Here is a 72,089-nt window from a genome sequence, read left to right on the forward strand (position 1 = left end):
CAATTCATGCAGATATGATGACCTCAATAAAAGTATGAACTGATGAAATTAAATTAAATTAAAATGGTTTTCACTGTACGCACAACCAACACAACACTTAGGGTAGCCTTTGGATTCATGTATTTTACACTCTACTTTGTGGTTGCAAGTCCTGCTGCTTGCACAGAAGTGTGTTTGTGTTGAACTTGTTTTGAACTCGGATACTGATCGCCATTTCCATCTTAAACATCAGATACAACTAACAAGCTGCTGGTCATTTTTCTATTAAGCAATCGTTCATGAAATATGAAACAATTTTGTGTAACAAATGTTTAGCAATTTAATTCACAAGTTTGTAAAATGAATCACTTCTACATTTTCTCAACCGACCTTTCAGTTTCAGTTTCAGGACTACAATTTCTGATTTGATCCTTGTAAAACAAATCTAATAGCATTGTTTGCTCTGGGTCTGTCTTGACCTTGATTTTGCATTAACTACAGGAAGAATTCAGCAAAGCAAAAGCCACATGTTATTCTATACTTTATGATTTTGTCTTTCCCACCTGTAATCAGAGGGATGCAATAATAAAAACTCTACATCAGAGACTAAAGTATCATCAGAGGCCTTGTAAAGTCAAAAGTGTGTGTGATAAGGTGTCCTTTTCCTTTAAGCTGTACGATCCCTTGATGACGTAAATGTGTAATCTCGTATGACAGCAAAAAGACCAGAGTTCAATTAGATAGAAATATTTGTTTAGGTTTGGCTTTATGCTGTTTGAAAGACCCACTAGTGGCATAAGAATAAAAGGAACGTTTGGGGTGATGCACTTATTTTCTTCCTCGCAAGAATGAGAGTTAAAGGAAAAGATTAATACCATTCTCATCTGTATGGTAAATGTGAAGTTGCAGCCAACTAATTTAGCTTAGCACAAAGACTGTAACAAAACAGAACCAGCAAAGACTCCAGGAAAATACTGGTCTTGACCAAGAAATAATCCAGACCATCTAACCTGCAAAACAGTCATTATTACACTTCAGTTTTTGAACGGATCAAACTAAAAAACTATAATGTGTTAATTAGCTTTAGGTGGTAGCTGGTGTCTGTTAACTTTGGACAGTCAGCTGTTTCCCCGGTTTACATTCTTTGTGCTAAGCTAAGTTAGCCGGCTGCTGGAGAAACCTTTATAAAGTGGTGACATGTAGGCTATTTGTATTGACCTTCTGATCTAACTTTCTGCAAAAAAAAAAACAATATATGTAAATTAGGTACACAATTCTATTATACAAATGCATTGATTAAATTGCCCTGATGCTTCAACACAGTTCAAAACTAATTCTAAGAGGTATAGTCAAAGAATAATAAACTACTGTTTTAAATCAAGGAAACAAAGCAGTTGAATTTAACATTGAGAGTCATATCAAACATAGTAGAAATACATATTTTCACTTTATTTACATTTAGACATAACTGTGATTATACACAGATGATGTTAGGGATCAAATAAACTAAAACCGTTAGATTAAGATTAATGATTTCTATCCATCTCCATAGAGAGATAAATGGGGAGACAGTTAAGCGAGGGCATAGAGAAACATGAGCAACTTCTGATTTTAGAGCTGGTTTATGGCTGTTTGATGATTCCCAACTGGTATGACCTTGCAGAGCATATTTCTCCAACTGAACCGTGCAGCTGAACCATTAGTCCCTGGAGATATTTTATTATCCTTCACCTAGCACCAACAAGACTTGTATACTCTCACACTGCACCATAAAGACTAGCGTATGAAGCAAAGAGTACATTGTAGCTTCCTTGATCTATGGTATGCTGCCATTATTTCAAACAGCCAACACAAAAATAATAACTCTCATTATTGAAATAAGCGGAAAGAAAAATCTATATTGGAGTAGTTAAGTTGGTACTTGAAACTGCTTTTATCAACATGATAAACTGATCCACTTCTGTCTCCTCTACAGCTCGTGTCTCTGCATTGGCAGGATAACTGAACATGGACTCATGTGCATGCATGCGCACAAACATGCAGCATTTTCATTTACAGGAAATGCCATATGAAACACAAAAGGTAAAACTTGCTTAGGATTCTCAGCTCTAGTATTGTCCAAACTCTTCAACCATGTTCTTCTTTAAATGCAATGAATGTTGCATTGTCTGCAAGGACACAGGGGTTAACAGCACCCCAGGCTCCAGCAGACAAACCACAAGCACCACGAGTTCTTATTTCAAGGTGAAGGGTACAAGCACGGTAAAGTCATATTATAAATAAGAAGTCAGTTTGACTTTTGATTTTTACGCTAGGGAGTAGATGGTATTCATGGGAGAGTGCAGCTCCAGACTTCCACCAAAGTCCAACTCCCTGACATCTCTCCTGGTTCCTGTGTACTGGCCGATGAACGAGCCGTCCTCGTTGAACGGTATCTCGCCTCCTTCACCATAGTCCACTAGACTGTCGTCACTGTCTGATCGCTTTATCATTGCCTCCATAGACGGCTGGCTTCTTTGAAGCCCTCTTTCCTCGTCTCTACAAAATATGGCAACACAAAAAAATGGTGCATTATGTCACAACTAAAAGAAAGAAAGGGTGGATGATAAAACTCTACCTGATGTATCATTTCAATGTAAATGTACGTACCGTCGGGGGTAAGGCAGAGTGGAGACACGGGTTATCCTAAAATATGAAGAGAGTTTAAATGAGACCATCAGAAGTATGACAGGATAGATAATTCTAGCCCAATTCATTGATCATCCACTCATAAAATGCTTGTGACAGTCCCAGTATTTTGTCATGGATATTTTGTCATGGATATACTATTTATATGTAGCTCCAAATGCTTACACACTGTATACACAAATCAATAAATAACAATCCATGCAGGGTTGTACAGTTTGAATGTCAATATTTAGTATTTTCATACCTTTCAAGAGACCTTGAGTGGTTCAATGGGAAAAGAATAGGATTTGGGGGGAATAAAGGTTTAGATAGAAAGGTAAATAGAAGAAACAGAAAATAATATAAGCATGAGTTATCATAAATAAGGCGATAAATACTGTAACCAGATTTGATTTGTACCTGTGCAGTATTGTGCTAAGATTTTATCAAAGTAAAGGCACCCTGTGGAGTTTTCGACCACTAGTAAAGCAATGTTTTTTATGAGAGGGTCCCCATTTTGTTTTTATTGTAAACAAACGGGCATGTGACGTCACGTGATAAACCTCCCTTCCACCGGTGTCCTGCTATTCCACTAATCGACAGTTGGCGGTGGTAAAGCGCACACATGGCAATGCACCAAAAAAGCCAAAAAAATCAGTTAAGAAGACTGTCATCCAGCAAACATGGATAAAGTAAGGAAATAGACTTAATATGTTTGTCAGGCCTCAAGAATACACTAAGCACGTACTGGATGCTAGCTGTTTAAAAGATAACTCAACAGGGCAGCTTTAATTCACCAAACAATGAAGTAATAATTTACACAGACCAATTATTTTTTCCCCAAATGCAAGCATTGGAACAGAAAGTAAATGCACAGCTACAGAGCAAATGGTTGTAAATACACAGCTGTTATAATTATCAATAATGATAGTACTGTACAGTGTTATGGGAAATGATCTATTCAGTATTATTACCATGTCATTAATGTTTATTTTCCACCAGCTGTCCGCTGTAATGCTCACCTGTAGTCAAATGTTCCATCCTGATCTTTGTCATCCACTGGCTCCAATGAAATGTCTTTTTTTTCCCGAACTGAAATTGGAACAAGCTACGCTGTAATAAGAGATACAGTGTGGTGCTATTGGACATCACAGAGTATGAGGAATCACCACTGTACCTGGGTATTTCCCCCCTCGGCTCCTTTTGATGAAACAGACTATGAGTAGGATGAGCACGATCAGAGCCACAGCACACATAATCCCGATGAACCAGCCCTGAGTGGAGATGTCCACTTGGTCCTGAGCATACGCTGAAAGACAAATAAGCGGGTGTACACACATGTAAGTACCCACATCAACAAACTCACCATGCACTCAGCCCTTCAAAGTCTTTATTTAGTTGACCACCATATGTGTTGATGCATGGGGGAAGTAGTAAATTACTTTCAGTGGTGTAGTGGGGTGACTCCTCCATATGCCATTCCCCTATCCCGATCCGAGTTCTCGCCGCCACGTAGAATCTGTATCGAGTGTAGCGGTCGTATCGCCGGAGTGAGAAACTTGTTATATTTGGAGTTAACTCTTCTACCCGCAGCTCCTCACCCCTGGTGGCATTCACTGTGGGGAGAGTGGAAGCTCCTTTGTGTTAGCAGGCCACTTGATGCCGGTAGAGTGCACACAGTTGAGCTGGTAAGTAGCTTACCTGCCCAGAGAATTTCTATAAAAGTGTTCATTAACCTTTTGAGAACATACTTCAGTGGTATTTTGGTCTTTGAGTGCATATTTAAGTGTGCTATTATGTGCTACCGAGATGTGGTTTTAAGTGTCATGTGGATATTTTTGTCAGATTTAGTGAAATTCCTTTCAGTTATTAAAGAGTAGCCTAGTCTCCTAGGGGGACTGCAGAATAACATATTATGACGTATTTTAGATGTTGGGTTGGGGTACCTGTTTGGTACTTGAGGGAATATCCAGTAATGATACCGTTGGGTTCTGCTGGCAGGTCCCAGTCAACATAAATACTGTCCAGATGTCGCTGTTGGATCCTGAAGGATGTTGGAGCAGATGGTACTACAGACAAAAACACAGCAGGAAATAACACATAACCTTTGGAAACAATCATTAGGCTAATTTGTGATTTGCTTGTGCTTGGTAGACCTCCAACCTCCTTCAGGCGTTGAGAAGTGTATATTATTACTGGGCGGCCCTTCATATCGATTGTTCGCCACCACTAGATACAGCTTGTAGTTGCTATAGGGGATGAGCCCAGTGAGAACCCCAGAGGGCTCTGGATCATTGTCTGGGAAGGATTTGGACTTCATCCCTCTGTTGACCCTCAGCCACCTGAGCTGGCTGCTGTCCCTCCAGTAGTAGGCCTGAGAGATGAGAAGCAACACACCCAGCACTGTGTTATTATTTTTGGAAACTATTTTTCAAGAAAAGGTGCCTGCATAAATGAACATAGCAAAGAAGAAAGACGAAGCGTTTTATAAAATATTTGATGGGCCCTTCAACATTAGGCGAGGCAGACAGATAACCAGTCCAACTGAGAACATCTCCCTAACCTTCAAGAAAAACAAATCATTAAAAAACATGCCTAATGCAGTATGGTCTAACTAAGATCAATGCTTGTAGTAGGCGATTGGTTCCTGACATTGTTGGGAAAAAATTCCATAATAATTTTTTAGCATATTATAATTTAAATGATCCGAGAGAAAACTAGACTCCTGCATCTCCTCTTGGCTGTGTTTTCAGGCTTTGAAAATCTAGCCTGTGACGGGAGAATTTGTCCAATCACAGGTCATTTCAGAGAGAGACAGCGACCTTATTGGCTGTTTTGCAAATGCAATATATTAAATATTATACATATTAAATATTACATTAATATTAGAATATCAAGGCAATATTGGAAGTAATAACTTTCAAATAAATAGTCAAATGCTACACAACTCATGGCCAATATTTTAACATACTACTAATGAAGACAAATAGTAGGGAGCGTATATTAAATTCACAAGCGACAGACCTTGTATTCTTTCAGTGATCCCATCATAGAGCCACGTGTTACAGAGTCCCAGTGCAAAGTCACCTGGGTGCTCTCGATATCGGACACTCTCAGGTTCAGGGGTGCAGTTAAGGGACCTGAGGAAAACAGAGATGCCCTTTCCTTTGCTTATCATTGAACACAAAGAGAAGTAATAAGAAGGACAACTTGGTCCCAAGTAACAGTACACTAAAAACAAGAAGAGGTATGTTCAGAACAGGAAGGGGTTGTATTTATCTGTTGATTAAGATTTAGTTTACAGCAGAACTGTTGTTGTGACATTCCACATTCCATTCTGTGATAACTCTGAAGAAAGTCGTTATCTTATCCTAAATTGCAACACATTTTGTGTGCTTGGGACAATCCTTCCTGCCCATTCTGACTCATTTGTAACTTACTATTTGTCATCTGAATTAATGTAATGATTGTTAGAAAATATGTATATTGTTGTGGATAAACATGTCACCCTTTAAGAAAATATTTACCTTATTATGGTATATAATAATAGGAAAACGAGACATAAAAATCAAACAATTGGGTTAGATTTTTTTTTTTTGTCTTTAAACTTTGGAGACGCAGACCATGTTTTCCAGATAAAAAAAGATGGGTGCCATTGAACTGCAGAAAAAGACACAATGAGATGATGTAACTAAAAGATTGCCTGTCATATCGGAAATTAACAAAAACATTGTGCCAAATGCTAAATGCATTAAATGCATTTCCTTCCTTCATTACTCTACATACCCTCTGTATTATGATATAGAGGATTTAGGTACTTACGGTCTTCCCCAGAGTAACCAATGATAACAGGAGACTCTGGACCCAGCCCAAAGTCGTTGACAGCCTGGACTTTGATGTCATATGGAGTGAAGGTATCTGCATCGTAGATGTAGTATCTCGCCCATTTAGTGGTTGCATTCTTCCACTCCTCTCTGGATTCTCTTCTTCTCCACCACACCAGATACTTCAGGTGGGGCCCATTCCACTCTCTGTAGGTCAGAGGCTGAAAGCGACCAGAGTTTGAAGGAAAATATGATGTTGTACATGCCGGTCAAAATAAATATGAAAGTATTACAGTTTTAAATGGGTTCATTACCTCCCAGCTGATTTCCATGTTATTCCTCCATGTACCCACACCCTTTACGTTCTTTGGGATGACATCTGGAGCTGTGATAGAAAATAAATTCAGTGTAAGATCATAGGCTTTAACGAAATACTTCAGCATTTCAGGAAATCTGCTTATTCGCTTTATTTGCCCAACAGTTGGATTTAATTAAATATAAAAGACAATACACATTATTCAACATTTCTGTAAATGTGCCAGTGTTAGCCAGCCGGCAAATCTTCAACTGTAGTTCTAGTAACCTAGAATGCATGTCTTGGACGGAGGAAACCGGAGCAGCAGGATGAAACCCGCGCAAACATGGGAAGAACATGCAAACTCCTAACAGAAAGGCCCTGCTTGGACCGGGGATCAAACCCTACAGTGCCTACTTGCTGTGAGGCCTCAGATAACCACTGAGCCGCTGTGCTGCCTTAGGAAGATTTGATACCACCCTCAACATAGTTCATCAGTTAAATATGTAGCTACAGTCAGGAGAAGTTAGCATACCTAAGCACAAAAACTGGAGCCAAGCTAGCTGCTTCCCGTCTTTATGCTAAGCTAACTGTCCCCTGGCTGACGGCTTCATATTTTGATAACAGACATAAGAGTGGTATTGTTCCTTTCATCTAAACTACACGGGGAAACAATATTTCACCAAATGTTGAATCATTCCTTAAAGATGTGCTACACAAATGGCTGCTTGCTAACATAAAATCAGTCTCCAAAAACAAGTGTGTATTTCAGGAGTATCAAACCCACGTGCACCACTGCTCTGGAAGCGCGTAGATGGGCGACTAGGGCGACTCATTCCGATTGCATTGACAGCGATAACCCGAAACTCATAGTAGGTGAAGGGTGTAAGGTGCAGAATGACTGAGTTGAGGTCCCCTGGGTAGCTTGAAAGGTTTCGCCACTTCCCAGGCAACCAGTCATCATCATCATACTGCACTATGTACTCTGTAACAGAGCAATAAATGGAGAAATACAGCCAAAATGTAAATACATCAAGAATTACATAAAAACAATAACTGTTCTTATTTTTGTGAATTTATTTAATTCATCGCTCTTACCTGTTATAGGATTGTGGTTGCTGTCTCCAGGGACCCAACTGAGTCTTACACTGCGTTCATATGGATCTGACAACTCCAACTTAGTGGGAGGATCTGGACGGTCTACACACAGTCATACATGAGCAATTAAAAAGCTAAACATATTCTATGGTTGATGAAATCTCATTTATTTTAAACACGTCATACCCATCACCATTAGGCGTGCTGAGGCAGATTTCTGGTCCAGTTCACTCTTGATGACACAGGTATAATTGCCCTCATCGCCTCTGTTTACATTAGTGATAATCAGATTTGATTCATCCAGAGAGAGTCTGAGGATATAAGCAGGTAAAACTAGTGTGATCAAAGTTCTCATTTGTTCACGCTGAACAAAAACTTTTAAAATGAACATATTTAACTTTTAAATGTTTCTGAAGCCGTTAATCTTTTCATTTGTTGATCGTAAATGACAGCAAAGTCGTATTTTTCTCGCAAGACAAACCTTTCAGGCCTTTTAAAAGAGGTCATGACGTGCAAGTATAGCAAATTGGGTAATTGTCTGACTTTGCAATCTTGACTTAGGGGGGTGCACTCACATCTCAGCAGGCTCAATATGAATCAATGCCAAAAAGGACTGCGCCCCCCCTAACTCAGGATTGCAAAGGCTGACAAAGCAACTTGTGAAATACTGTCAGTGTCTCTCAACATCTGACACCGACGCAAAAATCCCCCTTTAGCATCTTAATGGAACGCACCGGGTAGAGCAGCAGCTCAACTGTGTCTGGTAACACAGAACAGTACATCCCTTTACTCTAATGCAGCCTTTAAAACCAGGAAAAGCCATTTACAATATCCATATTTCCCAAATCTAAGACAATAACTAGTCTCATATCACAATATCAATATAATATTGATATTGCCCAGCTCTAGTGTAATTGTATAGTGTATATCTGTGTAGAACTCATTCATAAAAAGATATACTGTACCTCCAGCCCAAAGTGACATATTTTTTGTCTTTCATCCAGGTGGTTGTGACAGGAGTAGTGACATCTGCTTTTACACCACACTCAAAGCGCACATCACTTCCACGGATGACTTTCATACTCTGTGGTCTTGTGACAATTAAAGTGGGCTCTAAGAGTGGATGAAAATGTATGATGGATCACAGAATCAAAAAGTAAAAAGCTAAATATTTTTAGTAAGAAACAGTGCTGCCCTCACCTTTTACTTCTACTCGGACTTGACTTTCTTCTCTTCCTGCAATGTTGCTGACAACACACAGGTAGATTCCCTGGTCATCTATCCGTATGTGTTTGATCTCCAGGGTCCCGTTACTGTGGATCTTAAAACGATTTCCTTCCAGATTCCCTTGTCCATATTTGGACCTGTGTGGGCAACACACACACACACACACACACACACACACACACTGTGAGCTAATGTCTTAACACAGGATTATATTGTCAAACAGCATGTTCTCACCATCGCAATTCAGGCACGGGGGAACCAAAGTAGCGACAGTCTAAGAAGCAACGACTGCCCTCTGTCACCTTGATGAGTTCATTTCTGGGCCCAAAGATACGTGGCGTTGCATCTAGAGAAACACTGAGAGTTAATAATAATAATGATGTACTTTATACTGTGAACCTTTGCTCACCCCTTGGTCAATAGTTTGGACACTCCTGCTCAAAATGGTACACCTCTTCCAATTTAAAACAGATATATCTTTACACATTTTCTACTGCCAACTATTTCTATTTTATACTATTTCTCTTGATTATTGCACTGTGTATATTGTAAATATTTACAATTTGTCATTTACATTTATATTGTGTATACATTTGAGACAAATGGCTTGGGTGTGTAAAACCTGCACGGCAATAAAACTGACTTTCTGATTCATTTTATTACGGTTTTATTATGAAATAATTTCTTTTTTTCCCCTGGACCTGAGTTGTCTACTACACATGGAGCCAGGAGAGCAGAACTGCCGGCTGCAGCAGGTCAAAAGTTCAAGAGCCCTGTTGCTTAGTTTCCTGCGATAACTCTTGAACTCTTGAACTGCAGGTCACCTGGCTCCACTGTGGTGTCAGGTTACAGCCTGGTTTTACTTAGTCATTACTAAAAACATAACAACGGACAACAAATGTGGAAAAAATACATTTTGGAATATTGGATTGTATGAGTTGACCAATCAAATAGTGTTAAGATGTCAGACGAGACTAAATATGTTCGTCAACAACCTTTTTTTCCCATGGTGAAGACGAGACGATGACGAGACAGCACCAATGTCCAAAAACGCTGACTAAGACTAAAATAACATGCATTAGGGATGAGGGAAGAAGCCTGGCTCAATTTAAAACCAGATGCGTTGAACAAAGTTCTCAAAATTCAAACAAAATTCTCCATTAATATTTACAGGAAATCACTATCAACAGTTCAGTGTTACAGGGTAACTGTTTTCTCTAAAGGCCCTAAAAAAGGATTTTCTCAATTAGCCTCTTACTATGAATGATAAAGTGCTACATAAACACATTCATTTCTGCCGGAGTTACACTTTTTTACATGGGAAATTTGATCTGTATGTCTAGTGTTGTCTGTGTTCTTTATTATTGTTAAAGTGCACCAATGAGAATTTAGCAACATTTGTATGAGAAACCAGTCACTCAAATCTGATCAAACTTCATGCACACTGTTTGTGAGAGTTACATTTATAATAATTAAAAGCTAGTTTTTGTTTTGTTTTTAACTTTTTTACCTATTTAATGTTATTACAGAAATAAAGCATGGATTAGCCATCTTTTTGTGTATTTGATGTATTTGATTACATGGCATTTCATGTTTAACAGCAGCAGTTTTTAAACTTAGTACCAGGCACACAACATTTCTAAATGCTCTTATATTGTATTTGCATGCAATTTTTGTTTTCATATCAATATACAGTATAGGGATTCCAACATTTATTTTAAAATACCATTTCAAAACATTTAAATAATGTCCTACTACTTCATTTGTATAAGCAACTTTTAGATGTGCCCTGACATTGAAAAATTATTTGAGTTGTGAATAGACTAAAATGTGAAGAATGCTTGAAATATACCCCATGAGTATTATTTAAATTTTTTCAACTTGGTGTCACCTCGGCAAACCATTCAAAATCGGAAACAATGTTTTACACTAGAAATGTCATGGACAACATTGGACGACAGAGTGGTAACTTACGTAGCACGTTGACAAAAGCATTGGCCATTAAGTAGCCATACTGATTTGAAGCATTGCACTGGTAGACAGCGGTGTTTTCAGCAGTCACACTGCGTAGAGTCAGTGTGTCTCCTGCCACCTGTCTGTTAGGCTGCGGTGTTGCAGCTGGTAAAAAAAAAGAAACAAATAAAGTTATTTAGATTTACTTTTACAGCTAATAACTATGATCTCATATAACATACTTTCAATTGGCTCCCCGTTGATAAACCAGCTGATAGTGGGACGAGGAGCCCCATCAGAACGACACACCAGGCGTCCATTTTCCTCCGGGGCCAAGACCAGATTAGTGGGTTTCTCCAGCCAAAAAGGAGCCGCTGTCAAATACAAGTATGTTTACTGTTTTAACACTGTTGTGCAGTAACACCGATTTCTGAAAGTGTCTCTTACCTTTGACCCTGACGGTTATCGTGTGCTCAATGTATCCAATATTATTGGTAGCAGTGCAAGTGTATTCACCCACATCATCAAAAGATGCCTTTGGGATTTGAATCATCTTGCTGAAGTTCTTTACTTTCATCCGCGGCGTCACCACGAGGTCGTCACCATCCTTGGTCCAGGTTATGCGAGGAGTTGGCCTTGATGATGATAAATAAGGCTTTACACAGGACGACTTTCATGAAATAAAAGCCAAAATTATACAGAACAGAAAACATACGGACAGATAACATTTTGAAACTGTAGCATTAAATATTCTATAACACATTACCTACAGTTAGAGTATATCTTGTGATCTTGAGTTGATACTCACATCCCTGCAGCGATACACTCCAGGAGCAGTTCTTCCCCTTGCAGGACGAGAATGGAGCTGGACGAGCCTGTGGGAGACAGCCAGGTGGGGGCAGCCTCGGACACTGTACGAGCTGCAGAGAAAACACCACAACGCAACACCACAACACCCTAGTCACAAACCCAGTCTGACCATGAATCCAGTTAACTCAGAAAAAAAGACAGGACAGCTGAAGCAGAGCACACACTCACCACAATTAGTAAGTTTAGTTGGAGCAAACGAGGAGTCTTTTTAGAGTATAGTCTGAAATAAAAACCAAATGGTCCAGTTTATAGGTACAATAGCAACAAAATTACAGGGAGTTAGTAGAAAAATACATTATAAAGTATTGTTATTAGTGTAATTTTGGTAAGAAAAAGTGAAGTTAATTAACAGAACAGATTGTGCAAAAGTATATTTTGACAACATGTCATGTGTAAACAGCCGTCCAAATTGTAATACTCATAGTATGTGTCCACAGCTATAATAAAACAATTATTATTTTGTTCCCAATTAATGTTTTTTTGGCAGAAATCAGAGATGCAGTACGAAAATGTCAACAGGAAACTACACTGGTAATATTTTCCAATATGTTTTGGGCAAAGTGTACATAAGAAAAAAATCTACATAAAATCAAATATCATCCAATGTGTTTTGCTTGGAGTAATCTTTTGTGACGTAGACCCCGGCCGATCCTCCAGCCATAGATCCGGATATCCAACCCCTATTATATGTTTCCTTTACATCCATTGCATTATGTAATTTTCTATGTTTTTAGGTCAGGCCCATGTCTGACATTTACCCATGCAGCATGCAGGTTACCAGTGTAAATACCTGAAAACGTATGTCAAATAATTAGATGTGAACCAAAACAATCAGTTATGGCTAAAAACTAGACCCTGTGAGTGTGAACACACAATCATACTCACTCGTAAGCACTTTAACAACCACGGGCATCTTCTGTTGGATGACATTCTTGTAGGGGAAGCGGGCATTACAGCAGTAATCAGCAGCAGAATCGTTGAACAGGACGTTAGAGAAGTACAGATCTCCGTTTACTCCCATGGATATCCTGCGGTCCTGACGCACAGGCTGCATGGTGGGGAAAGCTGTCTGAATGGGCCAGTTGAAAGGTCTCGCATACGAGCCTTGATTAAAACACGGTGTGAAAAAAATAAAGTCAGCTCACAAGAGATGCTTTTTTTATAGTAAGAATGATTGAAAGCTTGTTTAGCAGATTATTACGATGCCTGTTTGTTGATCCAAACATTTTGAGATGTAATTCTAGAGAGCCACTTACAGCTGGACATCCAGTAGATTTCAGGTTTTGGCGGGCCTGGTGGCGGGTCACAGGACAGGACCAGAGGCAAGCCAGCGCTGACCACCACGGGCTCCAGAACCTCCCTTGGCCACACAGGAGCTCCTACACAAACACAGAGGTTTACTTGTCTCTACAGAGCAGCAAAGCTAGTTTTGCTGTAATACTAAAATACTGATTACTGAGCTAATAAACTACCAGATATAAGTATATAAGTATGATTGGACCGGTCTGGTGATACTCCAAAAGAAGCAAATAACTGATCCTAGTTAGATCCTAGTTTATTCTGTGCCATATAGAGCTCCATTGTTGTCCAAACACTATCAAAAACTAATCAATAAGCCTCTCTGTTGCACTGGTAGACATGTCCCTTCATGAAGATGAACATGAGCACTGTTTATTTTGAGTCAGGCCCAAATAAACCACCCTCCTGCTGTCACTAGCATCAAATCTGATCTATTCACATTTAGCCTTTTTTAAAAACGAAAGGATATATTTTTAAAGGTTTACATCTTCGGTAGGAACAAAGGGGCTTGTAGCACTCAAATGGGCTGAGTACTAAGGACAGGTTAGGGATGTTTGGAAGTGCTGAGGGACAGACTGATGCATTGTTGTTGTTTTTTATGTGATGAATTACCAATTCCAAGAATACAAAATATAGCCAGCCTTATACTCATAGTTTCTAAGTATTTTTGTTGCCGTTGTTTTTTGTATGATTCTTCTGGCATTTTTAGATAATATTCAATATACAGTAAAGATTAATGCTGCTGAATTTTCTTACACAGTCCAATTTATGTAATGTAGGCATTGAGCAAAACAATCACATATAACATAAACATTTACAGTGGGGCTCAAAAGTCTGGGCATCCTAGGTAAAAATTTGTATTAATGTGCATAAAGAAAAATCTCCAAAAGGCATCAAATGACAGATTAGACATTCGTATAATATGTCACAAAAAGTTAGATTTTTTTACATAATTTACATCTTTTCTTGGCTTCTTAATGCACAGTAATACATTTTTTTACCTGGGGTGCCCAATCCTTTGAGCCCCACTGTATGTGTTGCAGATCTACTATTCTAAATATTGTATAGAAAATGTTGTTTAGTTTGTTAGTGGCATTTAATTCTAAAGTAAAGTCCACATGTCCCAGTGTGTCACTGCACACACTGATGTCACTGCAGTGAGTCAGTGGTGTGTCAGTGGTGTTGGATTTAAACAAATAGTGGATTCTCTGAAAGTCCCAATACTGATCTTACTGTATAGCCGTAGTCTGATCTTGTGGGAGTAAGCAGATCCATACTCATTGGATGCAATGCACTGATACTCTGCCTCATATTGTTCTGGATTGTTCCAGGCGTAGATGTCCAGCGTCCCTGAGCGTCTGCGCATTGAAGCTTGAGCATCACGTGCCACGTTGAAATACTTCCCATTACGCCTCCATGAGAAACTTTATGAAAGTGTAGAGAAAGACAGAAAAAAAAAAGCAGTGAGGTGGTTTGTAGACAATGAGGTCTTTCACAAAGCTGTTCACTGGGCTACGTCAGCTCTTACATAGGATGAGGGTTTCCCTTGGCTTCACATTCGATGACCATGGTGTCTTTGGGGTCAACAATATGCTCCTTCATTGACTGCTTTATGATGGTTGGGGGCTGCCTGACTGCAGGAAGAGACATTAGAAACTTATATGGTAAGACAATGCATATCACAAATGTTAAACATGCAAGTACAGTTACTGACTCACTTTCCAGAGGGATGTCGAAAGCCCAAACACTCGGCCATAAAAGCAGCAGCAGCAGCAGCAGCGCTGGTTCGAGCAGTGGTCCCATCTTCACAGTGCATGGAACCAAGCGACTCTTTTCTTTACCAACTCTTCCGTTCTGTCATTAAAAGACAGAAGTATTTACAGTTATTTACTTATACAGTAATACATATATATATACACACACAGATAAAATCCATAACAAATTACATTTGAAAAAAAAATTGAAGTGGTTTTGAAATAGTATTGAGTAAAAATTGACATTCCAGTCTGTGATTATCCATCAACATACATTCCTTTAATTTTAGTCTTAATAATTCCTAATTTCTGCTTTTCTAACTCAAACATAATTTCCTATAAATGAGGTTAATCATAAGTTCCAAAAATAACTGTAAAACTAAAGTTAATAAGTTAGTGTTACGTAGTGTTGAAAACGTCAAAAAAAGTGACAAACATTGAAAAAAAAGTGTCAAAACTGTTGAAAAAAAGGACAAAAACGTAAGAAAAAGTTAAAAACATTGATAGAAAGCGTCAACAAAAGTGTTGATTTTCGGGAAGACAACACAAGGGTTGAATTAAACAAACATAACATTATGATCAGAATGTACTTAAAGTATCAAACATAAAGGTACCACTTCTGCAGAAAAAAGACCCCTTTATATTTAGTTTGGTAGTTTAATCTAGTGGTTCCCAAGCTATAGGTCAGCCCCCTCCAAATGGTCTCAAGATAAATCCGAGGGGTCTTAAGATGATTAATAAGGGGTCAAAAAAGTTTGGGAACAATGGGTTCAATATATAACAATGTGTTGTATTTCATAAGCTTTTCCAATGTCTTTATTCTGAAAAGTAACTAAAGTAGCTTTAAAGGTAAATGCTGTGGAGAAAACTGAAAAGAATCTCTGAAATAAAAGTAAAATTTAACGTAACATCAAATTAAAATACTCAAGTACAAGTATCTCAAAATTGTACTAAAGCAGAATGGTTGAGTGGACTGACTTATTCTCACCACTGACATCTCCACCCGTGAGATTGTCATAATGTTTACATAGTACAGCTAAAATATGGGATTGAACTGTGTTTCCAGCTGCCATGGACCCTCTGAATGTCTGTGCGGCTCTGTAAAAAGTAAATTGTAGTAAGACTCATAACATGGCTTTCATTAGATGACCATCTTGAAAATCTTTTCATCACGCTATTGCTGTAAATATGTTATGAACCACGAGCCATGTTAGTGGGATCAGAACAAAAAGTTGTCATTACCTACCTCTCTCATGCAAAGTCAAATCAGGGTTCTCTCCTCCCCATCTCTGTAGCTTCCCCGAGGCATCGATAATGCCAATGACCTTTCTCACCCGAAATTATTCTTGTTTGTGCAGTATACCAATTAAAGACTCAGTCCTTCAAATATCAGGTCAAGAACCCTAGAGGAGTTGATACACTTCAGTAATGGAGTTTGTCTGTCACTGCCACTCTACCCACCCATCTCATGAATAATGAATGAGTGCCATACACCACCTACTCCTCACCCACACCACTTCACTGTTCTGGCCCGGCTCTCATGATTCTGAACAATCTATCTAATCAAACACATTCACAAGGTTTGTTCACACAATGTAACACACTGATGTTCTCAAGAAAATACACAAATGTTTGGATTTATTACACCAACAGTTGGGGCATTTTAGATAATTTGGACTGAGGGCATATCGCTATTTCTCAAGGAAACAACAATTTGCATTCTGATTGGTTTTTGATGACATCAAAATGTGGGCTTTATTGTTGACTGCAGAGGATCGGGAAAACAGTATGAAAGCAATGTTTGTCTCTCTCGAATGAATTTTACATGTGCAAAACTCACATGACTCCAAGCGCGATAGCTCTGACAAAGGATAGAAATATGCAACATTTACATTTTTGTCGCTATCAATTTGATTCAGTTTAATGATAACCAGACAGATTCTTCCAAGAGGATCAAAGTGACTATTACTCTGTACTGTTGACCTTCTGTGATATGAAATAATCCAAAGTAAACTCCCCTTTCACACTTCCTCCTCTTTTAATTTCCCTGAATTTCCATAAAACCAATTAGAACTTATCCTCTGTTTTGTAAGATATTCACTCAGCCATTCAAATGCATATTTTCTCAGAGGAGGAAAAGGTCATTACCATTCAGCTGAGAAAATCCTACGGGGTGGAAGCAGCAGTTTTCTTTTCTAGAAACAGTGCCAAAGTTGCAGGAGAAGCTGTACTTGTGTTAAACAAAAGCCATCTCACTTCTGCTGACAGAGTCCTGACCCGTGTAGGCTTTCAAGCATCCACACAGGGCTGAGTATAAAACCAGCACTGACTGGGCTAAACAATAACTTGGTGATGGGGAGGGTTAGGTGGCTCTACCTACAGATGAAACTAAACATTAAACTAAGATTCCTATTTAGATGATGAAGCTGATTTGAATGTGTAAAACGTCTCATAAATACATTGCTCATCATAAGGGATTTATATTATCCTATTTTGGAAAGAGTGTCAGACCACTTGGGACTTAAACCATTAAGACTCTCAAAGCTCTGTAACTGACACTCTGCATCCTCTGGCCCTGTTCCCCTACTCTGTGTTCACATGTGAAACACAACCTGCCTTGCCTCACACAGACAACAAAAGCAGAAGTGGTATGTTGAGCTTCTTGGCTCTCAGAATGGTCTTTTCCCCCTCTATACATCGGACTGAAGCAGTCCTGGCAGTGAGCAGCGATCAGTGCCATGCACCAGATTGCACAGTGAAGAGGCAGAGAAGCGGACAGAGCCAGCTCAGTGATGACAAGAAGGTCTCTATGCTCGCGGGGCTCTTTTGGCACGTGTGCCCAGGGCTCAAGTAAAAGCAGATGGCATGTGGAAGGGATTGTTCGAGCGCACAAGCTGCCTGTTCAGACTCGAAGCACCTTTCATTTGCATTTTGACGTCACTGGGTCAGGGTAACCCGGTCTCATGCCAGTTTGTGAAATGGTCATAATGTTATTTTAATTTATTGATTCCTGTACAGGTCACAATTTTTGAACGTGACCATTTCAGAAACTGCCATGACACTGGGCTGCTCTGGGGGACGTAACAACTGGGAAATGAAACGCCACACGTGGGATGTGACAACAACTCGCGCCAGAACACGATCCTCAGCCTCTGTTGCACGCAGCAACGGAAATGAAACGCCACACACCAGCCCAACAACGGGACGGATGTGGTTAGGAAGAAAATAACGAGGAGAGGAACTCTAAAACACGGGACGCGATCTTCGGTCTCCTGTGTTGTTTGACCCCTCCACCACTCAGACCAACCTCCTTACGCAGATTTTCAGCTTTTCAATACTACTCGCTATCGTCATCGTTCTGTGATCACAAAATAGGCTTCCCATTGAAATATATTACCTCAAAAAACGAAAACAACATTAAGGTGGCCTGTACACGAATCAATAGATTAAATAATGTGAGCGTTTCACAAACTGCAATGAGACTGGGCTGGTCAGGGAGAGCCCAAAAAGAGGCTTTGAGTCATCAAAACATTGTCTCACAAACTTGAGCACTGTGAGATAAAGGGTAAACTACAGCAAACATTTTATCCCCATGATCATCCTGTAACAAGACTAAACGTCTACAGACATGCCAGCGACTCTGAGGCTGTAATTAGGCTAAGGTGACCAGAATTCTCAGACAAAATCCGGGGACATTTTCAGCTCAGAAGCGTATATAGCTCCAAAAAACGTCAAAACGGGGAAACTAGACCTTCAATAAAAACTGTTGAGGAAAGATTTTTCTTTGACATTGACTCATTAAATGAGATTGCTGCAGTTGGCAGCAAAGAAACAAGCCACAATGTAAGTTAATAGGATGATTGTCCAAGTTATGTTTATGTTCATAAAAGTGCTTGTTTTGCCACTGACAGACTCAGATTAATATTCTAAGTGTCTGACAACATAATTAAAAGGATTTCTAAAGAGGTCGACCTTTCTGTTAAAGATTAAGATCCTTTTTTTAAACATAAAAGTGCGTTCGCTAAACCCACCAGACTCCATGTAAATAATCAGTTATTCTAGCATTGTAAAATACCGCTTTCTCTGAGCAGCGCTTGCTCTGGCTGTCTTGAGCAACTATTGGCTCCGTTTGGTCACTGTTTTCTTTCTTTCATTCCAATTTGGGGTCTGTCAGTCACAGTGAAAACAGGGAACATTTCTGGAGACAGATCTAGCCAGGGACAAAACCGGGGGACGTCTGGTCACCCTAACTTAGGCACAGTGGTGCTTTAAGCTAATTGCTAAGATCTGCATGCTAACATGATCACAATAAAGAAATACTAGCGTGCTGATGTTACCATCTTACTTTAGTGTGATATATTTGCCAATTAGCCCTAAAAATAAATTCAATTCAACCTACAGTAGTTTTGTAGATTATAGTAGCAGATTGACCTTTCAATCAAAACCACAAATATCCACCTCAATGTGGTGTGCTCAAATGTCACGTCAGTGAAACATTGCCACATAAAAAGTGATGCAAATTCATGCTAGTCATCTCAAGGGCAGGTGTGACAGCGGAACAATCTTTACTCTCCTACAAATCTGCTGATGCAGTTGTAGACCCAGCCCACTTCTCAACTCAGACTATGACATCATTAAAACCCTGAGAACCAATGATGACCGTCTTTAATGGCAGCTGGAAGGACTAAAGCACTCCTTTAGATAGGGAAAACTCTATAGTATGTGTGTTAATGTACTAAAATACTGTGTAATTATACCCAAAAAGTAATATTCAAAATTAGCTAAACAAAGAAAAAACAAAGTGTTAGGGGTCTTACCTTTAAATGTTTGAGGGATTTTGCTCTGCTTCTGATCCCCCTTTTCTCCTCGTTGCAGTGACAGCAGACTCCTACTTTCTTCTCATCTTCACAGTGAGCTTCACCTTTCCCTGCAGCATCTGGCCTTTGTGTTATGTGTCACTCCATCAGCGTAAAGCAGGTGACAGGCGAGATAAGAAAGGCTCATGTGGCAGGACGGCAGTCCCGAGGCTGGGTCACACGCCTGGCAAACAGGGCCTGAGAACCTATTATAATAAATCCATTGTGAAATCCTCAGATAAATATAACGTCATCCCCACAGTGATGGAAAAAAAAAAAAAAAAAAAAGAGTTAAACACAAGTAGTATGTCATGCACTGACTAGTTGGTGGTTTAGACTTAGGTGGCACTCAGCTTCTATTTAGCAATAATCAACTGCAGCTTGCTTAACAGATCTAATTATTTGTTGTTATTTTTCCACGTGTGCTGTTAATTTGCAGTGTGGTAGATGGGGGGTGGGTTACTGACCTTGTATCTTCACTCTGGCTGGCACGACTCTCTCACACAAAGCGTCTCTGTCTGGAACAAAGTCAGTCTATTGTGGACAGGGAGGGCATAGCTTCCACACACACATGGGGGGGAGGGGGGGGGGGGTTTAACCCGTCACATTCAAGTGATTGGATGGCTTGTCCTTCATTGATAAGTCTTGCATCATTTGCCAACACCAGGGTGATTTATTTATTAAGTTCACAAAATGTGGTGATACTTAAATGTGTTCAGTATTGGGTCCAACGTGTTAAATGACAAGGAAAGTAGTCTTCATAAATATGAATTTATTCAAAAACAATACTCTAAAGCTAAACCCAATAACACAATTTGCACTATACAATATTACATTTGACAACACAAGTGCAACATTAATAGTTATGATTAGATAATAATAATTAATATGCAAAATGTGCACCTTACACAAAGCTTTTTTTAATAAAGTGCATGGAAGTGCTTTCTTGAACATTCTGTAGATCCATCAAGTAGTCATCAAAAAAAGTGTTATATTTAAGTGAGGCATGCTGACAACATCCAATTGATTTATCAAACAGTACATGTACAACAGGAAGTCGACAAAACATCAGAGACATGATACAAAAAATGGTTGATGAATTTACAGCTCAGCAGCAAGTGCAGCATCTGGCTTCTTCGTTCAAGTTGTTCAAGACATGAAAAATCCCTTATAAAAATGGTGATTGTTCAACCTCTAAATCTGATGCATGCTTCAGATCAGTACTTAGCTTAATACAATTCACCTACGTAGCTGGCTTTGGAATTCTGAGTTCAGCTGCAAACACTACTAATCACACATTTTGGCAAGGTGACGTTTCAAAAAACAGAAGTTAAAAACAGAAAACTGGCATAAACACAAAGAACTGTAGACACATGTAGACCCTCAACAAGATATTTGTATTTTAAGACTACAAACTTCACCAACAATGTGTCTACACAGAAGGAAAGCACCACATTGGCAGATCAGCAGCAGCTTTAGTGGTCCGTCTGTGTCTACACAGGATGCGTTCAGTTACAATATTTACTGTAGTCTCGTACAACCATGTTTTAGCATCGCTAGCAGCCCAACACACAATGGCTCTAGCGCGAAAAACAACAGGCAATGAGGACTTGAAACGCCTTGAATACTTGAGATATAAAAATACTACTCTGGTCTCGTTCTCACGTATACAACCTGTAAAGATGCAGCATGTTAGCATTGTTCTCACAAGAACAATGCTAACATGCTTATGTTCAGCAGGTAGAAATTACCACTGAGTTCAACAACAAACCAAATTGCATCAGTACATCAGGGTGTGTTGTACTTTAATGTGTTTCTGTTATTTTGTCCACGGCTTGTATAGGTGTCTGTGCACGGGGCGTGCGTCTGCATGTAGACATGCAACCTACTCCATCTACTCACACCCATCTCTGCTTCATCTCCCAGGCCCTCTCACTCATCCAGTCCTTGGTTTTGCTTGCAGCTGTGCGCTCCGCCCCGAGCACCAAACACAGCCTGGCCAGTTTGGGCCGGTTCCTCTCCAGGTAGTTCTGCGTGTCTCTCTGCAGCTGGTCCATGGCCCATGGACGGCTCTCATCCAGGGACACCACAGCACTCAACATGGGGTTGAAGCGAAAGTACACGTCTGGAGGCAGCAGATCGTCCAAAAGGGTGTGGACCCCTTCAGTGTCTGTAGCGCTGTTGACCAGGTTGCTGATTTTGGCCCTCAGGCTGGTGGAGGTGGCAGGTCCCCTCTTTGCATTGTCATAGCGACCGGTGCCAAGGGACAGCACACACTGGAAGGGCTGGTTGGGCCACAATAGACGGCTCTCATGGACAGCCAAGGCACAGGGATTGTTCAGGATAATTCCTCCATCCTACAGAGACACAGACAATCATCTAAAAAGGTGTATAGGACAGGCATTTTATTCAAACCCACTCAAAGACATGTGTGCCAAAACACAAAACCCTTTCAACATCCTGATTCTACTTAATTAACTTAAAGCTTGAATATACGTAGATAATAAAAACAACTTTAGTAATAACTGTGATACTGTTAGGAAATGAGTAGGGAGGTGGGGAGGGGGGCAGAAAAGGGGAGCAGTTATGTATTGTCTTTGCTGAAGAGAGGATATTCTAAATTTTAGGGAGAACAAGTAAGGGTCTTTAAACTTTTTCTCATCCCAGATCTTACATTATTTTCTTAAACAGAGTCCCTTAAAACTTATTTACCAAATTTCTTCTGTCTTCTGCATCGTTTTGAGTCTTTCAAGACTCAAAACGTCACTTTATTTTTATTTTTATTTATTTTTATTCTTTAAGTGTTGTTAATCTGTGTTACGATGGGGCCTGTAAATTTTGGAACTTTTCTTTTAGTTTTATTCTTACTTTGGTCGTGTTTTGTTACTTCATGTTACGCTCACGGCAGCGGCACTATTGTTTACACACGCGATCAGCTGATTGCGCTGTGTGGACCTGTGCTGCTGCCGGGGGCCAAACATGAAATACCGACGGAGCTACGAAAGAGACGCCGGGGTTGTAGAGGAGGAATAAAACGGAAGGAAAAAGAAGAAAACACAGGCCTGCGTCCCAGCGATCATCATGGGGAATGTACGGTCTCTGGGAATAAGACGGACGAACTAGCAGCGCTCATCAGAACCCAGAGGGAGTTCCGCGAGTGCAGCATACTGTGTTTTACCGAAACATGGCTGCACTCGCACATCCCGGACTATGGTGTAGCGGTACCCGGCTTTTGACCGTTCGGGCGGACAGGAACGTTACAGAAAGCGGTAAGAAGAATGGAGGGGGGGTTGCACTGTATGTGAGTGAAAGGTGGTGCAACCCGGGACATGTGAATGTGAAGGAACGTTTCTGTAGCCCGGACATTGAACTGTTGGCTGTGGGTTTCGTCCGTACTATTTACCGAGGGAGTTTACGTCCGCCATAATGATCGCGGTCTACATCCCACCGTCTGCTGATGCGGAGGCAGCTGCTGACGTCATTAACACCACGGTCTCACGACTACAGACGCAGCAGCCAACGCCTTCATCGCTATCTCTGGGATTTTAATCATGCTTCTCTGGATAAATCCCTCCCGGACTTTAAACAATACATTAACTGCCCCACTAGAGACAATAAAACTTTGGACCTGCTGTATGCAAATGCTAAGGATGCATACAGTGCCACTGCCCTTCCCCCCCTTGGCAAATCAGATCACAATCTTGTCATGTTGTCTCCTGTGTATGTTCCTTGTGTCCTGCGGCAGCCTGTCCACAAAAGGACTGTGAGGAGGTGGACTCAGGAGGCTGAGGAGGCACTGCAGGACTGCTTGGAGTCTACAGACTGGAGCGTGCTCTGTGAGCCACATGGGGAGGACATCAACAACATGGTTGACTGTATCACAGAATACATTAAGTTCTGTGAGAACACCACCATGCCCTCCCGGACTGTACGCTGTTTTCCCAACTACAAGCCGTGGATCACCAGTGACCTGAAAGTTCTTCTGAAGGAGAAGAAGACAGCTTTCAGGTCATGGGACAGACAGGAGCTTAGGGAAGTACAGCACCGACTGCGGGATAAACTGAGGGAGTGTAAAAACACCTACAGGAGGAAGCTGGAGGCCAGTCTTCAGCAGAACAACATGAGGGAGGTGTGGACAGGGATGAAGTAGATCACCGGGTGTGGGAGAAGAAGAGGACAAACACCAGGCAGCCGTGATAGAGCAAACGAGCTGAACTGTTACTTTAACAGGTTTAGCTCACAGCCATCCCTGCCTCCTCCACCACACCACCAACCCCCCACACCCCCTCATTGTCTCCTCCCCCCCACCCTCTTTTGTTCCAACATCTCCCTCCTCACTCCCTCAGCCCTCCTGCAGTCAGCCAACTCCCCCCACTACCACTACACCACATTTCTCCTCCCCCACTGACACTTCAAGCTCCCCCCCTGCTTTGCATTCACACCTGCCAGGTGAAGAGACAGCTGGAGAGGCTACACCAGCGCAAGGCTGCTGGCCCGGATGGCATCAGCCCCAGGGTCCTGAAGACCTGCGCCAGTCAGCTGTCTGGTGTTCTCCAGTACCTCTTCAACCTGAGCCTGAGCCTGCAGAGGGTGCCGCTGCTGTGGAAGACGTCCTGCCTTGTCCCGGTCCCCAAGAAGTCGACTCCATCTGGCCTTAAGGACTACCGCCCAGTGGCTCTCACATCTCATGTGATGAAGGTGCTGGAGAGGCTGGTCTTGGCCTACCTGAGGCCGCAGGTGAGTTCTTCTCATGGACCTCTACAGTTTGCCTACCAGCCTTGTCTGGGAGTGGACGACGCTGTCATCTATCTCTGCAGCGAGCTCATTTGCACCTGGATGGCGGTGGCGGCACTGTGAGAATCACATTTTTGATTTCTCCAGTGCATTCAACACCATCCAGCCGCTGCTATTAGGTGAGAAGCTGCGGGTGATGGGTGTCGGTGCGTCCATAGTCTCCTGGATCATTGACTACCTGACAGACAGACCACAGTTCGTCCGCCTGGACCGTGTTCTGTCTGATGTGGTGGTGAGTGGTACGGGGGCCCCGCAGGGGACTGTGCTGTCTCCTTTCCTGTTTACCTTATACACCTCAGACTTTCAGTACAACTCGGAGTCATGTCACCTACAGAAGTTTCTGATGACTCTGCAGTTGTTGGGTGTATAAGGGATGGACAGGAGGGAGAGTACAGGGCACTGGTGGGTGATTTTGTGGAGTGGTCTGGTAAGAACTGCCTGCTGCTGAACGTAGATAAGACCAGAGAGATGGTGATCGACTTCAGGAGGAAGGGAACGGCTCCGCAGCCCCTTTGCATCCTGGGAAGTGACGTGGACATGGTGGAGGAGTACAGATACCTGGGTGTCAACATCGACAGCAGGCTGAACTGGAAGATCAACAGCACTGCTGTTTACAAGAAGGGGATGAGCAGACTCTATTTCCTGAGGAAGCTGAGATCCTTTAACGTGTGCAGCAGGATGTTGGAGATCTTCTACCAGTCTGTTGTGGCCAGCGCTCTGTTCTCCTCCGTCATCTGCTGGGGCAGCAGCATCGGAGCCAGCGATAAAAACAGACTGAACAAACTGATCAGGAAGGCTGGCTCCGTGATCGGCTGCAAACTGGACACATTTGAAGCTGTGGTGGAGAGGAGGTCGCTGAACAAACTGTTATCTACATGGATAACCCTGACCATCCTCTCCACCCCACACTGGTCAAACAGAGGAGCAGCTCTCTAAGAGGCTCCGACAGCTTCGATGCCGCACGGACCGCTACAGGAAATCATTCATTCCACAAACAATAACACTTTTTAACTTGTCATCACTGGGTGGTAGATGAGACTTTTGGACACCACTACTGCACTAATGCAACCTGGACATTGGTTTATTTAAATTTACATTTTAGATATTATTAAGCAGTTGCACATTTTTGTTCCCCCATCCTGTACATATTCAAATATTTGTTCTTTTTACTTTATTCGTATTATTATTTCATGTATATTGTATGTATGTATTTTTCCAAGTATTTCATTTACACTTATATTTGTGCTTTGTGACTGATTTTTTGCTGCTGTTACACAGGAATTTCCCATTTTCTTGGGATCAATAAACACTATCTATCTATCTATCTATCTAACTCCACTGTAAAAGCAGAAACAACAGCAGTATCCTACCTGGTGAATGTCACTTTGTAAGGGGAACTCCTGGAAGTATCCCGGGGCAGCTGATGATGCTCGCACTGCCTGCCACATCTGGCACACTGAGCCTCCGGCGTAGCGGCTGAGAGAGCCTGGTTTGTGGTTGTAGTTGCGGAAGACAAAGGCTTTTGGAGTGGTACCCCAGTTTACCACTGCACTGACTGCTGAAACCTGAGCAGATACCAGATACTTGTACTGGATGTCTAATTATATTCTGTATTCAACAGGGGTGGGATTTACTTTTGCAGCTTCAATAATCCAACATTATTTTATCAGTTCTGTGAGCCTGATGGTGATTTGTAAAATTTCATTAAATCAACTGCCATGGTGATTGCAGTGTTCTTACCTTAGGACTCAACTCATCCCTGGCTGTTTTGATAAGTAGTCTATTTCCCAGCTTTTCTCTTAACAGGATAAAACCAGAAGAATTCTGTCAGACGCGCTGTCTTATTAACATGTTAGATTTCATTACATTCACTGGAGTACTTGTATAGTATTTGAATCTTTTCTGTAAATACCGTAGTATTGTCTCCCAGGTCTCAGTGCTATAGTAAGAGTGACTCCAGCCCATCTTTACCGTACCAACCAGCGGGTTCTGCCGAAACACTTCAGAGCCAAAACGACAATACATGTCAGCACACTCTTCCAGAGAGAAACGGGCCAGGCCCAGCATGAAGGCTAGGATGGCACCTAATAAACACATGCAGAGGCACACAGGTGAGAAACAAACTGATACATTCAGACTGAGAATCATCGAGATGTTGTTGATCATAAATGTCATTTTTAGTAACTTTCAGTTTTGTAGTTTGTCACCTGTGCTCACTCCACAGATGTAGTCAAACAGCTGGTGGACTTTCTTGCCTGTCTCCGCTTCCAGTAACTTTAATACCTGCAAAGGCACCACTCCTCTGGAAAAGGCAAAGCCAAAATACTGATTATCAAATGAAGAAGAATAAACATTATGATGAGTTAAAAAGTAAACTAAGTGTATTCAAGGCACAAGACGGAGACCACCTTGCTCTGATGTTGAGCTGTAACATGTAGTTGATAAATCGATTAGTCAATAGACAAGAAATCAATTGGCAACTATTCGGATAATTGATAAATTCTTTGAGTCATTTTCAGCGAAAAAGTCAAACATTCTCTTTTTCCAGCTCTTTAATCAAGTGTGAAGGTTTGCTACTTTTCTTTGTCTTATATAACAGTAAACTAAATACTGTTGGTCAGGAGAAACATGCAATTTAAGGACTTAATGGATATTGGTAGCACTTTACATTACCCCACTAATCCAGGCAGTTTTGCATTTTGCAGCACTGATTCATTGTTATTACAGAGAAACTCCCAGACGCGTTTCCAGGTAAGAAGTCACAACATTAAACATATCAGTTGTAAAGTATAATCTTGAAACAAAATGGAAACATTTGGGACATAAAGGCTGGATGAATGTCAGCATTATAATATGGTAAATACCAATTTGACATTCCAAGAAGTTGTATCTAATTTTGAAGGTCACACACACACACACACACACACACACACACACACACACACACACACACACACACACACACACACACAACTTTATTTCAGACTCAAGGGGATCCATTACACAATTTATTTTTAACCCTTGTGTTGTCTTCGGGTCAAATTAGACCTGTTTCCAAAGTTGTTTTTTTAATATCCGAAATAAAGTAAGTCAAAATACGAGTGAAAAAAGTTTGAAAAAGCGGCAAAATCAATGTAAAAAAATCAAAAATACAAAAACTTCTTAAAATTATTTGTAAAAAGCAACAAAAACATTGAGATAAGGGGAAAACAGTAGAACATAAAACATGTTCTTACAGTTACCTTGTGCCACCCCCATCAAGTGAGAGCACTCTAATGCCCCGGCCTTTGACTGGGTCTACATAGCCGATTAAAGCGAAGCTTTCTCTCAAGGCGCTCTGAAGCACCTGGTTGTCTCTGCACGTTCGTCGCTTTCTCAACAATGTGACCGCGGTTTTCTCCTGGAAACAGAAACATCTTTAAGAATTCACTGAGGTCAAATCATATTTGTTTAACGTTTGTAAATGTGATTGTATCACATCCAACAGACCTGCCACATTAAAGCTTTGCATGATGGGTAACGGATAAGATGTTCGTTGAGTGCGTCCACACAGGCAGTCAGAGCTTCTGGAGAGGACGCCTGTGACAGAGTGCCAATCAACCCTTGTGTCATTTCCTCTGCCTGCCTCCAACTCAACACAATCTGAGAACATACAACCAGAAAGGACTTTTGCACAGCTTGATGTAAGAGAACAGCAATGTTTTTACAACCTGTAGGAGACCTGAGCACTAGCAAATATTAAAACACCCTGCTGTACAAGCTTAAAGAATGAGATTATGCATGAGACACGTCTGATCATGCTTAAAGGGACACACTGTGTAGCTTTCTAGACTATCAATCAATTTCTTTTCATCAACATACCATCACAGAACATTAACCTCAACTCACCTTTCTATTCAGCATCGTCTCTGGGGACGTCGTAGCCAATTGGAGCTTACCAGTCTGGGACAAGGGGCCTAGTTTTAGATAAGCACCAAGAAAATCAGAGATGGCACTTGTGGGATGGCGAAGGCAGTCCATAAAGGATACAGTCTTCAGTCTCTCAGAGGCAGCAGCTTTAGGGTCCATCTCCGTTAGGAGATTTCTATCAATGTCCTCATCCAATCCTTTCTGACCCTTGAAATATTGATTGATGTAACCGGCCATTTGGAAGAAATTTTCCCCAAATTGTGTGGTTTTACGGCTTCTGTGGAAAAGGCCTCCAGTTTCATGGATGATAGGTTTGTCTTGCTTCAGTTGAGACATGGCACCTTGAGTTTGTGAGGTGGCATTGGCTGAAAAGCGTTTTTTGGAAGTGGGATTTTTTTCCACAGGAAGGTGTTCTCTCCTATTCTGATCTTGGTCAACTTCTTCAGTAACTTTTGCACCAAAGTATTTATTGATGTGCCTTGCAAAGTGGAAGTAGCCCTCCTCCCAGCTGCTGGAGATATTGTTAGGTTCCACTGTTGCCTGATCAGCACCTGCTTTCACTTGAGACATTTCCACTTTTTCAGACTTCAAGATGTAAGTGTTTTGCATGTGTCTCCTCTTTAGCCTATTGTTTGCCCCTCTGCTGGAAGGCATGGTTTCCAAATTTTCCTGCATTTGAACTTTTTCATTTGAACCACGAGAGAAGCCTGAGTTAATGTGATTAGCCACGTAACTGTAGCTCTCACCAAATTTTGTTGCCAAAAAGCTGGCGTGAAATAGTTGGAGTCCAGAGTTGTTCTCTCTTGAAGGACTTTTTTCTGAGCACTCCTGTTTGTCTTTGCTCTTCAGGGTCTGCGTTGTGTCTTTGCCCTTGGATATATCTCTCTCTCTGGCTGCTCGTTGACTTTGACTACGCCTTTGTGATCTGCCAAGATATTTTGGAGTTCTGACAACAAGGCTGGCATTTTCAGCATCCATTCTCTTGAAATAAATGTTAATATGTCTGGCCAGTCTATTAAACGATTCACCGAGACGTCCTCCCAGCGAACTCAAAAGAAATCTGTGCTTAGGCTCCTCAAAGATCCCAATCGGAGCTTCCGGTTTGAATGTATTCCTATTGGAGGACGAGTAAAAACGCACAGAGTGCAGATGTTTCAGTTTGTTGGTAAACCCTCTGAGGAAGTGGTTAGAGGTAGAGCCTGTATCATTTTGGTTTACATCTTTTAAAGTTGCTTTTCTCGTCAATCTAGACGGATGACGAGATGACAGCAGTGAATATCTGTGGAGGTCCGGGCCAAGTGGAGCTTTAGCCAGACGAGGGTGCTTTCTGAGAAGGCTCATTAGGTACCTAATTTTGCAGTATGATCTCAAGGTCTTGTTCACAGAACTTGACCACAAGTTGGTGCAGAGGTAGCGACCCATGTTTGACCTGATGTGGTGAGCAGCAATCAATCAAATTCCAAATGTCACCCCAAACTTTTCAGCATTTGTAACAGAAAATCTAGGAAAACACAAAGAAAACACATTAGAACAAGAGTCTACAGCTATTTTAATGTAGCAGTTCTGCGAGGCTGTAGTTTGGCACAGTGATGCTTTAACTACTGTAAATACTAACAAGCTCATTATGACAATGTAGCTTGTTGATGTTTGCGGGTATACTATTTACCATGTTTACCATTTTAGTTTAACGTGTAAGCAAAAACCATGCTAACATTTGCTCATTAGCGCTAAAAGTACAACTGAGGCTGATGAGAATGTCTCTTTTGCAAGTATTTATTCATAAATTAAAGTATTGGACAATTTGAAATTTTGACCTGGCACCAGATGAAGAGTCAGGGGATCAAAGTTATTACAATCAATCCTAAGAGGAACATGAATGCCTGTAACCAGACATCGTGGCAAGCCATCCAACAGTTGTTGATACATTTCAATAACAACAAAAGGATGTCATCCTGTTGGTGGCGTTAGGGGAAAAGTCAAAGAATACCCAGTCAGCAGGAAACCATGAATGTCTGTACAAAATGTTGCCAACCCATCTGGTAGATGTAAAGACATATCACCCGATTTCTTACCCTAACTATTGAATATGCTGATCTGTTGTTTGCCCTAAAGGAAAATTTAGGGGATCACCAAAGTCATTAAGATTCATCCTTGAGCGAAAAACGATATGCAAATAATACTACTTAAATCCAATAAATATATATATATATATATATATACACACAAAACAAAGTTTCATCAAATGAGTTACTTTGCAAAACAGAAATCCAAAACCTCAGTTAATATAAGTAAGTTTGGCATATCAATATCTCCTCTGTTCAGAGCAGAGGCACAGAGTGTACCCTTCAGGGTTAGCTGATGTGCATAAACACTATGTTCCACAATAACCTTTCACTGCCGTTTCCTAGTACTGTCTGCTCATGAATGTGACATGAAACCTAAGAGCATATATGCCAGTGTACATGACCTATACAGATCATACCTCCAATGGATCTATGTCTGCAATGTGACAGAAATGTGAGAAAAACAGGCAACTTTGCTCATAATGGCTCCAAGATCCTCAGCAAATGAGTATTTCTAATCACTCTTTAAAACAAAGTGCATTCATTAACTCTTTTGGGGCACATTCTCAAAGAGAAAAGCTAACAGCTTGGCCATTACGTAGCCACAACTACAACTACTGTAGCCTATGGTTGTATTCCACTTAAGTAGGGGAAGGTCACACACCAACGTAGCTTATAGCAACTCTAACCTTGAAAGGGAATGTCAGATAAAAGCATACACTGAAGATTTACCTGAAACTTAACAGCTAGTTCTTCTGTATTCCCGAATCCTCTTCAACCACGTCTCTGTTTTTTTAAAAATCCAGTCCACAGCTTCTGACAAACCTTTCTTCTGTGTGTTTTGATACTTAATTTAACCCTTATCTTGTGCAGTACTTTAATCTCATTGGTTGAGCTGGGCTGGGCCTGACCAATGCTTTGTAAGACCACACAGGCTAAAGTTAAAGCCATGTGTTGACCACTGTTTTGGAAGTACAAGTCTTAAATTAGGGACCGGGTGACAACTCAAGGGTCTCAGTGAGCTGATTTTAGCGGCTTCTTACGTCACAGCACAACACACACAAGCATACCTCCCTCCACAATAAACTGACCTCTAAAAAACTGTGCCCAGGCCACAACGTGACACAAAACAATAACACGTCTGTAGAACTGACTCTGTAAGTGATTATTTATTTTTTTAATTACCCAGTGTAGATTGAGTAATTTCAAGGCACAAGCAGGTCAATTCACAACAACTGTGCTATGAAAAGGCATTTAATAATAAACTCTAATATACTATACTGACTGTAATTACAGTAAAAAAGGGTGTGAACAATAAAACAGTCTCTTACAGTATTTCATCTTAAATTATAAAAATAATTACATACATACAAAATTGCATTTCTATCCCAATCCCATACCACAGCATTTAGACTGCTGTTGTTGAAAAGAAAAGCAAAATACAAAAAACATGTAAATCAAACGTGTGTACCTTATATCAGAGTATGTTTTGTCAACATCACTTTCCTAGAGGCTACAGCCGCAACACTTAAACCTCTATAGAGCACACACTCTTCTGAATATTGTATTGTTGATGAAACACACAGGCTCCTGTGATATTAAACTATTAAAATATGAACTATTGTCTGTTCCTGTCCACCAGCACACAGCTATTACTTACAAAGGTTTTGCATGGTATTTGGTAAGTTTTACATCAGTTTTGGTTTTTGAGTTTCCTTTATTGTGAGATACACCAAGTATTGATATCACCCATCATTTCTGTTTATTATATTTTACAAGTTAACTTTAAATGAAAAGGTCAATCATGATCTGGCAAATAATCATGATTGCCATATAACACAATTCCTGAGTAACGTGGGTTAACCCTGATTATTTAAAGGCTTAAAGTGACATCTAGTGGCAGCTTCCCGGCAATTTGGTTCTCTACCTTCTTTAAATGAACCTCAATCTGAGACACTGCAACAGGAAATCAACTGCATTATGCTTCAGTGAATTTCTCTGTTCGGTATATTAATCATAATATGACAATCTTGTATACAGTACACCATTTCTCTTTTTCTTTTGCAGTAAGGCTTTTTACTTTTTCTTCCCAGTGATATTTATGGTTAGGAGTTACAGAGATGCAGATGATGAGAATAAAAGCATGCGTTAGTGCTATAAACATACAAAATTCCAGCCGAAATGGTGTTATTAGTCAGAGACATTTTTTTAAACTTTTTTTTTTTTATAACATTTATTTGGATGTCAATATTTAAAAAAAGACACTTAATATTATACACATTTTTTTATTCAGGCCATTTCCAGTATGTTAGTTTTTTTTCTCATGTTTATCTTGCTATAGCAACATCTCTATTACTCTCATCAGTTTCAGATATTTTGTAGTAGATGATTTCATCATTAATTTAGATGTTTAATCAAACTTACAGTCTAGATCTAGTAAAAAATTCTGCCGCAAGTTATAGCTTCACAACCTACAGATTTAAATAAGGCAATAAATATCAAGCTAAGAACAGGTAATCTTTCCAGCCGGATTCATAATAAACTCATGGTTAAGCAGGAAAAACCATCCAGCTCTTCTTCACGTTCAACTGATTTATGAAACATACTTCATTTTCTCTGTGGTCACCAGTCAATGCGTTTTCTTTTCACAGCGTCCTGTTTTGCACTCCTCCCCTCGTCCAGTCCACTTTAAGCGATTCCTGGCAAAGATGGCATAGGACTGGTCCATGAATGGTCTCACAGGTGACCACATCATGAAGCGACCCAACCAGCCAAGGCCCACCGCACTGTACATGACTGCAAATGCTGGGATCCCACGGTAAACCTGCCAATGCAAACGGAGGTCAGCCGACTGGCACAATAATTAGGCTAATCAGTAGACATTAAGGCTTATCTGCAAAAATCTTTTCAAAGTGGTAACTTCACATACAGAATATTACAGTCCTAGTAAATCCAGTGGAATGTATGTTTACCTCATCTTTCTCATCAATTACATGCATTTCCTCCATTGCCATCTCGTAGCTGACAGCCTTGTATTTCTCTGCCTCATAGTCTGGCTGGGCGATATCAATAAAATATACTTTCCCAGGCCGGTTTCTCTGCAGAAACTGGAGGAACCGGATCTCTGTCACGCATATGGGACAAAGCCCATCATACAGCACCTGAAACAGAGCAGGGAATAGATTCTTAAATTGTCATTGTGGGGTACATAACTGACATCACCACATTGACTTAAGGTAGACTAGTTATGCCAACCGTCCCCAGGTTTTGTGGTCAGTTGCAACATCTGACATCTTCCATTCAAATAAATGTTAAGGATATGTCATACGTACTCATCTTAAAGTATCGGTTATTAGCACACAAATGTAAGATTACAAACCAAATTGTCTATATATATATATATATATATATATATATATATATATATATATATATATAACAGTCTCAGAGTAACAAAATAAATTGTCTCTTAATATCACACAGGATACATTCAAAAGCAACAGCGTATTGAGCATTGCTGGATAGCTGAACACAATAGCTTGTGTTTTTTCAATCTGACACAAATTAGAATAGTATTCTACTTGTGTGGTCTTTGTTCCTAGGCTACACCATCTGATAGGATTGATGTGGTGATGTCTGATTACAGGAAGTGTATGAGATCAAAGTAGACTTACATTTTGTCAGTGTGTTTCTTATAGCTGGATGGAATTGATCTCACGTTAACAGGCTAACTGGTGAAAACTAAAAGCATGCATAAAAGCAAACAACCTGAATATACAACAGCTTACAGAGAAATACAGACCATTGGTAGACAGACCCTGACTAGACTGTGATTATAGGAAAGTGAAAAACCAAAGCCCCTAAAGCTCCTGTAAACAAAGCCTTCATTGATGAACAGTTGTGTGTTTTCAAGTTTGCAGTGCCACTGCCAAACTGCCTACCAAAGCAGCTGCAGTTGTATTATTAACTCGTTAATGAACTCAATTAACCATGGTAAATTCAAACAATGTATGTGTCGACTGTAGTAACGTTACCACAGAGAGACGCTTACCTTGACACCTGCCGCCTCAGAGCTGAAGGTCCGATGCTGATGCCCGCTGCAGATGGCAGGGGCCACTCTTTTTGCGGTCGTTGAGTTTACACAACTGGGACATTTGGTCAAACCCGACAACAACCATGCTTTCACTAGCGAAAACCTTTGCAAATTCATTGAACCCACCACAGCGGTAACGTGCTGATTGAATAGGCTACAAACTAGCTCCACCGAAGACGTTAAATGTCCTTCTCCACAGTTGGCTACCCGACTTTGTTGTAACGTTAGCAAACATTAGCTAGCTAGCTAATTAGTTACCAGCCAGCAATGCATGTGTTACACAAGCGGTTGAGTAACGGCTAGTCACGCGCTAATGGTGTTCAAAATAAACGCTCGACAGAAATACCTCAAGCGTTATATATCGTCCTTACATTCGACTAGCTGGTGAATGAAAGTTAAATTCATACAAAGTGTAAATAGTACAAGCCGCAGCTGACCCCCCCGGGAAAGCGTCACTGAAGGAGGCGTGGTGATTGGGCGACTCACGTGTAGTGGATGCTTTTGCAGAGGTCCCACTCTGCGGCTTTTTTCAAACCAAATGTCAGTGGAACAAAGTTGTAATCCCACCCCAAATTGAAAGATAGCCTTTTTCTGACTTGTATTTCTCTTTTGGAGTTAGATGAGACCTTTTGGAGATAGATGAGACAAATGAGCATCTGTAAGTTTATTGGCCTAGTAATATTCAGCATGTCCTCGTACATTATTAGTTTGGGATTTCCCACAGAGTGCTTTTCATACTCCTTTCTAAGTAGCCAAAACAAAATACTTGGGGTTCCTGGCTATATTAAAATCTAAATTGGTATATCCTGTAACGTGTAATGAAATTTCAGCAGTTCAATTTAAAATGGATAAAACACATCTTATGTTGTATCTATTCAACAACCACAGGTCCCACAAGGCATTGACGGAACATCTGCGGCTGAGACTCAAGGGATCATGTTATTGTTGAATGTTAACAAAATAAATTTGGTCTCCGGGAGGGTTGTTGCTTTTTCCGTGTATGGCCACTTGTATTTGTCATGCAAGCACACGTGATGAGATCAAAGGCCTTAAAGCAGGGTCTTTCTGAGGCAGCCACAGTCTGGTACAACAACAGGGTTTGTAGTCTGGCCAACACGGTTCCAAGGATTGTGCAGAGGTGAGCTCTTATGAATGTTTTTGTAGGGTTTGCATCATGTTCATTACCACAGCTTTGAAAATGTGCAGTTGTTTTTAATCTGTTCACTTCTTTTACCTGTTCCCACTCTCCAGTCAGTGGATTGATCATGGCCCCTGCAACAACAACCAAACTAAGCTACACACCACCAGATGGAGGCTGGGGCTGGGCTGTCGTCTTTGGAGCTTTCATCTCCATAGGATTCTCCTATGCCTTTCCCAAGTCCCTCACCATCTACTTTAAGGAGATTCAGGAATATTTCTTTGTTTCCTACAGTGAGATTGCCTGGCTGTCCTCAGTCATGCTCGCTTCTATGTATGCAGGAGGTCAGTGGACAGCTTACATAATCATAATGTGACAAAAATCTCGTTTCCCAACAATGTTTTGACTAAGAAAAGTTAGTCCATCATAAATTAACAGATATGACTTCAGTGCTGTAAACGTTTAGTGAAAGATGGTACTAAGAAAGTGAGATATTTCTCTTCTCCAAACAGGACCTGTGAGCAGTTTACTTGTCAACCGTTATGGCAGCAGACCTGTGGTCATGGTCGGTGGGCTCATGGTTAGCACTGGCATGATACTTGCTTCTTTTGGCAAGACTATTATACATCTGTATCTTTGCGTTGGAGTAATTGGAGGTAAGTAATATATATATACAGTAGCTAGAGTTAATTTAGTTTTTCAGCAATTTCACTAGTGAGGTGTCTGCTTTCTGTTGCCTGGTTATCGCCAGCTTACACAGGTGGAAAGACTTTTTGAATATCAGGCTCAGTCCACTAGTATCTTGTATGTTAATTTGGGCCATTCTGTGACATGTGTACATGTGTACTCAAATCACAATGAAATATCCATGCCTTGTTAACTTCAGAGCAATACGCAGACTTGGGTAAGGCCTTGTTTTTGAAAATGACTCACTAAATCAGATGTATTTTGCAAATCCCCACATGCCTCCATGCAGGCTAGGCCAGACCCCATGCTAATACAAGTGAGTAAACAAACCTCCTCGATTTTAAACTTTAGCCTAATCTATAATCCAGTAGAGATGATCTATGCGGCACAGAAAGGAACTGTGGCAAAGTGCCTGATTTTATCTATAAAATTAAGAAGTACTTGAACACTATGGACATAACATTTAATATAATGTCAGAATGAATACTAAGGGCTGCAATTTACAATTATTTTTATTACTGATCAATCTGAAGATAAGGTTATTGATTTACCAATTAATGTCAGAATATAGAGAAACAAGTCTGTCACAGTTTCCCTAAAGTCATGGCAACATCTTCAAATATTGATGTTTTTGTACATTTTTGAAAGGTTTAATCAGCACATTATTGCAAGAAATTGTCAAACAATTATATTGAATTTTTATTGCAAAAAATGCTATCCTACCGCCCAAAGGTCAAGGTGATGGTTTTATTGTGTAGTTTTATAATGCAGTTTGTAATTAAATCCAAATCAGCATTCTCAACATGAAAGTTACAAAAACATTTTTTTTACTCTGATGATGAAGAAGTTGTCCACATCCCTCAATGTTTCCTCATGTCCTTAAATTTCATTTTTAAATGAGACATCAGCATCATGATGAATTTGTTATGGTATGTTAATGAGTCATTTCATTATTTGAACAGGTTTAGGCCTCGCCTTCAACCTACAGCCGGCCCTGACGATCATAGGTACCTACTTCCAGGTCAGAAGGCCGCTGGCTAACGGGCTCGCCATGACAGGTAGTCCCGGTTGTTCTGTTCACTCTGGCTCCTCTCAATCAGTTTCTGTTTGATTCTTTTGGCTGGAGAGGGAGCTTCCTCATCCTGGGATACATTGTTTTGAACTGCTGTGTCGCTGGCGCTTTGATGAGACCCGTCAACAAAAAGGCCCAATCAAAGACTGATCCATCAGAATGCAATGGGACAGCTGCTGAGGAAGCTACTACAGGAGACAGCAGTGCACAGTCAGCTAACCTTCTGACTAAAGAAAACCAAGAGGAGGGCAGGAGTCAGGGCTGTGTGCACAAAATCATAGATCCCGCACTTTTCAAACACCGGGGCTTCCTCATTTATCTCATTGGTAATGTGGTCATGTTCTTTGGGTTTTTTGCGCCTGTGGTCTTTCTGGCTCCGTATGCCAAACATCAAGGGATTGATGAATATTCAGCAGCTTTCTTGCTCTCTATTTTTGCTTTGGTGGATATGTTTATCAGACCAGCCACTGGCTTTATTGGCAACACCAAGTGGATTCGGCCACGGATCCAATACTTTTTTAGTTTTGCAGTTTCATACAATGGTGTGTGCCACCTTATATGCCCATTGTTACCTGGATATGTGGGTCTGGTTGTTTATGCAGTCTTCTTTGGTTTGGCGTTTGGAATGCTTTCTGCGCTGCTTTTTGAAGTTCTGATGGACCTTGTTGGAGCTCATCGCTTCTCCAGTGCAGTTGGACTTGTCACCATTATCGAGTGTGGACCGGTGCTTCTTGGACCTCCACTTTCAGGTTTGTAAACTTTGGGTACAAAGATTTTTATTCATTTTTTCAGATTGTAAACATAAACATTTCTAAAATGGTGACCAAGTGTGCATCTTCTCTTTCAGGAGCTCTGGTTGATATTTTCGGGGACTACAAATACATGTACTATGCGTGTGGAGTGTTTATGCTGGTGCCTGGTATATTTTTCTTCATCATGCATTACTTCAACTACAAGAAACTGGACGAGGAGCGGAGCCAGACTATGGCTTTGGAGATGAGGACTTGTGAGGAGGCAGTGCAACTTCAAATGAGCCAGGATGGTGAAACAGCAGAAACACATGGATGAACATTCTGGCTATGATTTTTAGTCAATGTAGACCAGCTACATAGTCCTCCAACCCCACAGTCTTAAATTAATTATTTCTGTTAGCGTTACCCCCTACTTCACTTCTCGAACATGTACCCAAGTTTGGGAACCAATGATATAGACAGATGACACTGCATAGGCTCTTTACAGCAGGACGTACAGTGGATGTATGTGTATACAATTATTTTCTACTTTGGATAAGATTGTTTGAGTCTTTGACCCTTTTCTACGCAGATCAAGATTTAGTTTTTTAATGGTTATTTTATAAATGTTATTATTGCATCATGTGCCTACTGTGACTCTTAAGGCCCTGACACACCAACCCGATAATCGGCCGTCGGACAGTCTGGCGAGGTTTGTGACTTGAGTCTGTTTGGTTGTGTTCTGTGTACTTTAATTTGCACTTTCTGTATTTCTGTTGAACTGCATCAGATTGAGCACTCCCCACCTTGATCATGTTTTAGAGTCCTGCACTGATGGGAAAAGCTGCTTTATTTTTCCTATATCGGCCAAATTTCCTTTCGGCCGACCTGACACGATCGGTCGGAAGGCGGGCACTGCCGGCAGTTAGACTCAGGTGACCAATCTTATCGGTGGAGTGCTAACCCAGAAACGAGGAGCGGGATGATCTGAAATGAATAGAGATTAAGCAACTGCATAGCCTATTTCTGTATTCTAGTTCATGGCCTATTTTAGTAAAATATGAGACTGAATTCTGAACAAGCCGCCATGAGAATCTGGCTTTAAATTTCTGGACAAACCAGACCCACGTGATGCATTCATCCAATCAGCTGCCGTCGGTAGCCAGCATCACTTCAGTGTGTTCTGAGGCACTTTTTTTGGCCAACTCGGGGAGGCCGTGAGTCCGACTGCCACGGTCAGCCGTCGGGTTAGTGTGTCAGGGCCATTAATGGCCTTCGATCATAAATCATACAGAACTGGTGCAGCTCATTTGAATGCAATTGTTGTAATGGCTCAATAAACTAATATGGTTCCTCTTTGTTTCTTCACTGGATGAATAAAAAGTAATTTTCCTGAGAGAATGATATAAAAAAACTAGTCATACCCCACAGCAGTCATACCACAACCATTTCTGTCATCTTCTTACCACTAGATGGCACTGGACACTACCAAGTGCAACACATCTCTCCTATTAAACCTCAAAGAAAGCACAAGCGGCTTCATTGGTGGCTTGGTTCTTTACAGCATTGCTTTCCAAAGTCTGGGTCGTGACCCTCCCATGGGCTGGCAGATATTAGGAATGGGTCGCCAAGGGCGCACCAATTCAAATATGAGAAAATGAAATGTCTGTTGTAAAGTCTTCACACTATCTCTCTTAAATACCTTCCCTGAAATCCCCTCCTACTGCCCATAACTTTATCTCCCACTTTTAGATTAGATAAATACAGTTTTAGTGCCCTGTGAATCTGTACAAGTTGTTTCACTGGGACATCACTTTAATACAGTTATAAAAATTCAAAATGAGTTCACGGAAATGTTTTAGGAAACCTTTGTGCATTTAATAATAATTTTGAATTTGTGGGTAAAGAACTGAAATGTTTTACTTAGCCTCACTGACATAATTAAGTATTGTGCAACACCGGCACATTTATCATACTGTAGCGTTTAGGAAAAGAACAATGCCATTAGTAGAAAAGTATGCCTAAACAATACATTGTTATCATGTCCCTGCAAGGTGCATATTGACTTCCTTTTTTCAGATGGATGAATACTGGACAAAAAAACTGAGAGAATCAATACGTTTCTTTATGACCTTAGACAACATTATCTGAAAATCAGAAAAAAAGTCCATGGCTCATGGGTGGACGGTGTTCTCTTTGGATGCTGGTTTAATTTCAATCAGCATAATATTACTGTTGTGTTATTTAGCCAAAGTTGTTATTTTGATCCATTGTTAGACACAACAAGTTCTAGTTTTATCATGAAACTGTCACAAATGTAATTTTAGTTGTATAAAATCACGTGCATGTGCAGTGGGGGAGGAAGCACCATTATCACATTGTTAAAATGCTCCATTAAAACTAAAAGTCCTGCATTAAATATGTTACTGCAGTTGTGTTAGCATCATAATGTACCTGAATTATCAGAAGTAGTCATACAGCATATTTCAGAGAAATGGCTCCCTTTCTTATACATATACATATATACACATATATACTATATATACACAGTATATACAGTATATATATATAGATGTATAGATATATATAGATTAATAGACAGATAGAACAATAGACAGATAGACAGATAGATAGATATGCTGTATAATAGCATATGTATACATATATATATAAATACATATGTATATACATACATACATATGCTATCATATAGTATATTGTATTATTATATTATTATTACTCATACATTAATGTGTAAGTAGCCATTTACTGTTGGTTGAGTTGGAGATAATTCTTGACTATTCCATAGGGCTGCAACTAATACAAATTTTTATATAGAAATTATATAGAAATTATTAACAACCAGAAACAAATAATGACATGTACGTGTAAAAATAGGAAATGAAATGCTTTTCGCAGCTAGACCATATTTTAGTGTGAGCCAATAACATTACCCAAATTGGGTCAGTTTTGTCGCAGATGTTTAGTGTGTAGAAGGAAGCATGAATACAATGTGTTTAAAAGATATAATATAATTAAGCAGATATGTGACAAATTTGTCATCTATTCCTATGGAAAATAGCAATTTAGTGGACACAAAGTGAGAGTGCAGATCTCCAATTAGTGGCAGTTTCCATAAACACTGTATCATCTCTTCACTGAACAGCTTGAGCATAATCACCGTGGTTAACTGTGGCTGATGTCAGTAAATCTGACTTTAATTGGGACCAAGACGATTAAATCCAGGCCGCTCTGCATCCAATCCCTGTGATGCGACCATGCTGAGACATGATGTTTTAACCATGCTTCTAGTTTGAGCAGTTGAACGCCAAAGTCTGTTTCAGCCACACGGTCGGGATGTCTGTGAAGACGGGATTGATACTGTTTATTTAATCCACCATGTTTGTTAATAATCTCTGCTAATCTTCTTTACCCACAGCAGCAGAACTAATCTGTCTTCACAATGTTTGCACTCGGAGGGAAGGCTACGGCATGTGAATACCAGAGACTTAAGAGTGTATTCATCAGCCGTGTGGACAGAGTTATTGATGACACATTGCTGGTCTAAAATACATATCAATAGCCAGGGCAGCTAACTCGCATACATACAACGTGTAGACGGAGGAGCTATTGCCATGTAAGTCTATCCAAGGAGCTCTCAAGGACTCAATCACACCTTCCACAGAGATAAGAGACACCATGTCCTGCAGTGAGCCTTAACTGACTGTCAGCCATGATGAAATCCAAGATTTACTGAGATGATTTGATGAAACAAGGCACAGAGTACTCTTTTCTCAAAATCAATAATCTTTACAAACAGCTACTATGACGTCCACCTTTTTATTTATATGGCATAAAATCATCTTCCCTCAAGAATGTTTCTGTCTCGAGCTTAAGCAGTCAACATTTGAAGAGGGAAAAACAGAGGAAGTACTTGAGGATATGTATGTCACCTTTGCTTTAGTCTAAGACGATGTTTCAGTTCAGGGATTGTTCAGGTGCCGCCGGAAATTCAGCCGGATGTCCCTACTTTTAGATTGATGTCCATCACCTTTTGCTTCCTTTGTGGTGGTATTCTAAACTCTAGTGGATTTCTGAGGACTACGGATAACTGCTCCTCAGATCTCTGCAGGGTAAATCTAGACAGCTAGCTAGACTATCTGTCCAATCTGAGTTTTCTGTTGCACAACTAAAACAACTTTTGAACGTAACCATGTTCCACCTAAACAACTTCTTCCTAAGGCTATTTTGCAGAAGCATCGTTTCTCCATCCGGTGCTTAGCTCCACCCAAGACGATTGTGATTGGTTTAAAGAAATGCCAATAAACCAGAGCACGTTTTTTTCTCTAGCCAGACCCTCCTTTGCAGCACTGCGGAAAGGTCTGGCAATGCAAGACTAATTCTCTAAGGACAGACCAGTGCACAAAGACTGGCCACCAGGACTTTACATAAAAATATGATAAGCTTTTCAAATACAAAAGACTTGGAACTAAATATATACAGGATGTATTATTGTGTTGATTTTTCTGTTGATTGTTAAGCTTTTAAAATGTAAAAAAAGCTTCCCAAATTTCAAGGTTTCACACTGACATATTTTTCACATTTAAAGTTGATGACAAACTTGCTAATAAACAGTTTTCATAGCTTATTATTTACACAGCAGCAGTTACGGAGCACCATTAACAATCTATTTGGGTGCTGAGCTGGTAGTCTACAGTTTGCTTTTAGAGCTTTTTAACTGAAAACAGCTGCATGCTAAGGCCATAAAACAACGTTATCAGAGCGGTGAGAGAACCAAAAGAGTAAAGTTGCGGGTCGGACAACTAAACAACAGGCTGAAAATGTCCCTAATGCCGAGGAAAGCCACAGATTCCGGTGATAATACTCTGTAGGTTTATCACTACAAGCTATACACTATGTCACTTCCAGAGACCCCTTTCGCATTGTCACACTGTTTTCACATTGTTGTTTGATGCATTGGTATTATTAAATACCGATTATAGCTTTAAAATTACAATCTCAAAAACCTCTCGTTGGGGCCCCCTATGGCCACAGTAATTGCAGGTATGTTTTTGGATCTCTGGTACCAGCCATCGCCTCTTGGAATTTTTCCAGGTAATGTTGCAACACATTCCCAATTCACACACTGCAAACACTGCAAGGGCTTTAATCACTGGGCCAATCCCCATTGTGTTACCTCCTTCGGGGATAGATAGTAAATGGAAATGGAAATCTTTGAGAATATTACTTTAAGTGAAGGCTCTGAATACATCTTTCACCATCTTTTTAGTGTTTGAAACATGCCAAACCCATACTTGAAAAGTGAATCTCAACAATCTTTAGAAGAAAGCCATTGTTGAATGTTTATGTCTTTACCGGGTCGAGACAGTTTGGTATTACAGACACTCGACCAGACAAACTGCACTGTTGCTGCAGCTGGACATAAGGCATCCTTGTGGAATACAAATTGGACAAACAGGCCCTTATGAAGACGGCCATTTTTGAACTCAAACAAAAGAGAAACATAAACCCCTAAACTAATCAATCATGACTAATGCTTGTAAAAGAAATTGAGTCGCAAAGCAAAAGGACTTAATGAGATTATGTTACCCATAATTAACAATCTGTGAACACATTTCCCAAAACACTACGGCTTTTTTGTCCACCGTAGAGCCTAAGAATGTGTGAATTATCATCCAAACACACATTTACCCCACTTTTCAGAGTTGACAATGCAGAGCCCCTGACCAATATCCTTAATCTGCCACTCAAAATACATTTAGCCTTTGTGAGAACAAATGTGCGCCGCTGAAACACTGGCTGTGGAGACTCTCTGTTGCCTATTAGAACCATTGTTCCTTTTTATCTGGTGAACACAGACAACCACTAAAGCTTGCATGTCTGGGGACGATGGTGCTGTTGTGTGTATATTACAGGAAGAACATAGTCCTGCATTGTTCTGTGGATTATAATCTATCTTTTGAATACCACACTGTATTACACTGACTACATAAACAAACTTGATTGAGAAACCAAAGGACTGGATGACATAAACTACCCGCAAGCACTGTAGCATTTAGACATTCTGCACACACGCAGTCTCCAATGTAATCCACGGCATGTGGATGATAAACAGCACTTGGCTTTCATTATCAGTCTATCAGGGCATCACACTTGAGTGACCAATTCAACCCAAGATAACATGGTAAGATTTCATTTAATTCTTCAGTCTTGATTTGGAAAACAGTACTGAATCGAAGATCATTCCCAATCCCCATCTGCAGACTCCTGAGATCGGCATTCCAGAGCCCTGTCTTCGGGGATTGACACCCAGGCCTGGGCTGAGACTGAGAGCAAGACAGAGAGGCTGGGCACGGAAAAGGGAGAGGAGCAGAAATAATTATAAGAGTAACTGAGGCGTATCAGCTTGTCCTTGCCTCAAAATGAAAAGAAGGATGAGACATGATGGCACAAATCAACTGCAAGCCTTTATACAGTACCTGATTCACTCATACCATCTGTGTAATCACACTTGAGGAACCCTGTAATTCTGGGATTCTGTTACCATATTGTGTCATCTGCACATTTCTGGCCAGTACCCAGCCAGAATAATTAAATGTATCATTACACTGAACCGGAATTGTTGATGAGAAGGGAGCAGTGATGACGGTAGCTCTCTCTGGGAATGTGCAATGTGGGAGGCATTAATGACTTATTTTGAGACCCAGACTTCACTATGTCGTTTTAGTCTCGCTTGTCTGAGCTGAAAAGGCGTTTGAGCACACTGGCCTTTGTAACTGTGAATGAGTGCTACAGTAGCTGAAGTGACTCAATGTCATCAGGGGTTCTATGTTTCTCAAGGACAGTCTCTCCTGAGTCTGAGGCTGACATGACGAGGTTATTGACTGTCGCAGCTGCCTCGCTAAACCTGCCAAACGTATGTGATTAAATTCCCATTCTTTTTCCAAAGAGAAGTGGAGCCATTTCGAAATTGATGAACCATATGGACAAGCCAATAAAGGTCTTTAAATTCGAACATATATAGGTTCTCTCAGAAGGAAATGCCAACAGAAAGTGGATGCATTTGTGTGCAGCACACAATATGGATGAACACAAAGGTTGTTTTTTTTTAGATTTCATGCAGCTGAGCGACAGCTTTTTCAGGAGCTGTCAATAGCTACACAGGTGGAAAGAAAGACATTTAAAACCTTTTTTTCTTGTTTGTAGGTTTCAGAAGTATTCCTTGGTCATTTTACAAAAAAAAACTCAAGGAATGGGAAAATTAAACTACACTTACCAGATAAAGCAATGCTGTCTAACTTGGAGCATGATGATCTTGGGAAGACACACTTTTGGAGAGTATTTGAAGTTTAGCATTATACTTTAAGTCTTGAAGCCTAATTGAGACTGCAGGTACATGTTTAATTCTTGGTGGAAAGGGATAGTGTTGGTTCATGTCTTCCGAAGATGCCAGAATGTACATGAATGCCATGATTACATCACACCTAACCTGCCTTTTAAACGAGCTCTTCACAGGCAAGTATAATGTAAGCATGTGGCAAATAGATCCTTATCTATATACAACCATGTTTTCACCACTGTAACATACAGGGGAAAAATGACCTGAGGTGGAAAACAAACCCTGATCAAACATGCATGCACTGGTGCCAGGGTTGGTTCAGTGGGTAAAGCAGGCACACACGTACTTCGATGTGTGTGCTTTGATGCAGAGGACCACGGTTCAAATACAACCTGTAGTGATCTCCTGCATGTCTTCCCCCTTTCTCACTTACTATAGCTGTGAACTTTAGCTATGAAAGGTGGAAAAGCCCCAAAAACAATCTTAAAATAAAAAACATGCATAAACTGTATGTGTCCCATACAATTGTTCATGGCATGGCTCCTCCCCTACAGTATTTAGGCAGTAAATACAAATCAGATTACAAGAGGAGACTGCGTTATCTGCTCTCATCGACCCTCAATTAAAGCAGCACATTAATGGAATGCTGTATTACTCTTCACTTACAGGTGCTTTTCTAGGCTGTTAGGAATATGGCTTACAAGCCGCCAATCCTGTGAACACATTGTCTGATACACACTACACAATTTGCGGGCTGAACTGGCCTGTTGCGCGATTTGTTCTGCTGATATCCTATTCTTCAATTCTTTGCTTATGTCTGTTTTTGCGAAGCTGTTCCTGTAATTTAAGCTATTCTGTAACTATTTGTTGTTGCTTTGTTGAGCCATAATTTACTCTGCTTAATACCTGCGTCTGTGTTTGTTTTACTTTTACTGCCATTGCTATGCCTTACATCCTGGTTATTGTTTAAAACTTGTTTCTTGATTTTACGCTGCCCTCTTCACACCTGGCCATGGACTAAGGATGAAAACACCTCCTTGCTACTTAATGGCATATTTACAGTAATGTTTGTTAATATCAACTTTCCATGACCAATAAACTGAATAATAATTAAAGCAGCACAGTAATAAGGATTTTCAAAATAACTCATGGGTGCATTTAAGGGTGAAGTGTCACTGAGTATTTTCCGACACCGGATTTTCTGCATGAGAAAAAGAAGGACATATTCTGTAAATATAACTAAAACTATAACTTTAACTAAATATATGTGCATTCAGTGGCAGCTCAACTGCAGTAATTTGGGTTTCTGAACCTTTCTATTAGCAGTGAAGATTAGAGAGGATTGCTTTTGTCGCTGCTTTAGGTGCTTTGGTTCATTTATATAACTTACGATTATTAAGGACAGCACTGTGTTTATGTATAAAGATGTATAGATCCCACCTCATTTCAACAATTCTATAGTTTGTGTTATGTTTCCCCTCTAATGAGACCTGGCATTCCTGTTCCTGCCAGGCAACATAAATATGATCAACTTTTTTAGCCAAATCATCAAGTGTATGTGTTGGTTCTGCAGAAGTCTCCACTAATGCCTAATTTAAGAATTAGAAATGATTTCCTTTATTTCTCTCATGTGGAAAACTTACACTTCAAAGAAATATTTGACACAGATATTCAGAGATTTTAGCAAGCAGTTGCAGTAGTATCTATCTTTTTAATAGAGATGAGTTAGGAGCTAACGCAACAGAATGACAAACCACATAACTCACAGAGTGACTCCTGTGCAGCCAATCAGCCTTAATGTATTGTAATGTATTCCAAAGGTCGTTCAGTGGTAATGGATTGGCTGAGCTTCAGAAAGTGGGAAGCTAACAAACAAATTTGTTAAGTCTTTATCTTCTTTCACTGTTGCAGCTTAGGATGCATCACAGTCTCTGAACAGCTTTAAAAAAAAAATGCAGACATATTTTTACTATCAAATCAAGAAGACAGCAAAGAACACAACATCCAAGATGCTGGTTGTGATATGTAAAACTGATGTAAAGGTGTATACAGCATAAAACCTAAATTAAAAACAAGTCCAATGTGATCAATACATGATATGACATGTAAGAAAACCAGAAAACAGATGGTTTAACATTAAAAACAAGATTGTTTTTGCAGGGGAATTAAACCGCTTATGTAAAACAATCAAATAAGCAAAATATACACAAAGACCAAATTAATTCCATCATCGCAGAGTGAAGAGCATGATTGAAAGTGCAGGCTGCATTATACAATACCACGTTTCAAAAAGCAGCCCTCTCAGCTGTCTAAATAGGATGATTGCTGCTGGTCTGAAGGGTCCTTCAGTGAGAGGACTTTTGGAGGAAAGAGACAGAGAACCACACAGGTACCACATGTCGTGGGAGGTGCCAAATAAAACATCACTGATTGACTGTGCTGTGATTTTGGTGTGTGTGTGTGTGTGTGTGTGTAGTTGCACCTGTAGTGTATACATACAGCTACAATTTCTGTGCGTCCACATGTCTAAAGAAGGCTCATTCACTGGCACTTTTGATAAAGGAAAATGAAAGATGTCGAGCAAGGACATTCATTTTTTTCTGCTCTTTGAACATTGTTCACGGTCGGGTGAAGGACAGAGTCAAAGGAGGGCATCATGAATTGCAAGAGGCCAAACCTAATTATCCTTAAGATCTAATTATCTCCCCATATTACTGCTAAGTCTATAGCTAATTAGCTAATAGTGACCATTTATCATGACATATTATTTGGAGCAGACTTTTAAAATTAAGTAGTTGTTCTGGTTATTTTCATGTGATGTGTTACTTTTGCGCAGCCCAAATACCCATTGGTAACCACATGATCACAAGGAGGTGCTTTAATGACCATCAGTTGTTTTTTATAGCCGGGTTCACCTGCATTATGAAAATGAGAAACCGCTCTTGTCCCTTGTGTCTGATCCAGAGCTTCTTGCTGTGGATCAGCATGCTCATTACAGCCCACAGCCATTCCATTTTAAACCATTGTCTGAGGCTCATCAACCTTAATGTGAACCCAGGCGTCAAACTCATGTAAACTTCTTCATGACACTGACATTAATTTGATTTGCCAATTATTTTTTGCAAATGACAATTCTGCAGGGGAATCATTCTTTTAAAGTTTGTTTGTGTGTGTGTGTGTGTGGTGTGTAAAATCATTCCTATGTTTGATGTTGCAGTCATGATTGATTGCTAATAAGGATATATATATATATATATATATATATATATATGTGTATATATACATTCTGTATATATATACAGTATATGTACAGTACACACTGTATATATATGTATATATACATATATATACAGTATATGTACAGTATATACTGTATAAATATATATATACATATATATGTACATACAGTATATGTACAGTATATACTGTATATATAAATATAAATAAATGCACATATATATACACACACATATACACATATATATATATATGTAGTTGTGTTCAGAATAATAGCAGTGTGTTTTAAAAAGTGAATAATGCTCACAATCTTTGGAATAGCTTTTAATTCCATAATAGCAATGCATTGGAAACACTGCACATTCAATTCCAAATCAAAACATGACCAAAATTGATCAAGTTTGCGTTCTTTACAGAAAGTGAAGAAAAAATGAATATTAGGCTGTTCAAATTAATAGCAGCATTTGCATTTTTCTTTACAAATTCAAACATTTACCGTGTAAACTGAAAAATGTCTTGGAATCACTGCACTAATATTTAGTTGCAAAACCATTATTTCTGAGAATTGCTTCACATCTGTGTTGCATGGAGTTGACCAACTTCCGGCACCTGTGAACAGGTTTTCCAGCCCAGGACCATTGAACTACATTCCACAATTCCTCTGCATTGCTGGGTTCTGCCTCAGAAACAGCATTTATGATGTCACCCCACAAGTGTTCTATGTGACTGAGGTCCGGGGATTGGGCTGGTCGCTCCATAACATCTATCTAGTTCATCTGGAACCAAGACTTTGCTCCTTACTGGTGTGGTTTGGGTCATTGTCTTGTTGAAAGACCCATTTCAAAGGCATTTCCTCTTTGGCATGAGGTAACTTGACCTCTTCAAGTATTTTTATGTGTTGAAACTGATCTTTGATCCCTGGTATATGATAAATAGGCCCAACACCACAGTCTGAGAAACATCCCCATAATATGATTTTGCACCACCATGCTTTACTGTCTTCACAGTGAACTGGGGCTTGAATTCAGTGCATGGGGATTATCGGACAAACTGTCTGCGGCCCCTAGACCCAAAAAAGAACAATTTTGCTCTCATCAGTCCACAGAATATTGCACCATTTCTCCTTTGGCCAGTCAATGTCTCCTTTGGCAAATTTCAATTTATTCAGTACACCTTTTTTTCAGCAGTGGGGCTTCTAGCTGACAACTTTGCTTCACACAGCCTTTTGATTGTAACAGTACTCCCAGGTAACTTTAAGTCTTCTTTGATTTTCCTGGAGCTGATCACTGGTTAAGCCTTTGCCATTTTGGCTATTCTTCGATCCATTCTAATGGTTGACGTTTTTTTCCCCATGTTGTTCAGGCTTTGGATGCCATTTCAAGGCATTTGAAATCATTTTGGCTGAGCAGCCTATAATTTTCTGCACTTCTTTACATTTTCCCCTCTCCAATCAACTTCTTAATCAAAGTCTGCTGTTCCTCGGAGTAGTGTCTGGAACGACCTATTATTTTAGTATTTCAGTGTGAAATGCACTATAACTAGCATGAACAACATTTGCTTTCTTCCTTCCTTAAATATGGGCCATAATTGACACCTGTTTCTTCACAGAATCAATCACCTCAGTAATAGAAAAAAACACTGCCATTATTTTAAACATGCCCCTTTCAATTACATATTCGTTTACACAGAATGTACAGCATGCATGTCATGACTGTATGTCTGTTGGTTTTCTACAACTCCACACCAATTACTAGTAAATCATTTGAGGTTCTTTTGTTGATGTTGTGACTGCTATTGTTTTGAACATAACTATATATATATATACTATCTATTATATATATATATATAATATATATATATATATTATATCATATATTTTATATATATATATATCAAATTTAAAACTTTTTTTAAATTATGAGACCAGTGATGATGTTCTCTTTAAGAGGGGTCGTAAAAGGTGTAGATACTATGCTTGGCATTGTCATAACATCTGTTTAACAGGTGAAAACAGTGGTAAAAAATACAGTAGAGAAAACGAAAGAGAGTCTCACTCTACCCATCTACAGTATACTGTATACTGTTGTTTTCTACTGTTGAGTTATGGCAACAGCCCACAATAGATGATAGGACCATGGACTTATCAATAATGCATAAGATAGTAAGAGAAATGACAGGCACTCTGTTGGTAGGCTCTCTCCAGATGCAAGCCATAAATTTGCAGGGCAATAATAATGACTCTTCTCAGGGAAATAAAGGCCACCCTCTGTTCCCCATAGTCATAAACCTGACTTACTCTTCCATTGGTTGAAAGAAAAATGCTTTGTCTCCCACCACACAGGAGTCATACACAGGAGGTACTTCAACCAGCCAACTTGATATGCAATCATCTCTCTTTACAGAGGAAAGAATACAATTTCAGTTTTTATATTAGCTATTTTCCTATTATTCCTGTGGAGGTGGTGGGGAGAAACAGTGAGCACAGTAATGGTGAAATGAAGTTCACATTAACAGCTCCGGAAAATATTCCAAAAAGACTTCCAGTAAGTCTTTTACCACCTTCTAATCAGGTTCTGCAGCCTGCTTTGTAGGGGACCTTTCCATTTAATCATGGCGCTTCCTATTATTAATAATACAAACATAGGTAAGTATTCTTGTTATTCCTATGCAAGAAAGCATTGAATTGGCTTCACAGTAACATTACATCAGGATGTTTCTCTGGTTTTCAGCAAAGTCAAATTAAAGAAATATCCCTAATTCACTCTCTTGGTTGGATGTATCAGCGAGGGGGACGAGGCTGAGTACAGAGCTGTGGTGGGGGACTTTGTCACATGGAGTGAGCAGAACCATCTCCAGCTCAATGTGACAAGACCAAGGAGCTGGTGGTGGATCTAAGGAGAGCCAAGGCAGCAGTGAGCCCTGTTTCCATCCAGGGGTCAGTGTGGACTTGTGGAGGACTACAAATACCTGGGAGTGCACTTGGACAATAAACTGGACTGGGCCAAGAACACTCAAGCCCTCTACGGAAGGGCCAAAGCCGTCTCTATTTTTTGAGGAGGCTGAGGTCCTTTAACATCTGCAGGACAATGCTGAAGATGTTTTATGAGTCTGTGGTGGCCAGTGCTATCCTCTTTGCTGTTGCATGCTGGGGCAGCAGGCTGAGGGTAGCGGATGCCAACAGACCCCACAAACTGATTCGCAAGGCCAGTGACGTCGTGGGGGTGGATCTGGACTCTCTGTCGGGTGTGTCAGATAGGAGGATGCTGTCCAAACTACATGCCATCTTGGACAATGTCTCGCACCCACTCCATGGCTTGCTGCTCAATCACAGGAGCACTTCAGTGACAGACTAATTCTCCCAAAATGCACCACAGAGCGCCACAGGAAGTCATTCCTGCCTGGGGCCATCAAACTTTTTAACTCCTCCCTCTAAGTGTCTGACACACCACATTAGAGAGGTTGAAACTGGACAATATTATCTGTATTATCTGTTTTGTGGCAATAACACTGGCCTACTGTGTGCAATTTCAAATACTACAATTATTATTATTATTATTATTTAACTTTCACCATTCCAAATCCTTAATTATGTTAATTATGTAAATAATGTATAATAACATTCCTTTATGTAAATACCATACCAATTCCTTATATTTCTTTATTTCTTGTATTTCTACTCTATTTATAATATTTGTGCAACTACAACACAGAGTTTCCCTTCGGGGATCAATAAAGTATTTCTGATTCTGATTCTGATTAACCAGAGTTAGGAGAGAGCCGGGACAGTTGAAACACTTTTTAATTGAACGTAATTTACAAAGCGGTTGTATCACACTGAAAGTGAATGTTTTGTCACTGGCAACCTGCATGTGTCATCTGTCAAACAGCTGCATTTTGAGCTTTGAACAAAACTGTTCAGAAGTTATTACAGCAAAAGTGGGATGTGCGTAATGTTTCATCTGTAACTCCTGGACGGGACAAATTAAACAGCATGGGGGGACAAATTAAACATTTAAGCCGTATAAACTACCCACAACTTTAACATTATACTATATATAATGAATGGTACTTCCAAAAGGTGTTATTTTAGATTGATTGTTCCAGGGCTATATATCTTTGTGAATGTCTGTTAACAACTCATTGCCATCATCGTGAAGCATGAATGAAGCGGTTATTGAAATATCATGCACTGTGGATGACTTGGCCATTTTTATAGCTAGAACAGTAGGCTTTTCCATTTATATCATGTTTCTATTGTGGAAAATGTCGTTTCACTAGGTTTATACATGGGTTGGACCACTGCAGATCCAAATAACGCCCCACAGCACATCAGTCTCCATAGGACAACATACCTGGGGTGGCTGTGGCTCAGTGGTAGAGCGGTTGCTTTTTCATGTCTCACCTCCGTAAATTATTGTATAAACACAGATATTTCTGCATTTGCCTAAAACCCATGGAGTTACAGCCAGGTCGGGGACAGTTGTTTCAACTGTCCCGACATAAGCGGTTTAATTCCCGACATATGCCATCATGGCCTGTTTCGCTTTCCATGTAAACAAGCAATGCAATATGAAAGTCTGGGATTTTGGAGAACACTAAATGGTCTACTGAATAAGAATGCAGTCAGACCTTTAAATGAAATACACTCATTAATCTCGTCTTAAGACACATTTTTATTCTTTGGCTTTTAACTCCATGTGAGTTGTGTGGTCCTCTGATGGCTCTTATTGTTTTACTGTATTTTAGTATTTATTATTTTTATCTATTTTTTTATCTTTTTAAACCAGATGCTCTTATTTTGTTTTTACAATATTTTACATTAATTGTTTTGTGTGTTTGAGTTTTCTGTGCAGCACTTTGGTAACTTTGTGTTTGTAAAATGTGCTATACAAATAAAGTGGATTGGATTGGATTAATAATCAAAAAAATGTAACCACTACTGAAGTTTAATTTTGACCATCAAAACGTGTTTATCAGCTGAAACTCTGTAATAAATGGAAATAACTGTTAGATATTTGGCTGATAGAAGGAGGTTGACATGCTCTATGTTTTCACCTAAGGAAGTCTGTCTATCATCTCTATACTCTGAGAAAACTGGAATGTTTCATCCGTCCCGCGTTTCACTGGTCCCAGCTCTTCCCGACTTAAGAAGATCGATACCACTTTCAGCTCTTTTTGGTAAATATAAAGCTTGAGCCAGGGGACACTTAGCTTAGCTTAGCATAAAGACTGGAAGCAGGGAGGTTTTTTAAGTGTTTAATCTGTACAAAAAAAGTTTAAAAGAACAAGTTATGGTTTCAGATAAAGCTATGCTAGCCATAGGCGCCGGAAATATTAAGCACCCATGTGTTCCTGACTGCCAGTAGGCTACATTCATTTCAAATTAAACACTGCAGTTGGTGTGGAGCATCCAAGCTCTGAACGCGGATACGTGTCAGTTAAACTCATCTCCAATCCTATTTGTATTTATGAGAAGCGGTGCTGTCCTGACTATCAAGTTAACAGGCGTGTGTGTACATGTCAAACACATTTTTTGACTACTTTTTTGTTTTAAAGGGGTGTGCGCCCGTGAGCACCCACGGAGGGAAATAATAATGATGATGCTAGCTGTTTCCCCATTTCCCCATTGTCATTTTTGTCGGCTAAACTTAACTGCAACGGCTGCTTAAACGACTGGGCCTTACAATGCTCAATCTAGCTTACAGATACCTTTAATCAACCAAATTTAACTGTAAAGACTACACTTTATGTGACCGGTTGTCACATGCTCATTATAGTTTCATAGGATATCGTAAGGAATTGTTGTGCATTCATTTTTGTACAATGTCATTCATTCTTGTTTAGGCACAATTTGGCTTTTATCTCTTGCTAAGAAAGCAGATAAGTAGTATGCAGGTTAATAAAAATAAAAAAGAAGGAAAGAATTGTACTATTTCGTGTCACTAGGACATATTTTATTTTTGCCATTTTATCGTTTTTTAATACTACTGTGTTGAAGCACAAAATTCTGGTGTTGTGAGAACCGTAGTTATCACTTATATAAAAGGTTCCTCCAGCTGTTCAAGTCATATTCAGCCAGCAGTGGTCCAGAACACGTATTCTACTGGGAGGGAGAGCATAGAGGTGGAGGTGGAGGTGGAGCTCTCAACCCAAGTGAGCCGCCTTCAGAGTGCAAACCAGCAGGTTTGTTGTGCTAAGTGCTTTCCACAAAAGGTTGCATGAGACACACTGACCTTGTAAATGGACTGTTCTTATATAGTCTTAACAACTACTCAAAGTGCTTTTACATAGTACAGGAACCATTTACCATTCACACACATTCATACACTGTGGCCAAGGCTGCCTTACAGGGTGCCACCAGCTCATCAGATAAACACTCACACTGGGTGTAACTCAGGGTTTGGTGTCTCGCCCAAGGACACTTTGACATGGGACTGCAGGGCAAGAGATCAAACCCCAACCTTCCAAGTGGCAGGCAAACGCTCTGCCACTGAGCCAGAGCCGCCCAGTCACGGGGGGTTAAACTGAGATTTCTGCTGAATCCCTTCAAGACTGCACAAGAGACCGACAGAGAGTCCTCAACAGCCACATGATCGCAAAAAATTACAATTTTCTGTCCTTGGATGAATGTGAGACATGGAGGGTGGGGTTGGACTAGTTTTAGTTATTTGGCAGTTGAAGATAAAGAAAAGAGGATGTATTTATACAATCCAGCATCAACATACAACCCCTTTACAAGAATGATCTGGCGCGTGCAATGGGTTTTCATCTCAGTAGATGAATACAGGCATCAGAGGAGGACTGCCAAGTTCAATTACATAAACAACCACAATTTCGGGGTTGTCATGTGATGTGATGGAGCCAACATGACTTCAATGCACAATCTCGATCGTATGAGACGAGGATGACACGCTGAAGGCAATGACAATGATTGATTGTTTGACTTTAAGGAGAACAAGATTTCCTCCTTTTTCCAAATCAAGAAGCTGTAATCTCCCTGTTTGATGTTTTTATGTCTGATTCTACATATTAAAAGACACCCGAACGCACATCACGCTTGGCATATGCATTTAATCTCTAATTTATTTACACAACCCTGCATGGGCCGTTAACCCAGAAAACCGCTGACGGTCAATGACATTTTTAAAAGGCAGGAGTGTGAGCGACCTATTGTATTTGTGTTTTTTTTCATCACCTGGATGCCATGCGAGAGAGCAGGTTTTGCAGAAGCAAATCTCAGGAGGCACAGAGGCAGTTACTGGAATGGAACGATGAAGCCCAGACCCAGAAGGCAACAGCATCTACTCTTTCTATGGAGACTGTCATCTGCAGTTTGGGCTAAAAGAATGGCTACTTATGTTGTAATGCTGGCTCTATATTTTCTGCCTGACACTGCAACACTGTAGCCCTCTTTGATAATTTGAAAATGTTCATAATGTGCATGGAATGACATTTTTGTCCTAATGGTGGGATCAAATAGTATAGCTCTCAGTAAATGTCAATCGGACTCAAGAAATAATGGAGGAGCAAAGGCATTTCCAGTTTTAAATTATATGCTTGAAAAAAAAGGAGGGCAAACTATGTATGCATTACATTGGCAAACTGTTAGCTTTATATTCTGCTTCTTTCACCTGAGTTTTCTCATATCAAACCTCAGGTGCAGAAAGGTTTGTGTCTGGGAAATTAATGAGTTGTTTGGCCTGAGAGAAATATGCCTCTCTCCTATCCACGACAAAGATATAATGGAAAAGATTAATATCCTTAAAAGAATCTATTAAATGTTAAGATCAACTGATGTAAAGGTGAGGCGCTCAATTTCCATTAAAGATGAGGAGCTCAGCGAATTGAAAAACATCCCGCTCAAGACTTAGACAGTTATTGTAATAGCAGCTTGGGCTGATTCTGCCCAGACATTAATACTCTACTGCAAAAGATTCAAAGCCCAGATTCTCACACTGCCTTCTATAAAGATAATCTGATTTCTTACTTGACTGAACTTAAGAGTTGGCTCATGCAGATAAAGTAGACACCAACCATTTCCATATTGACCTTTCCAGAAAGGAGCAGAGAATGCTTCAGAAAACAAAAAGACTCGATGAAAATGCAAATGAATCACTTGACAGGGATCCCTCACTGTTTCATTTGATTTATTGATCTCAGAGAAAAGATATTTGAGTTGTTTAAACAACAGCAAGATGATTCTTCTATTGCGGAATCTTTGAAGCTGTAGTCACACCACTTGTCTTTTTTTTTTTTATGTCACAGCCTGCGTGAACAGAAGGTACGTGTGAGGATTTGTATGAAATCATAGCAGGAATGCCTGTAGAAACATACAACTTTTATCTACAAGAACTCCCCCCTCCTCCTTTAATGTCCAAAAGGCATTGCGTGGTGATGCATGATGTGATCTACAGTATGGCATGCTCTGGATGGCTAATAGAAATTGGCCTTCTGGGAATGGTGTTATTGCAATCAAGAGTAATATCATCTTAAAATGTCACATGTTTTTTTAGGACAGCTAAACCTTTAGTGATTCCTGTTATGACAAGAGTAGGCACAGCTGAGGGGGAAGCGAAATAGAAAACAGCTCCATAGTTTTTCCTGAGACATCTCCAGCTCTCCCACCCTGAGCAAAACACAACGATTTATTGACATTTTTACTCTGCTTAGCCACCCTCGGCATAAAGTAACAACCAACACCTTATCTTGTGGGCATGCCATTTGGAATAGAAATTTGACATGGAATCAGACAGGCGTTAAGAGTAGGCACATATTGCTGCCATTATTTGTAAAAAAAAAAAAAAAAAACATGACTTTATGTTGCCTTTCTGCAGATACAAGAAGAAGCATGATGCTTTGGAAATGTCCCTGACAATCTCATCACTGTAGGTATGTAACATTCAGGCCAAAAGCCTGTGGGAGCTTATGGGCTGTCTGCTTCCTGGCCACATCTGTGCCGACCCTTTTAGATTTAGGAGACAACTATTGTGAACATTCTTACAAAAAAAATTCAGGGGTTACTTTTCAGAGAGCAGCCGTCAGAAGCTTTCAGGGAGGAGTCCATTGAATCAGTAGTGCATGAACCTTCTTCAGACAGAAACTGGTGTTGTGCAGGTCAGGAAAAAGTCGGTATGATTTGTCTGTTGCACTGTAAGAATGATAGATTTGGATTCAGGGGCATTTCAAAATGTTCTTTCAAAATTGGAATAATTTTAACAACAAAGTTTGGGTTTTGCTATGAGTAAAGTATTTGAGTCATTGAAACTAACATCTGTGAAAGAATTATAAATTGTTGACACATTGTTAGACGTTAAAGGACCAGTGTGTAGGATTTAGGGGGATCTACTAGCAGAAATGGAACATAATGTTCATCATCAATGTGTTTCTTCATTAGCCCAGTGTCCAAAATTGCATACTCTGCATTGTGTTTATTTCCTTCAACATACGTTTGTGTAAATAAACAGTAGGGTGTATCTTTTCGGATGCACTAAGCTGTAACTTTCAACTTCCCTTCCTGAGAGCTTCCTTGCCGGTGAAGATGTGTAACCATGCTAACCCCTGCTTACCTCTGCTCTAGCGGCATTGCCAGATAATGTGTAAATCACGGAATGACTACACCAACAGTCGTTTAAATATGACGAAATGTAAATAAGAGGGTCATGGACATTACATGGTTTCTGTCCAGTTGTCGGTTATGAATATTGTAGGTACTACCGCATTGCATTGTGGGATACTTAGCCGCAGCCCAAAACTAGTCTGGATCAAGGGGTAAGCCTCTCCTCCCTAAGCGTAGCTCCCATGGTGCCGTTTTAATGCTACGAAGCCATCACCTGCAGTTAGCATCCCATTTACTGCCATTCATTTTGGCGCCACTTTGACAGTGAATAACTTTACATCTTAAGTGTTTAAAGACTCTTTTTGTCTGTTGTTTGTTTCCAAAGAAACAAAGCAGTGTACAAAAGCCTCCATTACCTTGTAGCTCATGTTATGGCTTTGTAGCAGATGTTTTTGTAAAAATAGGCTAACGATTGTGTCATAACCACGTGACTTACCGTCGTATAGACAAATCACCGTATTGTCAGGAGAAGCTCGCAGACAGTTTCAACTTACATTAGCTGTTTAGGTTTAATCACTAACGTTAACTCGCATGTTAATTAGCAGTAATTAGCCTGTGCCTATGTTATCTCCTAACAAATACATACGCTTTCCAACTCGGCTGATTGGGAATGATTGAGATGCAGCTTGGCACAGCTGCCAGAAGGCATGTTGTCCACGTCACAACTACGTCGTGAAACTCAGTTGGAGGTTACGCAGTTGGATTTTAACGCCTAGCCATCACCGGAAAAGTGCATTTATTTTCCTTCGCTGGTCTCATTATACGACATGGCATTTACTCTATAACTGGGACGTTTTGGCACTAATTGGTGGGAATTGCTATGGACAAAATAAACAAGGCAATACACTGGTACATCTATTATATAACAATAAATAAAACTTGCGTGCAAATTGATTAATGTAATGCAGAACTAATGTAATACAAAACTACTGTTAACTACTGTTAGGTGTTCTAGGGACACCTAATCTGTAGCACCGCTTTAGCTCTGAGGCTAGCCAAGCTCTGCCTACATGCAGTTTTTTTTTTGTCAGCTTGACGTTCCAGTGAGTGAGTGAGTCCGAGACAGCAGCACTAAGGATGAGTATGGCGAGTGGTGGCAACCCACAAGAGTTAGAGGACCTGCAGGCCTCTTTAAGATCACAAGTTAGCGAAATCCTTGAGATTCTATGGCTAGAGCTTGGAGCCTCCCGTGTCATGCACTCTTGTCTCATGCCCTCTTGCCTGGTGCCGCTCCCACCTCAAAAACTTTGGGTCAGTTACAGTACTACAGGCGAGAGAGTGGTGGATGAGACGAGGACTGTGTCAACGTTGTTCAGCTGATGTTGGGCAGTGGAAATACATCTAACATGCTAACAGATGTACCAATCACTGGACCAAAAACTGTCCACTTCTCCTCCCTACAGTGCTTGACAAGCCTTTAGATACAAAAACAAACAGGGCTTTGAGTATTTGCTGCATGTACTCGAACCTCGTTACAACATGCCATCCCGTCCACATATTTTTTGTTGTCATTATTCTATGTAATTTGCACTTTCATAAATAAAAGATGCTGCATTTTTAGTTTTATTGCTGATTGTCTAGAAGTTCCAGATGGAGTCTGGAGAGGTTATGGGGTATTGTTTACTGTTTACATCTTACTTTTCACACTCAGGTGAGAGACTGTATGACAGTAGGCAGCACAGCCTGAGACATGCACAATAAAAAGAAATTGCCGTCTGCATTTTTGTTTTGTCCTAAATTGTACCGAAACGTGATGTCTGAACCAAGGTATGAACCAAACTGTGACTTCTGCGTACCGTTCCACCCCTACCCGCCACTATCCTCGGACCAGGCCCTTGATCAAGCATGTATGTTTCTTTTAATCATTACCTTATTAGCCTAATTGGGTGGGGAGAAAGCTATGCCTCTCCAGCTTCTCCCGTAGCTCTGTGTATGTGGCTTGCTCTGACTTGAGTGTGAGGTAAACTGTGCTTCATCGTGTCTTCCCCATCCGTAGCTCCGTCTTCGGTAATTGCACAACCAGGCCAGATTGTTTGAGATACTTCACAAGTCTTTTAGCAGCAGATATGGTCTGTCCTATATGCGGCCCGTGGCAAAGGATAGTATCAATTGGGTGATTAAGACAAGAAAGTCTCCTCTATGGTTCCAGGGCTATGATTTGAACGCAATTTACGTGCTTCGTCCTTGTTGCGTTATTCATTAAGATCATTCTGAACAGATTTCTGTAGTTCAAGCAACACAAAATTGTAGTTGACAACGTCAGTTATAACAACCCATGTATTAAAATACATTGTCGGGCTCAGGCTCATAGTTACAGTTGATGTGTTGGGCTCAGACACATCATGCACAGGCTCGGGTAGGGTTTGGCTTGATTTTTTGGGCCCAATCTAAGCTTTAACACTGGTTAGAACAAATTTTGTTGAACCATGTTCATTGAAATAACTCACGTTACTATATTTTGTGAACAGTTAACTTCATTTAATATTGTGTGGCATTTTCTTTCGGGGGGGCAAATGATTCACCTAAAACAAGTTCCGTTCCAAGATCCTTTTGTAGACAATTGTGATTGGTTTAAGGAAATACAAGCAACCCCTGACAGTTTTTTCTCGGTGCTGCGCATCAGAGTGTGAATGTGTGTGAGTGTTTATCTGATGAGCAGGTGGCACCTTGTACGGCAGCCTCGGCCACAGTGTATGAATGTGTGTGAATGGTGAATGTTTCCTGTAGATGTAAAAGCGCTTTGAGTAGTCGTTAAGACTAGAAAAGCGCTATATAAATACAGCACATTTACATTTACATATGCTTCAGGAATTCTAGGATGATGTGGCCCATGACGTGCAAAAATATGTTAAACAGGCTGATTGTTTTTGAACAAGCAGCAAATAACCTCTTGACTGTGCTTCAATGGGTTCACTGGAGTGATTTAATTGGGCACAACATTATTACAGACCTTTACTATGTTTACCCAGGGACTTAGAGACCTTCTGTTAGCCATTTATAAAGGTTAACGGTTGCAGAACATTAGGGATGGGTTGGATTATTAATAAAAATTCAATAGTAACGATCTTGTTTTGAGTGTCAGCACTAGCTTTAATACGATGTGGGCGTCTCCTTTTTGGCACTCTGCTTAAAAAGGTTTTGAGAGGTAGATTTTCGTACTTTAGCCTCCCACTTTTAACAACAAAAAGTATTGGTGTCAGTATCAATATCTTTGATTGCTACGGTTTTACATCACATCTAGATATTTGTGGTATTATACAACCCTATTCCACATATTTATTTATTTATTTATTTTCCAAGTGTACTGGATAATTCCCTGTGTGTTTCAGAGGAACAAAGATCAATTAAAATATTGACTTCAGGGTTCTGTGTTTTGGATACACAACCTCCCGTGTGCCCAAATTCTACTTCTACAAACTCCCTGTGAAACAAATGACTTGTGTCAAAGTACAGTGTCAAAATGGGAAAATCTCTATGAACAATTAATGACCACCCTGTCTTTGGAAACTTTCGTTCTGCTCAGAACAACTCAGCAATTTATAATATTTGGCTTCCTTCTATATGTCCCAAGTCCCCACTGCACAGAGTTGACTCTGCCAAAGCCTCAGACATTAATGCTATGTTGTAGTATGCCGACATCTCAACTAGTTTCATGCTGTTCCTCTCTCTCTGGGTATTCTTCACTCGTTTCTGAACTGGGAATGCACCCTGTCTTCCTGAGCAAGCATCAAAATAAAATGTGAAGTCTTTATGCCGTAGAGATGGCAGTGTGAACTGCAGGCCTTGGGCATGTTCTGCATGCTAGTGATAAAAAAATCCAGACACAATGCAAAAGTAGAGCTCACCATGCAGTGAAGGTGGTGAGGAACGGGGAGAATGGAGCTGTTTCCTATACATACAGATTGGCGCTGATTTACTCCAGATAACAGCACTCACTCCCCCCTTCTTTGCTATGATCACCATTGGTCTACATCATAGGCACGAGAACTTCCTCACTGCAGGTTAAGATTACCTCAGCTGAACTGACATTATTATTTATCATCTGCTTTCAATTTTCCTTTCTGCTCAGTTTGTTAAAACATGTTCTTCCCAAAGTTTATTTTTTGCACCTTCCTTTAACAACACAAAGGTAAGTTAAGAACAAAAGGTTAATGTCTTCATCTCCTCACATGCTCATATTGGGTAATATAATATCCGTTTCTTGTTAAGTTTCTTAGAATGAATTAATAACTAAATAAATCATTTAGACAAGATAAAGCATGTACTTAGTTCTCTTTATGTAGGGCAGAGTAGAAACTGACGACAAAAAAGGAAAAGAAATGAAAGGAAATGTTCCCTCAGGTGTAAAAGAAATCCATTCTAAATGTAAATAATTGTTAATCATGTGGTCACAGGGAAGTGAGTGCTGCCAGTTTTCCTGATTTTCATTTTTCAGAAGCATATGATCAGGTGGAGTCCCACTATGCCAATCTAATCCAGAGGCAGTCTGGCTTTAAGACATGTGATACAGTCTTTACAAACAGCCAGGCTGTACGGGAGCATTTGTTTCTTAATGCTCGCTGAAGGGGGGGACTCAGAGAGAGCCGCTGTTCAGAGGCTGCCTCTCACTGGAAGGATGCAGACGCTGAAAGAAGAGATTCCACAACAGTTAATTAAGGAGCACTCCGCACGTGTCTATAAATGCGAAGGGGCAAATGAATTCAGTGTCAGTGGGAGCAGCTCCTCAAGGGGAAGCTGTGACATTTCAAAGGTGGAATTGAAAGAGCTGTAAATCTGTTTCCTGACGCCGGCTTGACGGTCATTTCTGAATCACTGGACTGTTGCTATCAAAGTGTGGAGCAGGGAGGCAGAGTCAGTGGAGTTCTCTCCCCGAGCTAAATTCAGAGTTATTGGATGGTATCAACATGAGCAGCATTATGGATGGATTTATGTCATTCTGTTGAGATATTTATACACTCTTTGTTGGATTGCTCAGGTAAGATTTTCTTCTTTCTAGTTTAGGCAATAAAAAAATGTCATTGTCAGGAGGATTTAGCTTTATTTACCATAACAATGCTTTTGTATGTAAGTGTGAAATTTGCACACATAATTGTATTTTATGGCATATTGTTGAGAAGTATAAAATGCATTATTCTTTCATCTTATTCCTACAATATTGATTATACTGAGAATGGCAATTTTATTTAAGATGTTTATTCAGCTATTTTCTGTTTGATTACTACTTTGGATACTTAAAGCCCAATGAACACGGGAAAGGACTGAAAAGTAGTTCACTAAGTACAATCTGGAGAATGCACATTTTTATAATGTTAGTGCTAATCAATGCAACAAACATTTTTTCTTCCTAATGTTGATAAAAAAGTTTTAGGGACTTGAAATAAATCAATGTCATGTTAAAATCATATCCTGAAGAATTGAATCCAAATGATCACATAAATCCTATAAATATGCTAGGATATATAAAGAAGGGTAAACAAGCTATTGCTTGTTGGCAGATTGCTGCTGTGAATAAAACTGTTGTGAAGTGATTTCAGGGCTGAAACATTTTGTATTTTCTCCTTCATAGATTTCCTTCACAGCCACCCTTCTCCGATGGCCAGGAGCATTGCTCGCTGTTGTTTTTTTTCTTTTCTTCTTCTTTTTCTTCTTATCTAAACAGCATGGTGGAACATTACAAGGCTTTTGATTCCCATTACTGCTGTGTCACTGTCACATTATTCTGACAGATACAGAAGAGCCTCGGCAGCCAGCTGCTTGCAAAATCTTATCTATCTTTAAGTTTGATTTAGGTTTTGAGGCAGGAGCACAGCTCAGGAGTTGAAGGGAGTCAGCCTGTCAGGGGAAATCTCTGCTGCATGGGAAAAACTCCCCAGGGATCACTCCACATTTGCAGCGTTGTGGCTCAGGGACAAGACAGGGCGAAGTAGGAAGACGAAACAGTGAAGAAGTCATACTTATATAATCATGGTAATGATAAATTCCAATGACTAAAACACTCCACTGAGGTGCATTAAGGCCAATTATAGACCGGAGTGCTTGTACAAAATCATAAAAAATTGAAAGAAATGTATTTGGTATTAATACTTGCTGCATTTTTACTCACAAATCTGGAACTGTGTGTGTGTGTGTGTGTGTGTGTGTGTGTGTGTGTGTGTGTGTGTGTGTGTGTGTGTGTTTGTGTTTGTGTGTTGGGGGGGGGGGGTTGTATTTTGTGTTAACTCCACCTGTGCTGGTCCTTAGCAGATGTGTCCTGTCATGTCCTGGCTGCTCTGCCTGTACCTTTGGGTCAGCGTGACTGCCATTCAGCTGTGTCAGGCCACTTTCTATGACACCATCCAACAGCATCATGGGATGAGGCCGGGACGAACCACCATCCACATGATTGGTGAGTTCTCCAGAGCCTTTCTCTACACTATAGATTTCTTAAAAAAAAATATAGAAGCAAACGTTTTCTGATACTGTTGTTACTGTAGCATCCTGGGTGTGGTTGCTTAGGTGTTTTGTTAGGTTATACAGTGGTTGTGTAACATTAAGATTTGGCCTTGATAGCATGAATATGTCTGCACTGAAGACTACAAAGATATGAATGCCTTTGCACTTTCCATCTTGAGCTATTACAGTTGATATTCATGCTACACTGCTCCTTCTCAATTTGATATGTGTGACTGCGGTCGCTGTGAAATTGCACTGAATAGAATATGACGGAATCATTGCGGTCAAACTTTTGTTTGCATCAGGCGGATGCATGCCATGGTTATGGTAAATAATTATGATCTCAGGATTCAACAGAGGAGAGGCAGCCGAATGCTGTCAGAACTTCAAAGGGAGAAGTAGCTGCATGAGCGTGCAGGTCCTTGGTGTCTGTTATTTCCTTTATGCGCCTGTGCACCTCAAGCATATCAGCAAGGGGTCCTTTCAATACTCTCAATATTGTGAGTCAGAAGACTTCCTGTTCCTACACATTCATTTCATTACTCATGTCTGCACATGTGTATTGGAGAAGAACATTGTTTTTTAAAAGAGAAAAACACACTCAAATAAGATATATTTTAGAAAGTGGTCTCATGCCACCAAAAGGGAAATGGAATTAATATTTCAAATGTGCATTCAGGTAGCTCTTTGGAGAAAACGAGTTGAAAGCAAACAATTCAAATCCTTCAGGACCCTCTGTCACTAAAAGTGTAAATACCCTGTCATTCCATTTACCATAGTGTGGCTAGTCCTCACTCCTGGATAAATGAGATGCCAGTTTTATGAGAAGAGGATGGGAAGCTTGTCTGGATTGATTCTGACACTAGGACATTTGTTCTGGGCTGGGTGTTGTGTGCCTGTTGGATTGGTGGGACAATTGGGGTTGACGGGTCATGAATTGGTGGCGAGAAGACCATTGGTCGCAGACCATTGGGCCAATCATCAAAGGCAGCGAAACGCCACAAGTTCACAGTGACTGCTATTGCCATCGGAAATCGAGGTTACAGAGGCCGAGAGATCAGTCGTGTCCTTGCCAATAGAAATTTAAATCTATTGGGGTGGATGTTGTTTAGAAAACCACGACAATCACAAGTGACTTTGGGAACAGCTAAATTGTGACCTGATGTTCAGACCCTGTCAACACACACAAACTCTAGATGAATTATTAGTTGTGAATAAAAACCAGCTGTAGCGTGAAAAGGCATTGAGACAGGAAGATTACAGCTTTATCGTGGCTAAGATGGCTCAGTGGTAGAGCAGGCGCACATATACTGAGAGATCTATGCTTTGATGCAGAGGTCCAGGGTTTGAACCTGTCCTGTGATAATTTCCTGCATGTCTTCCCCCTTTCCCACCTAGCAGTAAAATAAAGGTAGAAAAAGCCCCCCAAAAATCTTAGATAATAATTTCTTTTGACAGCATATAAGCAAATGTTGCACTTGTGCACCAAGGTATTGACAACCTTATTGCAAATAATTTGTCCAGAAGTCCATTAGAAGGATAACCCTTGAATAGGTGTGTGCTCAGTGATTCGGACAAGGAAGCCGTCTTTCCACCCTACGCTTCTACTTACAGATTGCAGCCTGCCACTCTCTTAGATATGCTTACAGCGGTTTTCTGCCTTCTTGGCACAGCCAGTGTTGCTCTCTGCGGTATGATTCATCAGGTGCTGTATTTATTTGGTGCAAAGAGCGTGAACTGAGCACAAAAGAGAACAGATTGTGTTTGTCATGCATCTGTAAAGCGGCGGGCAGAGATGCCGCTTTTGGGGTCATGTGTTTCTCAACCCCTGAACATGTCCATAGGAAACTGCAGAAGGAGAATGTTCCTCGTCTAAAACATTGGATTGCTAACCAAATAAAATAACCTCCCACTTGAATCAATTTTAAAACTTAGTCCAGCGATTAAAAACAATTAAATATGCCTTGCAGCTGTGGCAATCATTTGTTTCAGGAGCAACATCTCAGCTCCTGTATGCTATTTAGTAAAAACTGAAAAATGTGCTTTCTGCAGGGAGAACAAAGGTGCGTTGAATATGTTGAGCAGCAGTCAATTTCCTGTGGAGAATATCATGCCATTGATCGTGCAAGTGATAATAGAGAGTAGGACAAAGAGCAGATAGCGGCTGCCTGAGGCAGCCTTGATCCCTTGTGAACTTACTCCCACCAACAGTCTGTATGCAGGGTCAACCTGTTCATCAGTGAAAGGTCATCAATTCTTAACACTGTGCGGATAATCTCTTACCTGGCGGTTGCTATAATCATACTGCGGTAAGACATTCAGAACATGCAGAGGTAACTCACTTGTAAGTATTCACTGTACGATACAATTTATTCAGACTTAAGCTATACATACTTTACTCAGTGTTATTTACATTCTTTTGTCTTCCTCACGATAGTCCTCTATAGCAGCTATAGTTACCCTCCCTCCTCAGTTCTGTCAGTCCCTCAAAAAGATGTACCTTTTCAACACGGTTGTTATTTCAATATTAAGCAACTAGAATATGGAGTTCCATTCCTATAGTTCCATTACTTTACAGAGTGAAAATACCATTTAAATCCCTCATGTCTCCCTTTCAAGAGCTTTAATGAGGAGTAGAGGATCAGAGCTTTTTCCAGTGCACTCCAACAAAAGAAACCACTCGCTGGTAAAGCTCACAATGTAACAAACATGAAAAATGGATTTTCGCCTGTCACAAACAAAGGTTGTATCCGCTATGCACAGTTTTAGACACTGACAATTTAATAGCCTTATATAATGCATCCTCGAGGCACATTATTTTGACATACATCTTCCTTCACCCCTCCCCGAGACCTCCTTTCAACCATACTCTCACTAGTGTCATTGCTGTTCCACTGCAGTACCAACAGGAAGTGGCGTGCAGCCTCAGCCCGGGGCTTCTCCACATCTGGAGCTCAGCGAACCCACTTTGTTTTGATGTTGTTACACACGCCACTGTGACGTCGAAGGAGCCCTGACCAACCTGTAAAAACACCAGAAACTTCCTCTATAGCCCAGGCGCGTAGTCAGTAATGGGCCAGGGAGGCACTGGCGCGTCCAGCCAAGTCTGATACGTTTTGTTATGAAAAATGTATGTAAAAAAAGAAAGAAATAGTAACAGAACTAGTTGTGTGTGTTTAATGTGTCTTCTCTTCTGATTAAAACAAAACTGTTTAAACCATGGAACAAGGATCAAAATATTAGAAAACATGACCAGTTAATTCATGGATCCAGGATACTATGCATCCTGATAACAACAAGCAGACTATCCGTGCTGCGTTCAGCAGCTAATGTTAGCTAGCTGGCTTTTTACAGAATGTATCATGGCTTTGTTAAGCAATGCACTGTTAAGGTTACCGTGACAGCAATGGCTGCTCTTTAAAGTTGTATGGACAATTCTCTTGGATGGAATACCGCAAATTCAAAATATACAGTAAATCACTGTAAATGAAATGTTAATACCCATAATGCAATGTTTATTACAGTAATAAACCGGAAAAGAAAATTATGGTATTTTACTAAGCATTTTGTGGTAAGTAAGTGTAGAAATTACAGCAAAGTCTAACAGTGTAAAGAGTAAACAAGGACAAGCTTTTCTGCAGCATGTTCAGACATTTCCCCATCAGAGACAGAGGAGTGAGTGCTGGCCCTCACAGAGGTACCATTAGATAGGCTAAAATTGTTTTCATGCTTCTTGTAACCTAGCGGTAACCTTCCTATTTAGTAAGAAATGGTGAACACTGATGATGGCTTCTAGCTAAAATGCGTTTGTGTTTTGCCCACATTAAATAAGAAGACAACTTATCTGTGAGTGACGTAGTTTTTAGTTTTCTTTGATTCTGTCACTGCCGTGGGCTCGATACACTGTCTAAGATGTGGCGCCTTGCTAGACACTTTTCATTATATCTTTCATAATTCAAACAATGCTTGGCTGGAAGTTTTCATCCTTTCATTTTCTTTTACTGCTGGTCACGCATTTGCTGCTAATGTTCTGGCCATAGTCCTGACGCAACAATGCTGTTAGGAATGCACAAGGATACAGTGGCTTGAATGTGCTCTGCACATGTTATAAAATAACTATTTTATTTCACTAAATGACTAAACATGAACCAAACAGCAATAGGCATTTACGTAGGCCTACTGCAGGACATGGACTAGCCCACATCAGACAGAAATCACACATGTAACATACATGCTAAAGTTGATTAAAAAGAGGAATAAAAAAACATCTTTTGGAAATTGATCTAAATGCCTTAATTCAAAAACTAAATTAAGAACATTCAAACTTTTAAGGACACCAATTTTCTTTGTGAATGAATATTGTATTGTAAATAAATAAATGTTCTACACTTAAAATACAGGGGGGCATAAGTTATACACACACATGTTAAATTCCCATAGCGGCAGGCACATTTTTCTTTTTAAAGGCCAGTTATTTCATGGATCCAGAATACTATGCATCTTGATAAAGTTCCCTTGGCCTTTGGAATTAAAATTTCCCCCCATCATCACATACCCTTCATCATACCTAGAGATTGGCATGGGAAACTTTCCATAAAATCATCTCTCAATGCAAATCAAACCAGCAATTAAGCTAACTGAAATAAAACCCTGCCAATCTCTAGGTATGGTGAAGGGCATCTGATGATATGGGTGGGGGGGGGACATCCTCTATGGGAATTTAACATAGGGGTGCGTATACTTATGCCCCCTTCATTTTATGGAAGAACATTTATTTATTTACAATACATAATTCATTCACAAAGGAAATTGGTGTCCTTAAAGGTTCAGTCTTCTAAAAACTATTGAATTAAGGCATTTAGATCAATTTCCAAAAGATTTTTTTCATCCTTCTTTTTAATCAACTTTAGCATGGGTGTGTAAACCTATTCTAGCCACTGTATGTTACATGTGTGATTTCTGTCTGGTGTGGGCTAGTCTATGTCCTGAAGTATGTAAACGCCTTCTGCTGTTTGGTTCATATTTAGTTGCCACTTTGTGAAATAAAAATAAATAAAGAGTAATAATAAATGAAAAATAAATAAAAGCAAAACAAATGCAGAGCCAATGCGGCTGGTTCTGCCGGTGCAAATATATTTGAGCCTTAAACCTTTTGGACCGAGTTTTGTTGGTTGAGCATGTAGTAGACGGTACTACTATTGCCATTGTAATGCAGTACGTGTTGGAAGGTAAAATTGTTGCAGTTTTTTTCAGTTTGTCCTTTTTGCTACTTCCACGTCTTTTTGAAAATGGCCCACTCACTTTCGCACTGGCCCGCCCAAAATACGATTTCTTCCTATGCCACTACTTAAGCTTTCAAAGTGGAAAGGCAAATATTGTTTACTTTGCCGGTGTTGTATCATATATTTTTTTACCAGAATAAACTATTTGTGTCATTTCATTCTAGCCCTGAAAGAAAATATATTCTTAAGGAAATGAATCTAAGGACAATCAATGCCCATTATTACTGTATGCTCACAGCTACAAATAGGTTTTACATATTTCAGTATTTCTCATTTATTTCCTTATCCAGGCTATGAATTATTCATTAGAGAGAGCTCCATAAGCTTGTGGACATTTGTTTAAACAGCATGTTTAATTGAAGTCTTTGAGCCAATTCTGTGCAGGGGCTATGGTTTGTGGTCACAACGCTTATATGCAAAATGAATTTCTGTGGCCCAGAGCTTAATTAATTAGCCAGCATTCTCTCTTAAGACTACACCAGCTGTGTCTTGCCTTAGCCAGGATCCCAGAGCATTAATAAAAGGGGTGTTAACAGCAGAGAAAGTTCACAGCTCGATGTGTTTGAGGTCACGGTTGTATTTGGTACGGTTAAAAAATTGCATTTCTTTCCATTTTACATGTTGTGTTTTAATAAACATACATACATACACTGGGCCCATTACTTATTTAAAGGAGTATGCCACCGTTTGTTGAAATAGGGCTTATCACGGTCTGCCCTAGCTGTAGATAGGTGCATCTTTTGTTCTTTTAGTCCGGTGCATCACAGTATGATATCTCTACGCCCATGTAGCAGTGCTTCGGCTGTGCTTCCACCCAAAATAGTCCCAAGTCAATATCTGCCTAAGAAATCATCTAGTCTTATTCTGCATTGCTATTTGTACTTTTTGTGAATACACATGCTACAAGAAGTAATTATTATTTTTTTTTTTTTTTTGTGGACTCGCTTTTACTCACAACATACTACATAGGATTCCATTCACTACGCTAAGCTAACTAGCAGTGATGCTGCCGGTGTTGCACCGGATTAAAACAATGCATGCACTGAGACAAAAAATGCGTTGGCCCACCTATCTACAGCTAGTGGAGACCGTGAAAAGCCCTATTTCAACAAACTAAAAAATCTGAAAATATTATATCAAGAGTCTTATGTGATCATCTGTGCTTTCATACACTAAATGCATCAGAAACATTTAGTTATTGAGGTAATTAACTAAAGTCCACAAATGCCAACCTCATGGTGGCCCTAGAGGACTGTTCAGGGAATAACCAAAGTGTTTAGGCTTCATCCTCCAAACACAATGACTGTCTTTACAAAATAGCATGACAATCCATCCAACAGTTGTTGGACATTTCAGATATTGGAGCAAAGTGGTGGACCGACCAACCGACATGCAACATTGCCATACAGCCTTGCTGCTAGCATGGCTACAAAAGCACGGCAACAAATGAGGATTTCCAACTATTTCAACATTCTGACACAAGAGAATTGTTAAACGCAAATAGTTTGAGAAACAGCCTGGACGTAAGGTCTCTGAGGAGATGAGGTGTGCTTTTAAAAGTGAATGAGCTGGCTAGTCAGTCACTGGCACACTTCCAAATTCTTATGGATAGGATTCAGACTTTTGAGTAAATGTTCTGCCATTTATAAGATGTACACCGTAAGTAGGATGTCTTATTATAGTAAGCCTGCCATTATTTGGATCACATAGAGGATTGAGTGAACTAAAACACTTTGCTTTCTAAACCAAATGTCTTATTCTAAACGGCTAATGGGGAATATACAGTTACAACCCAAATTAAGTGCATTTTTCTTAGAGTACTGCAACCATAAATTGCAGCCCCTGGCCAAAAG

At 40.1% G+C, this 72,089-nt stretch overlaps 5 protein-coding genes across 8 annotated transcripts in view; 2 read left to right on the forward strand and 3 right to left on the reverse strand.

Annotated features, from left to right (window-relative positions):
- Nucleotides 1-1,409: 1,409 nt before the first annotated feature.
- nfascb (neurofascin homolog (chicken) b) lies at nt 1,410-20,364 on the reverse strand. Of its 3 annotated transcripts, XM_032520181.1 has the most exons (29): nt 20,290-20,364; nt 19,784-20,028; nt 16,213-16,369; nt 14,931-15,066; nt 14,741-14,846; nt 14,446-14,636; nt 13,170-13,292; nt 12,799-13,017; nt 11,852-11,963; nt 11,491-11,678; nt 11,286-11,417; nt 11,065-11,208; nt 9,325-9,436; nt 9,064-9,227; nt 8,829-8,976; nt 8,050-8,174; nt 7,864-7,965; nt 7,553-7,750; nt 6,785-6,855; nt 6,469-6,691; nt 5,671-5,786; nt 4,810-5,020; nt 4,593-4,715; nt 4,089-4,262; nt 3,824-3,955; nt 3,669-3,738; nt 2,912-2,923; nt 2,629-2,664; nt 1,410-2,517 (listed from the first exon to the last, which is right to left on the reverse strand). In XM_032520181.1, exons 3-29 carry the CDS (start codon nt 16,219-16,221, stop codon nt 2,286-2,288), a joined length of 3,609 nt encoding a protein of 1,202 aa, XP_032376072.1. In that variant the 5' UTR covers nt 16,222-16,369; nt 19,784-20,028; nt 20,290-20,364; the 3' UTR covers nt 1,410-2,285. The 3 variants fall into 3 exon arrangements, with proteins under 3 accessions (XP_032376072.1, XP_032376074.1, XP_032376073.1); XM_032520183.1 differs by lacking the exon at nt 16,213-16,369; XM_032520182.1 differs by lacking the exons at nt 2,912-2,923; nt 19,784-20,028; nt 20,290-20,364 and having other exon boundaries at nt 16,213-17,911.
- Nucleotides 20,365-21,720: 1,356 nt separating this feature from the next.
- On the reverse strand, nt 21,721-31,487 carry LOC116692839 (calcium-independent phospholipase A2-gamma). Its single transcript, XM_032521391.1, has 7 exons — nt 31,321-31,487; nt 28,505-30,026; nt 28,095-28,258; nt 26,824-26,918; nt 26,588-26,700; nt 25,987-26,181; nt 21,721-22,179 (listed from the first exon to the last, which is right to left on the reverse strand). Exons 2-7 carry the CDS (start codon nt 29,945-29,947, stop codon nt 21,721-21,723), a joined length of 2,469 nt encoding a protein of 822 aa, XP_032377282.1. The 5' UTR covers nt 29,948-30,026; nt 31,321-31,487.
- A 1,422-nt stretch (nt 31,488-32,909) lies between these two features.
- On the reverse strand, nt 32,910-35,178 carry LOC116692192 (uncharacterized protein At5g50100, chloroplastic). Its single transcript, XM_032520279.1, has 3 exons — nt 34,640-35,178; nt 33,561-33,749; nt 32,910-33,412 (listed from the first exon to the last, which is right to left on the reverse strand). Exons 1-3 carry the CDS (start codon nt 34,796-34,798, stop codon nt 33,218-33,220), a joined length of 543 nt encoding a protein of 180 aa, XP_032376170.1. The 5' UTR covers nt 34,799-35,178; the 3' UTR covers nt 32,910-33,217.
- A 607-nt stretch (nt 35,179-35,785) lies between these two features.
- On the forward strand, nt 35,786-39,540 carry LOC116692191 (monocarboxylate transporter 2-like). The gene is given in 6 exon segments (XM_032520278.1): nt 35,786-35,819; nt 35,933-36,163; nt 36,332-36,475; nt 37,469-37,569; nt 37,571-38,327; nt 38,426-39,540. Coding segments are annotated over 5 exon segments (1,440 nt in total). The 5' UTR covers nt 35,786-35,819; nt 35,933-35,946; the 3' UTR covers nt 38,647-39,540.
- Nucleotides 39,541-63,050: 23,510 nt separating this feature from the next.
- LOC116692944 (chemokine-like protein TAFA-1) overlaps nt 63,051-72,089 on the forward strand; it is a 25,955-nt gene continuing 16,916 nt past the window's right edge. The window contains exons 1-2 of one of the 2 annotated variants that reach the window (XM_032521578.1): nt 63,051-63,497; nt 64,763-64,907. In XM_032521578.1, coding sequence (XP_032377469.1) covers nt 64,766-64,907 — 142 coding nt within the window. In that variant the 5' untranslated portion in view covers nt 63,051-63,497; nt 64,763-64,765. The remainder of the gene's footprint in view (nt 63,498-64,762; nt 64,908-72,089) is intronic. The other variant, XM_032521577.1, reaches the window with a different exon arrangement.

This window comes from Etheostoma spectabile, chromosome 7 (assembly GCF_008692095.1).
Source record: "Etheostoma spectabile isolate EspeVRDwgs_2016 chromosome 7, UIUC_Espe_1.0, whole genome shotgun sequence".
Classification (NCBI taxonomy): Eukaryota; Metazoa; Chordata; class Actinopteri; order Perciformes; family Percidae; genus Etheostoma; species Etheostoma spectabile.

Coding starts and splice junctions, on each gene's coding strand:
- nfascb (XM_032520181.1), bottom strand. Junction 13,018..13,169: donor AATCTACTGGATGTCCAGCT/GTAAGTGGCTCT, acceptor GTTTTAATCAAG/GCTCGTATGCGAGACCTTTC. Junction 7,966..8,049: donor AGCACGCCTAATGGTGATGG/GTATGACGTGTT, acceptor GACTGTGTGTAG/ACCGTCCAGATCCTCCCACT.
- LOC116692839 (XM_032521391.1), bottom strand. CDS start 29,947: ATGGGTCGCTACCTCTGCACCAACTTGTGGTCAAGTTCTGTGAACAAG. Junction 28,259..28,504: donor AGACGATGCTGAATAGAAAG/GTGAGTTGAGGT, acceptor GTATGTTCTCAG/ATTGTGTTGAGTTGGAGGCA. Junction 26,701..26,823: donor CATCTGTGGAGTGAGCACAG/GTGACAAACTAC, acceptor TGTGTTTATTAG/GTGCCATCCTAGCCTTCATG.
- LOC116692192 (XM_032520279.1), bottom strand. CDS start 34,798: ATGAATTTGCAAAGGTTTTCGCTAGTGAAAGCATGGTTGTTGTCGGGT. Junction 33,750..34,639: donor CTGAGGCGGCAGGTGTCAAG/GTAAGCGTCTCT, acceptor GCTCTGTTTCAG/GTGCTGTATGATGGGCTTTG. Junction 33,413..33,560: donor TAATTGATGAGAAAGATGAG/GTAAACATACAT, acceptor TTGCATTGGCAG/GTTTACCGTGGGATCCCAGC.